Source organism: Triticum urartu, chromosome 4A (assembly GCF_056163025.1).
Source record: "Triticum urartu cultivar PI428250 chromosome 4A, HENAU_Tu73, whole genome shotgun sequence".
NCBI lineage: Eukaryota > Viridiplantae > Streptophyta > Magnoliopsida > Poales > Poaceae > Triticum > Triticum urartu.
In genome coordinates, this window is record NC_141876.1 from 425,664,750 (window position 1) to 425,736,838 (window position 72,089).

The 72,089-nt window shown below is 43.2% G+C and overlaps 1 long non-coding RNA gene across 2 annotated transcripts; it reads right to left on the reverse strand.

Annotated features, from left to right (window-relative positions):
- Nucleotides 1-27,842: 27,842 nt before the first annotated feature.
- On the reverse strand, nt 27,843-43,241 carry LOC147976046 (uncharacterized). Of its 2 annotated transcripts, XR_015601296.1 has the most exons (6): nt 42,943-43,241; nt 41,445-42,857; nt 39,491-40,179; nt 33,673-39,391; nt 29,807-32,408; nt 27,843-28,210 (listed from the first exon to the last, which is right to left on the reverse strand). It is a non-coding gene; the product is annotated as an uncharacterized LOC147976046 (long non-coding RNA). The 2 variants fall into 2 exon arrangements; XR_015601295.1 differs by lacking the exon at nt 39,491-40,179.
- Nucleotides 43,242-72,089: the final 28,848 nt, after the last annotated feature.

Sequence of the window (72,089 nt, forward strand, 5' to 3'; positions counted from 1 at the left end):
CCGTTCACCACCCCAAGCGCATGAGAGCCACGTGGCAGGCGTGCAGGACCGAGGCGACGGGTGAGGCGACCTCTCCCCACCCCGTGATCGTGGGGAGTGGACGCCTTGAAGACCACGCCTCGGCTCCGTTCAGTAAATGGGCCGCGCCTCCATGCCTCCCTCCGTTTATGGGGAAGGCGCAAACCGCCCCCTTTACTACGACGTGACGCATGCATGCAGAGCTCAGCCCCACGCATGCCGCCCACATCACACATGCCTCCCCATGCCGCGCCACGCGTGGGAAGCATGGGAAGCGCAACGCGCGAAGAGCCTTACCGCGGTAAAAACCGCCCTGCCTGCCCGCGCACCGTTTTTAGGCCTAGCCCAACGACGTGATTGCGCTTACGTGTGGCCCAGGCCCGGAGGCTCCTGTCGGTGTACGAAAGGAGGGGTACGCTTTTTGTACCCCTATAACTGTGCACGGGGAGTCTGAGCCACGGGCACCACCACACTGAGCAAGGCAAGGGAGGTGAGCCAAGGTAAGGCCGAAGCTCAGGAGAAGCAGAACGACGCCAAGACCAAGACCACAAAGAGCAAAGGGGACGAAACGGACCCCCCCGGCAAGATCCTTGCCAGGAGGCGGTTTTAGCAAACCCGGCAAGACCCTTGCCATGGCAGCTCGCCCCACACCTACGGAGTGAGTCACCCTTGAGTCCACTGCCCCCATGGGGCAAGGATTTGGGAGACATCCCCGTGGTGGCATGCAGATTTTTGTGAAGACATTCAAGATAAGATACACCCTTCAGAAGATGATGATCCTTGGCGGGATCCCAGCCAAGGAGGACCACAAGGCCCCCGGCAAGAGCCTTGCCAGGGATGACAGCAGGCGCCACGGCAAGACCCTTGCCGGGGCCCCGGCAGGCCCTTGCCAAGAACACCCGTAGGGCCACCATCAGGCCCACGCTAGTCAAACCTCCACCGCCGTTCGCATGCAGCTGCCGACCCAACCAACTGGGCAGGCACCTGCGTGGCGGCATGCAGATCTTCGTGGAGACCCACCACTGCGCCACCTCAGCTGCCTACCTGCCTACATGGCACCGCGGGCGCCGCTGGCCAGGGCGCGTGTCGACGCGAGAGGGAGCGGCGATGGACGAGACAGGGCTCTCCCCCGTCCCCGATAAAGCAAGGACACCTGGGCAAGACGCATTAAATGCGCCTTGTCATGTAATGCGAGGGATAACCTTACATCACTGTTCCCTTTCCACCTCCTGTGTGCCACTGTGGCAACCCCTTTCCTATAAAAGGAGGCCCGAGGTGATCAGGAGGAGGATTCGGCTTTCTAGAGCTCCTCACGCCCCATAGCTAGCTCAAGAACACAGATATACAATCCACCAAAGCAGGAGTAGGGTTTTACGCATCCCCGCGGCCCGAACCTGGATAAACGAACCGTGTGCTATCTGTTTGATCCACTCTTCTCACGTCCCCGCGCCCCGCAACCGTAGTAGGGATTCTTGTGATCCCATAGGTGTCGTTCCCACCGACACATCTAAACCCATCAGATGCCTCCGAGACGTGACACCGGTTTTGTTTTCCCACCGGAGCTCACCCGGTTGATCCAGCAGCAGAATGCCTTGATGCAATTGCTAGTTCAGAACCAGGGCAACAACAACAACAACCCACCGCCAGTAGACAACCTAGCCCGTTTTCTAAAGTTACAGCTGCCAGTATTTTCCAGTAGCACCGAGCCTATAGTTGCTGATGATTGGCTACGCCGAATGGGAAGGGAGTTGAACACCGCAGGTTGCACAGATGCTGAGAAGGTGCGCTTTGCCGCACATCAATTGGATGGACCAGCAGCCTCATGGTGGGAGAATTACACAGCCACTTTTCCGATAGCAAATGTCACTTGGGACCAGTTTCAGCAAGCTTTCCGCACAGCCCATGTCTCCACTAGAGCTATGCAGATGAAGAAGCTGGAGTTTCGCAACCTATGCCAGGGGAACCGTATTGTGGCTCAGTACGTGGATGAGTTTAGCAAGTTATCGCGCTATGCCCTTGATGATGTGGCCACAGATGCCGCGAAGCAGGAGAAGTTTATGGAAGGGCTGAATGATGAGATGAGCATGCAGTTGATGGTAGCAACCTTCAACAACTACTAGGAGTTGGTAGATAAGGCTCTTATGATTGAAGGGAAACAACAGCAGATTGAGAGCCGCAAGAGAAAGTATGGACAAGGGAAGTATAACTCAGGAGCTCAGCAGAAGCCTCGCCTAACCCCGAACTCGGGAGGACTTGTTCATAACCATGGAGGTCACAACCACACTGTAGGAGGATCACATAACCACAGTGGTGCTAAGAATGGGAACGGAACTAACAACAATCAGAACCGCTCCAACCCATCCACTCCCGCCAAAAGAGACTTAAGTCAGGTTACCTGTTTTAAGTGCGGGAAGACAGGGCACTATGCCAATGATTGCCCCGAAGGAAGGAATGGGAATGGAAATGGAAGCACTGGGAAGAAGCCAAATCCATTCAACAAAGGACAAGTGAACCACGTTAACGTGGAGGAGGTTGAAGAGCAGCCGGACGCGGTAATAGGTAAGTTTTTGGTTAAGTCATTTACCGCTCTTGTTCTTTTTGATACTGGTGCATTGCATTCATACATATCAAGGGGTTTCGTGGATCAGTTTAAACTACCCACCCAAACCCTGAGGACCCCTCTTTTAGTGAGTTCACCCAGAGCAGAATATATGGCTAGCCGATGGTGTGACCATATACCCTTAACCATTGGCACACATGTGTTTCCGTCCGACCTAATTATCTTGGAGTCGCAAGGATTGGATGTGATATTGGGCATGGACTGGATGTCAAAGTATGGAGGAAGGATTGACTGTGCGAGTAAGTCGATTTATCTCACCACCCCGGAGGGAAAAAGGATTAAGTATGTGTCTAGGCATGTGCCAAAAAGGAGCCAAGTGAATGCCCTTACGGGAGTTGTTCAGGAGGAAGTGCCGGTAGTAAAGGATTACCCGGATGTTTTCCCAGAGGAGTTACCAGGCATGCCACCGGACAGAGATATTGAGTTTTCTGATAGAGCTGTACCAGGGACAGGACCAATATCCAAGAGACCCTATCGGATGCCCGCAAATGATCTGGAAGAAATTAAGAAACAGATCAAGGAGTTATTGGAGAAAGGGTACATCCGAAGAAGTTTGTCACCTTGGGGAGCCCCAGTACTTTTGGTTGAGAAGAAAGATAAATCCCTAAGGATGGTTGTTGATTATCGAGCCTTGAATGAAGTGACGATAAAGAACAAGTACCCACTGCCGATGATCAATGATCTGTTTGATCAGTTGCAAGGAGCTAAAGTGTTCTCAAAGATCGATTTACGATCAGGGTATCATCAGTTGAAGATACGAGAGAAGGACATACCAAAGACGGCGTTCACAACGCGATATGGATTATACGAGTACACGGTCATGTCGTTTGGACTGACTAACACCCCTGCCTATTTCATGAGCATGATGAACAAGGTGTTCATGGAGTATTTGGAAAAGTTTGTTGTGTTGTTTATTGATGATATCATGGTATACTCGAAGAACGAGGAGGAGCACAAAGAGCATTTGCGTTTAGTTCTCGAGAAGCTCAAGGAACACCAGTTGTATGCTAATTTTAGCAAATGCGAGTTTTGGCTGAAGGAAGTCGGATTCCTTGGACATGTTATATCGGGAGAAGGTATAGCAGTAGACCCTAGCAAAATTCAGTCAGCCACTGAATGGTTGGCACCCACTTCAGTTAGCGAGATCCGCAGTTTTCTTGGACTCGCGGGATACTAACGGAGATTCATTGAGAATTTTTCCAAGATTGCAAAACCAACGACTGAACTGTTGAAGAAGGATACCAAGTTTAAATGGACAGAAGAATGTGAAGCCAGTTTCCAGGAGTTGAAGAAACGTTTGACTACGGCCCCAGTGCTAGGACTTGGATCTGTGCTTATGCAGGATGGAAGAGTTGTTTCGTATGCCTCACGACAACTAAAACCTCATGAGTTGAATTATGCTACACATGATTTGGAGCTAGCAGCCGTAGTGCATGCGTTGAAGACTTGGAGACATTACCTTATTGGAAACCGTTGTGATGTGTACACGGATCACAAGAGTTTGAAGTACATCTTCACCCAGAAGGAGCTGAACCTTAGGCAGAGGAGATGGTTGGAGCTTATAAAGGATTATGACATGAAGCTACACTATCATCCCGGAAAGGCCAATGTCGTAGCAGACACAATGAGTCGGAAGAGTTATGCTAATATCCTTGAAAGTAAAGGACTGCCGAAGGAATTAGCAGAGGACATCATGGAACTTCGATTGGAGATTGTTCCTAGAGGATTTATTGCAACAATGGAGGTCCAGTCGACATTGCTGGACAAAATTCGGGAAGCTCAGAAGGATGACAAAGAGATTGCCGAGATAAAGGAGAAGATGGGCAAGGGAAAGGCCAAAGGTTTTCGTGAAGACGAGCACGTGTAACATCCCAAATTTCCAATTTGGAATGTTATACATTAGATCATCTATGCATATCATATTTTATTTTGCATTTTGGTTGATCCTAGAAATTCTACGCAACTCAAGGACCCACGGAGAGAGTTGGGGATTTCGTTATTTTCATATTTGAGTTTTCTCAAATTTTGAGAATAGGATCATTTGATTTTATTTATTTTATCATCAATTATTTCTACTACAAAAGTATGAGAGAGAGAATAAAATGACTTTCCTAAAATAAAGAAATATTGAGGATTTAATAATAAAATCAAATAAGATTTTATTTCAGAGTTTTTCGGTGTTTTATTTGAATTTAGGAAAAATGTGCGTTTTTTCAAAATTGTATTTATGTCCCAAATAAATGTTCACATTGTGCAGCTTGATTTTAGAAGCCCGTGAAAATTTATTTCGGAATTTTTGGAGTCCGTTTAGTATTTCTTTTTATTTTTCTTCCGAGCAAAATTATTTAAAAAATGCGCACCGACCTACGGGCCGTGTCCGACCTGGACACCGGCCCAGGCAGGCTTTATAAGCTGGGGAGAGGCCCAGCCCTAGCCCCAGCAAACCCTAGCCGCCCCGTGCCCCACGCGCCGCCGCCGCCGCCGGATTCCACCGCCCGAGGTTCGCCGCGCCTCAACTTCCGTGCCATCGTTTTTTTTTAAAAAATAGATCGGTTTTCGTCGGTTTTTTTAGATTCGTTTTTTAAATAGATCGGTTTTTCCGGTTTATTTAAATAGTGATCGTTCATCCGATCACTCATTCTAACGAACGTTCATCGTTTTTCTTTTTCTCGGATTAAATCCGCGATTTTTCTGATCGCGATTCCTGATCCGATTTTCGTTTTAGTATAACTTTTCGCTCGTTTATCGGAATCAGGCAATTCAAGCGCCTAGAGTTTCGTCTCGAAACCCTCTATCCGTTTAACCAACTTAAACAAGATTTTTCTACTGTAAAATATTCCCTAGATCCAGATTACTAGAACGAAGTTGTTTTCTTTCGCCGTTTGACTTTCGTTGCTTCGTTCAATTTGATTCTTTTTTCCAACCCGAGTTCTTAAGTTGAACCTTCTGGTTAGATCTCTTATTTGAGTTTTACCTGTGCATTAGATGAGTACTTATTGTATGCTTGTTTGTTTGTCTGCGATAGAATACCCGGAGTGCGCCGCTTGTTACTTCGACTCTCTAGGTTTCCCGGATCATCAGCAAGGCGAGTAACACTTTGATCATACCTTTTCTACTACCCAGTTTTATTGCATTAGATCAATCCTCACACATTGCATGATTAGGATCTAATTAAATTGTGGGATGGGAAGTAGTTGAGGTAGTACCTATTACCTGTTTATTATCAAACCTTTGGGAGTTACTTCTACGTTTGCTTATTATGCCATGCTATGCTAGTAGACGTGGATTGGGTGAGTGATATCCATGACAGATGTGAGTTTGTTAATTAATGGTTTATCTAAGGTGGCAACTTAAACACACATCTGGGTGGATTGAGGCACCTGGGTATTCCAGGACTTGCCTGTTTTCTTTTGGACCGCCACCCAGGCTCAAAGGGATCATGAGACTATTCATACTAGAAACTTCCGTGTGCAGCCACAAGCTATTATGGGCTCTATCATAGTTGACTAAGTCATGTGAACTCTTACAGTGGTAGACTAGCAGATGTAGGGGATGTAGGTGGTACGGTCTACCCGATCGTAAGGTGCTAGCGCTTCTGAAAGACTATGTCTCGGTCATCCGTCTTCTCAAACACCATGTAGTGCGAGAAACCAAATGGAGGCGATCGAGTCTTGTGGGGAAAAGTGCGCAAACCTCTGCAGAGTGTAATAAACTAATCATGGTTAGCCGTGTCCCCGGTTATGGACATCTTGAGTATCTAGTACTTGGATTATCATGTGAATCTCAACATGTTACTCTAAATTAATTTTGTTGGGTTATGTTTAATGATGATGCTTAATTGGGATTGAGAATGATGTCAACCATTCTCAATGTTTAACAACTACCATGATAGCTAAATAAATTTATTCCTTTGAAGTAGGGAAAAATTGGCTTTACGCAAAACTGTAACCATAGAGCTTTCCACCAGCCAAATATGCATATAGTATAGCTGTTTCATTCCATTACTCTCTATGTGTTACCTTGCCAGCATATTCCATGTGCTGACCCGTTTTCGGGCTGCAACGTTAATGTTGCAGACTTTTCAGACGACGGTTAAGGAGTTTTAGGTCGTGGTTCTATACTCAGTGATGCCGTTGGAGTTGATTGACTCACTTATCTTCCAAGCCTTCCGCTGTTATCGTTATTAGATGGCCTTAAGCCATATTTATTGTAATAAGTTCTCTATGGAGACACTCGATGTAATAAGTGTGTGATTGCTACTCTGCTATAAATCCTCCGAGTACTGTGTGGTGTCAGCATTACTGATCCAGGGATGACACCAGAGCACAGAGATCAAACTGTTTGAGGTCTGGTCGCTATAGCACGATACCCTATGGTTTGGGGACCGAGTTTATGTGCCCAATAACCAGGAGATCAGGAAGTTAATACTACAAGAGGCCCATGACTCACCATACTCGATACACCCCGGAAACACCAAGATGTACTTGGATTTGAAGGAACGTTTCTGGTGGACTGGTATGAAGAATGATATTGCCGAGTATGTAGCGGTATGTGATGTATGTCAGAGAGTTAAGGCAGAACATCAGAAGCCAACAGGACTGTTATAACCTATGCCAATACCCGAATGGAAGTGGGATAAACTTGGCATGGACTTTATCGCCGGATTACCCAGGACTAAAGCAGGATATGATTCCATATGGGTAGTAGTTGATCGTTTGACTAAAGTAGCCCACTTCATCCCCGTGAAAACCACCTATACAAGTGCAAAGTTGGCTAAGATTTATATGTCCAGGATCGTATGTTTGCATGGAGTTCCGAGGACCATCGTATCAGATCGAGGAACACAGTTTACTTCAAAGTTTTGGCATCAGTTACACCAGACTTTGGGAACGAGATTGGAGTTCAGTACAGCGTTTCACCCGCAGACGGATGGACAGACTGAGAGAGTCAATCAAATTTTAGAGGACATGTTGAGAGCCTGTGCGCTAGATTATGGATCTAGTTGGGATGACAATTTGCCGTATGCAGAGTTCTCATACAACAATAGCTACCAAGCCAGTTTGAAGATGACGCCGTTTGAAGCCCTGTATGGACGCAGGTGCAGAACACCATTGATGTGGGATGAGGTAGGAGACCGACAGTTGTTTGGACCAGACTTGATTAAAGAATCTGAGGAAAAGGTAAAATTGATTCGAGACCGGCTGAAGATTGCTCAATCCAGGCAGAAGAGTTATGCAGACTCAAAACGCAAGGAGGTAACCTACGAAATTGGAGATAGAGCATATCTGCGAGTATCGCCCTTGCGAGGAGTGAAACGTTTTGGAGTTAAAGGAAAGTTAGCCCCGAGATTTGTAGGACCGTATCGCATTTTGGAACGGATGGGAGAAGTTTCCTACAAGTTGGAGTTACCTGTGGGATTGTCAGGAGTCCACGATGTGTTCCATGTTTCACAGCTGAAGAAGTGTCATGCTGAGATGGCTGATATACCATTAAGAGATACGGTACCCGTGGAGGCGATTCAGTTGGACAGTGATTTGACTTACGAGGAGAAGCCAGTTAAGATTCTTGAGTTTGCCAGCAGAGTCACCCGCAGTAAGGTTATCAAGTTCTGCAAAGTTCAGTGGAGCCACCATACCGAGGATGAAGCCACCTGGGAATGAGAGGATGATCTCCGCAAGGACCACCCATACCTATTTTCTAGCCAACCCGAATCTCGAGGGCGAGATTCATCTTAAGGGGGGTAGGTTCGTAACATCCCAAATTTTCAATTTGGAATGTTATACATAGATCATCCATGCATATCATGATTTATTGCATTTCCGTTCCGCAATCCTCGAAATCCTAAGCAACTCAAGGACCCACGGAGAGAGTTGGGGATTTTCCGGTTTTCATATTTGACTTTTATCAAATAATGAAACGAGGATTTTGATTTTAATAAATTTTTTCTCTCCGCTCGATTTCTTTTTAGAAACCCTAGATCCCTTTTTTGGATTCACCGGTTTTTTTCTCGATTCTTCTAGTTAGCGGACGTTCGTCCGAACGTTCGTTTTAACGAATGGTTCCTCGCCCGTTAGATACAGCTAACGAACGCTTGTTCGTTAGTCCGTTCGTCAGTTTTCTTTTATTAGATTTATTCCGCGATTTTCTGATCGCGATTTCTGATCCGATCTTAGTTTCTGTTTATCTTTTCGCTCGTTTATCGGAATCAGGCGATTCAAGCGCCTGGAGTTTTGTCTCGAAACCCTCTTTCCGTTTAACCAACTCAAACAAGTTTTTGTTATTGTAAAATTTGACCTAGTTTCAGATTAGTAAATGAAGCTTCTTTCTTTCGCCGTTCGAGTTTCGTTGCTCCGCTTGATTTGATTCTTTTTGCGTACCGGAGTTCTTAAGTTGAACTTCTGGTCAAACCCTCTTATTTGAGTTTTGCTTGTGCACCGTTGCTTGTTACTTATGTATGTTATTGTTTGCTTGCGATAGAATTCCCGGAGAGCGAAGCGTGTTACTACAAGTCCCTAGGATTCGCGGATCGTCAGCAAGGCAAGTAACACTTTGATCATATCCCATTATTACCCAGTTTTTATGCATTAGTTCCAATCCTCAAACATTGCATGATTAGGATATCATTAACTTGTGGGTTGGGAAGTAGTTGCTGAGGTAGAACCTATTACCCTGTTATATTCAAACCCTTGGGAGTTACTTCTACGTATTGCTTACATTGCTATGCTATGCTCGTAGACGTGGTTTGGGTTTGAGTGAAATTCATGATAGCTGTGAGATTGTTAATTAATGGTTCAACTTAAGGTGGCAACTTAATCAAACAACTGGGTGGATTGAGGCACCTAGGGAACCCAATGTTGTCTGTACTTTTTTAGGAAATCCCGGGGTATCCGTGTGATCTTCCTATGGACCGCCACCCAGGCTCAAAGGGAACTGAGATGATTCATGCTAGAAACTTCTGTGTGCAGCCACAAGCTATTATGGGCTCTAGCATAGTTGAGTAAGTCACGTGAAGCTCTTGAAGTGGTAGATCAGCAGGTAGTGGGTTTTGTAGGTTTGGTATGGTCTACCCGGAGTAGAGAGTTAACGTTTCTGAAAGACTGTGTCTCGGTCATCCGTTTCTCAAACACCCTGTAGTGCGAGAAATCCAACGGAGGCGATCGAGTCTTGTGGGGAAAAGTGCACAAACCTCTGCAGAGTGCACAATCTAATCATGGTTAGCCGTGTCCCCGGTTATGGACAATTCTTGAGTATCTAGTACTTGGGTTATCACATGTATCTCACCATGTTTAATTAATATTGTTGGGTTGTTAATCACTTTAATTGGGATTGAGTTGGGCGTACCTTCTCAATGATGTTTCAATCACCATGATAGTTAAATAAAAATCTATTCCTTTGTTGTAGGGAAAAATTGGCTTTTCGCAAAAACTATAACCATGGAGCTTTCCACCAGCCATATATGCATGTAGTGATAGCATTATTCTGTTTCTGCTCTACTGTGTTACCTTGCCAGCATATTCCATGTGCTAACCCGTTTTCGGGCTGCAACGTATTATGTTGCAGACTTTTCAAATGAGGAGTAAGGTTCGTTAGGTCGTTGCCATGCAGCTCAGCTATGCCGTTGGAGTTGATGGACTCACCTTATCTTCCAAGCCTTCCGCTGTTATCGCATTAGATGGCCTTAAGCCATATTATTGTAATAAGTTCTCTTTGGAGACTTTTCGATGTAATAAGTGTGTGATTGCTTCTCTATTATAAATCCTCGAGTACTGTGCGTGTCAGCATTACCGATCCAGGGATGACACTGAAGCACAGAGACTTGACCATCTGAGGTCGGGTCGCTACAGTTTCCTAGCAACAAAGTCTCTCTTATCATAACATTTATTCTTTGATTGTGGGTTATCAAGATCAACAACAGGTTCAATTTCTATATCATTATCATTGCTAGGTTGAGCATCAACATGAACATTATCATTAACATTATCACTAGTTTCCGGTTCATTACCAGATTGTGTTTCAGCATCAGAATTAGAAATATCATTTGGATTCTCAGGTGTTTCAGTAATGGGTTCACTAGAAGCATGCAAAGTCCTATCATTTTTCTTTTTCTTCCTTTTAGAAGGACTAGGTGCATCTATATTATTTCTCTAAGAATCTTGCTCAATTCTCTTAGGGTGGCCTTCAGGATACAAAGGTTCCTGAGTCATTTTACCAGTTCTAGTAGCCACTCTAACAACATTATCATTATTCTTACTATTCAATTCATTGAGAAAATCATTTTGAGCTTTAAGTACTTGTTCTACTTGAGTGGTAACCATAGAAGCATGCTTACTAATAAGTTTAAGTTCACCTTTGACATTAGCCATATAATCACCCAAGTGTTCAAGCATATCAACACTGCGTTTTAATTATCTACCAAAATAAGCATTGAAGTCTTCTTGCTTAACCATAAATTTATCAAACTCATCTAAGCATGGGTTAGCAAACTTAGTTAATGGGATTTCAACTTTATCATATCTATAGAGAGAAGTTACCTTTACTACCTGTGTCGGGTTATCAAGACCATGTGTTTCTTCAATAGGAGATGGATTAAAATTATGCATTTCTTCGACAGGCGGTAAATTAAGACCATGTATTTCTTCAATAGGAGGTAAATTCTTAACATCTTCTTCTTTAATACCCTTTTCTTTCATAGATTTCTTTGCCTCTTGCATATCTTCAGGACTGAGAAATATAACACCTCTCTTCTTCGGAGTTGGTTTAGGAATAGGCTCAGGAGCTAGCTCAGGAAGTGTCCAATTATTTTCATTAGTCAACATATTATTCAATACAATTTCAGCTTCTTCCGGTGTTCTTTCCCTGAAAACAGAACCAGCACAACTATCTAGGTACTAGAAGCATCGGTTAGTCCATTATAAAAGATATCAAGTATTTCATTTTTCTTAAGAGGATGATCAGGCAAAGCATTAAGTAATTGGAGAAGCCTCCCCCAAGCTTGTGGGAGACTCTCTTCTTCAAGTTGCACAAAATTATATATATCCCTTAAAGCAACTTGTTTCTTATGAGCAGGGAAATATTTAGCAGAGAAGTAATAAATCATATCCTGGGGACTACGCACACAACCAGGATCAAGAGAATTAAACCATATCTTAGCATCACCCTTTAATGAGAACGGAAATATTTTAAGGATATAAGAGTAGCGAGTTCTCTCATCTTTAGTGAACAAGGTGGCTATATCATTTAATTTAGTAAGATGTGCCACAACAGTTTCAGATTCATAGCCATGAAAAGGATCAGATTCAACCAAAGTGATTATATCAGGATCAACAGAGAATTCATAATCCTTATCAGTAACACAGATAGGTGAAGTAGCAAAAGCAGGGTCAGGTTTCATTCTAGCATTAAGGGATTGCTGCTTCCATTTAGCTAATAACCTCTTTAGATCATATCTATCATTGCAAGCTAAAATAGCTCTAGCAGATTCTTCATCCAGAACATAACCCTCAGGAACAACAGGCAATTCATATTTATTAGGGGGAGAGTCTTCATCATCACTTTCGTCAATATTACCAGTTTCAATAATTTCATTCTCTCTAACCCTAGCAAGTTGTTCATCAAGAAATTCACCAAGTGTCATAGTAGTATCAAGCGTAGAAGTAGTTTCATCATAAGTATCATGCATAGCAGAAGTGGCATCATCAATAACATGCGACATATCAGAATGAATAGCAGAAGCAGGTTTAGGTGTCGCAAGCTTACTCAAAACAGAAGGTGAATCAAGTGCAGAGCTAGATGGCAGTTCCTTACCTCCCCTCGTAGTTGAGGGATAAATCTTGGTTTTTGGATCTCTTAAGTTCTTCATAATGATAAGCAGATATAAATCCCAAGTGACTCAAAGAATAGAGCTATTCTCCCCGGCAACGGCGCCAGAAAATAGTCTTGATAACCCGCAAGTATAGGGGATCACAGCGGTTTTTGAGGGTAGAGTATTCAACCCAAATTTATTGATTTGACACAAGGGGAGCCAAAGAATATTCTCAAGTATTAGCAGCTGAGTTGTCAATTCAACCACACCTGGAAACTTAATATCTGCAGCAAAGTATTTAGTAGCAAAGTAATATGATAGTGGTGGTAATGGTAGCAAAAGGTAATGATAACAAAAGTAATGTTTTTGGTGTTTTGTAGTGATTGTAACAATAGCAACAGAAAAGTAAATAAGCGAAGAACAATATATGGAAAGCTCATAGGCAATGGATCGGTGATAGAGAATTATGCCGGATGCGGTTCATCATGTAACAGTCATAACCTAGGGTGACACAGAACTAGCTCCAATTCATCAATGTAATGTAGGCATGTATTCCGAATATAGTCATACGTGTTTATGGGAAAGAACTTGCATGACATCTTTTGTCCTACCCTCCCGTGGTAGCGGGCTCCTAGTGGAAACTAAGGGATATTAAGGCCTCCTTTTAATAGAGTACCGGACCAAAGCATTAACACATAGTGAATAGATGAACTCCTCAAACTACGGTCATCACCGGGAGTGGTCCCGATTATTGTCACTTCGGGGTTGCCGGATCATAACACATAGTACGTGACTATAGACTTGCAAGATAGGATCAAGAACTCTCATATATTGATGAAAACATAATAGGTTCAGATCTGAAATCATGACACTCGGGCCCTAGTGACAAGCATTAAGCATAGCAAAGTCATAGCAACATCAATCTCAGAACATAGTGGATACTAGGGATCAAACTCTAACAAAACTAACTCGATTACATGATAAATCTCATCCAACCCATCGCCGTCCAGCAAGCCTACGATGGAATTACTCACGCACGGAGGTGAGCATCATGAAATTGGTGATGGAGGAAGGTTGATGATGATGATGGTGGCGATGGATTCCCCTCTCCGGAGCCCCGAACGGACTCCAGATCAGCCCTCCCGAGAGGTTTTAGGGCTTGGCGGCGGCTCCGTATCGTAAAACGCGATGAATCCTTCTCCTCTATTTTTTTTCTCTCCGAAAGCAAATATATAGAGTTGGAGTTGAGGTCGAAGGAGCTCCAGGGGGCCCACAAGGTAGGGGGCGCGCCCAGGGGGCAGGCGTGCCCCCACCCTCGTGGCTAGGGTGTGGGCCCCAGGTCTTCATCTTTTGCAAGGACTTTTTATTATTTCCAAAAAGACTTTCCGTGAAGTTTCAGGTCATTCAGAGAACTTTTGTTTCTGCACATAAATAACACCATGGCAATTCTGCTGAAAACAGCGTCAGTCCGGGTTAGTTCCATTCAAATCATGCAAGTTAGAGTCCAAAAGAAGGGCAAAAGTGTTTGGAAAAGTAGATACGACGGAGACGTATCAATCCTCACATGAAAGACAAGAATTGAAGCACAAAGAGAGCATCATAATAAATGTGACAAATACATTTAAGTCTAACTCTCTTCCTAGGCATTTTATAAGCAAACAAATTGTCAAGACATGAAATATCTAGCATATGTAAGCAAGAAGAAAGAAACAATAACAATCTCAACATGAAGAGAGGTAATTTAGTAACATGAAGATTTCTACAACCATATTTTACTCTCTCATAATAATTACATGTAGGATCATAATCAAATTCAGCAATATAGCTATCATATAAAAATTTCTCTCCATGATCCACATGCATAAAAGTTTTACAATCTTCCAAGGTAGTGGGGTTAACATTAACTAAAGTCACGACCTCTCCAAACCCACTTTTATCAAAAAATTCGTTAGATTGAACACTATCCAAATATGTAGTATTCTTTTTACCTAAAGTTGACACTCTTCCAAACCCACTTTAAATATTGTTGCAAACATTATTATCAATAGCATATTCATCATGAGGCTTAAATAGATTTCCAAGATCATAAGAAGCATTATCACCCCAATCATGATCATTGCAATAAGTAGTGGACATAACAAAATTATCATCCTCAAGCTTGTGGCTTTGCATATTATTATCACAATTTACATTAATATAATTTATAGTAACATCATTGCAATCATGCTTTTCACTGAAGGAGCTATCATGAATCACTTTATAAATTTCTTCTTCTAACACTTCATCACAATTTCCAGATTCATGATTTTCAAGAAAAACTTCATAGAGATAATCAAGTGCACTCAACTCACTAGCAATTGGCTCAACATAATTAGATGTTTTGAAAAGATTAGCAAGTGTATGAGGATCCATATGTCTTTAATTTTCCTAGTTATTTTTCTAGTTCTTTGTGTGTTGACATGAAGGCAAAAAGCAAGCAAGCGAGCAAACAAACAAATAAAAAGGCAAACAAAAAATATTTTTGTGTTTTTGTAAAATGTTTTAGAAATGGGGGAAATGAAAATGAGAGGCAAATGGGAAATAATGTAAATGCAAGTAGATGAAATTTTATGCATAGGTTCTTGATACATGTTGATGGTGTCTCCCCAGCAACAACGCCAGAAATTATTCCTGCTACTTGTGAGCTGCGTTGGGATTTCACCGAAGAGGAGGAGATGTTGCAGTACAGTAGAGATAAATATTTCCCTCAGTTAAGAACCAAGGTTATCAATCTAGTAGGAGAACCATGCAACACCTCGTTAGCAGCACATGCACACAAAATAACAAATCCCCGCACCCAACGCGAACAAGGGGTTGTCAATCCCTCAGCCGTTACTTGCAAGATTAAATTGTGTAGTGATTGATAGATAGATAGAACAAAAATACAAAATAAAATAAATAAAGTAGAATTGCAGCAAGTTATTTTTAGGATTTTAATATATGATAAAAGTAGACCCATGGGCCATAGTTTTCACTAAAGGCTTCTCTCTTGAAAATAGCATACGGTGGGTAAACAAATTACTGTTGGGCAATTGATAGAAAAGCAAATAAGCATGAGGATATCCAAGGCAAGGATCATGTATATAGGCATCACATCCGAGACAAGTAGACCAAAACAATTCTGCATCTACTACTATTACTCCACACATCGACCGCTATCCAGCATGCATCTAGAGTATTAAGTTCATAAAGAACGGAGTAACGCCTCAAGCAAGATGACATGATGTAGACAAAAGTAAATGCACGCATGAATAAACCCCATCTTTGTATCCTCGGTGGCAATGATACAACTACTTGTCATGTCCCTTTCTGTCACTGGGATTGAGCACCGCAAGATCGAACCCATCACAAAGCACTTCTCCCATTGCAAGAAAAATCAATCTAGTTGGCCAAACCAAATCAATATACCATAGAGAAATACAAAGCTATAATAATCATGCATAAAAGAGTTCAGAGAAAAATCAAATAATATTCATGGATAATCTGATCATAAACTCTCAATTCATCGGATCCCAACAAACACACCATAAAAAGTGATTACATCGAATAGAACTCCAAGAACATTGAGGAGAACATTTTATTGAAGATCAAAGAGAGAGATAGAGAGAGAGGGAGAGAGAGATCTAGCTACTAACTATGGACCTCTAGGTCTGTGGTAAACTACTCACACATCATCGAAAGGGTTGCTCGCAACTTGCTTGGAAGGAGACTTGGGTTGAGTTGGAGGAACACTTGACAAAGCAGCCGTTGCCTTAGAAGTGTGATAGCGCTTTGATCCTCCAGGACGCCCGAGGTTGATACGACAGACGGGGGGCTCCGAAGTGCCATCACCAGCATCCATGGAAAGAGGAAGGGGTGGGGATCGATTCCACCTGTTGGAAATGCGAAGGAAGACCCGGAGAAGGCGGCCCGGCGGTGGCCTCTTGCGGCGAGTTCGTTGCTGGAGAGACGAACGGACGAGCGGAAGAAAAAGAATGGGTATGGGGGAGTAAAACTCCCCATGCCCGATTCATAACCCCAGCCCCGTCCCGTAGTGGTAGTACCGCTCGGACGGGCGGTAGTACCGCTTGCTACTCAGTGATAGTACCGCCCTTCAACAGCGGTAGTGCCGCCCAACGACAACTTCGACGAGACAAAAATAAAACTGAAGGCTTAGAAAAGGGAAAAACATATCGACGAACCAAGGGAGTAACTCCAAGGGCAAAAGACAGCCAAAAGCAAGAGATGCACCCTTGGAGAGACTAGAAACAAAGCATAATGGAAACAAAAACCAACCTGACTAGAGGAAAAAGGAAAGCAAAACACCTCTCAAGGAGAGGGCGGTGGCCGAGGCCACCTATGTTTGAGTAAATTGGTATGGCACCGCAAAGATTTTAACCTTGGGCTCATGACCAAAACTCATATTTGCAGCACAAATACCATAAAAATGGCTAATGTGAAAGACGTGATTGATTTATGCATAATGGGAGGAAGAGTTCATTGAGAGAACAACACTCCTCCTATGTCCATGCCTACATCTAGAACAAGATATGATGATGAGTGTGGCTGGGTGTGCCTAGATTCAAGCCACATTGCTCAAATCAATGATATTTAGCTCATGCCTTCAGTCACGAAATCTTGCTTCATCTAGAGGCTTGGAGAAAATATCCGCTATTTTCTCTTGTGTGTTGATGTAGATGATATCAATATCTCCCCGCTTGATGTGATCCTGAATAAAATGATGATGAATCTCAATATGCTTCGTCTTGCTATGTTGCACCGAATTGAGAGAAATCTTGATAGCACTTTCATTGTCACATAGAAGAGGCACTTTGTCACATGTGACACCGCAATCCTTTAAATTTTGCCTCATCCATAGCAATTATGCACAACAACTTGCAGCGGCTACATACTCGGCCTCGGTGGACGAGAGAGATATACAATTTTGCTTCTTCGAAGACCAACTCACCAAAGAGCGACCAAGGAATTAGCACCCTCCGGAAGTTGACTTCCTCTCCACACAATCTCCCACCCAATCCGAGTCCGAGTAACCCATGAGATCGAAGCTTGCTCCTTTGGGGCACTATAAGCCAAAGTTTGGGGTATGTGCCAAATATCGAAAGATTCGCTTGACCGCCACATAGTGGCTTTCCTTAGGTGCGGCTTGAAACCATGCACAAATTCCCACACTCAACATGATATCCGGTCTAGATGGACAAAGGTAAAGCAAGGATCCAATTATGGAACGATATACCTTTTAATCCGCCACTTTACCATTGGGATCACTGTCAAGCTTGCATTCAGTGGGCATTACAAACTTGACCGGCTTGACATCATCTAGCTTGAATCTCTTGAGCATGTATTGGGTATACTTGGCTTGGTTGATGAATGTTCCTTCTCTTCTTTACTTGACTTCGAACCCAAGAAAGAACTTCAACTCTCCCATCATAGACATCTCAAACTTCTCGGTCATTAGCGCGACAAACTCATCATTGAAAGATTTGTTAGGAGAACCAAAAATAATATCATCAACATATAGTTGGCATATGAACAAATCCCCTTTGACCCTCTTAGTAAAAAGAGTGGGATCGATTTTCCCAAATTCAAACCCACGATCTTGCAACAACTCGGTAAGGTGCTCATACCACGCACGTGGGGCTTGCTTAAGGCCATAGAGCACCTTTTTGAGTTTGACATACATGAGTGGGGAGCTTGGGATCCTTGAATCCCAGAGGTTCTTTGACATACACCAACTCATTCAAAGGACCATTAAGAAATGCACTTTTCACATCTATTTGTTGCGATTTAAAGTCATGATGAGAGGCATATGCAAGCAACATGCGAATAGATTCAAGATGAGCAACAGGGGCAAAGGTTTCACCGTAGCCGATACCCTCGACTTGGGAGTAGCCTTGTGCCACCAATCTCGCCTTGTTTCCAACTACCACACTATTTGCATCTTGCTTGTTCTTGAAGATCCATTTGGTCCCAATGACATTATGTTCCTCCGTTGGCCTTGGCACTAATTCCCAAACTTGATTGTGCTCGATGTTGTTGAGTTCATCGTGCATAGCTTCAAGCCAATCCTCATCATCGAGCGTCTCATGTACCCTTTGGGGTTCAACACACGAAAAAATGTGTGATTCTCATAAAAGTTTGACAATTGTTTATGAGTAGTTACCCCTTTTCTCAAGCTTCCAAGCACATTCTCCATGACATGTTGTTGAAGCTCGAGCTTGGAAGCCGCCTTAGCGGCACAACGCTCCAAAAGTTCCTCAATGGGAATTTGAGCATCATCTTGCACATCTTGAGCACCGTCTTGAGTTAGCTCTTGATCTTTAGCACCATCTTGAGTTTGTTCTTGATCTTGAGCTTGCTCTTGATCTTGATCTTGGTCTTGATCTTGAGAGAGATTAGAGGCATGAACTTGATCTTGGGCATCATTTGGTGCATCACATATTCACGGGGTTGATCTTGCCCTTGATCTTGCTCATTGGGTTGAGGGCCTTCACTTTGTTCTTCGGAAGCGTGTGGGTCTAGTGTAGGTGATGTCTCCACTTGAGTAGAGCATTGTCCTTCTTATTCAGCCACAAGGGGTTCCTCAATGGGGAGTATTTGACCAATCCCCATTCTCCTTATGGCTTTGGGGAGGAATTTAATCACCTACATCACAAAGACCTCTTTGCTCCACTTGGGAGCCGTTATTTTCATCCAACTCCACGTTACATGTCTCCTCAATGAGTCTGGTGGACTTGTTGAGGACACGGTAAGCAAGAGAGTTTGTAGCATAACCAACAAATATGCCCTCTTGAGATCTAGGTTCGAATTTAGACAAACGAGCACCTTTCTTGAGAATGAAACACTTACAACCAAACACCCAGAAGTACTTGAGGATGGGCTTGTTGCCGGTAAGTATCTCATATGGAGTCTTGTTCAAGCCTTTGCGGAGGTAGAGCCTATTGGATGCATGACATGCGGTGTTGATGTCTTCGGCCCAAAAGTTGTACGGAGATCTGAATTACGCCATCATGGTCCTTGCCGCGTCCATCAACGTCTGCTTCTTCCTCCCCGCCACATCATTTTGTTGAGGGGTATAGGGTGCGGCATACCGGTGCTTGATCCCCTCGTCACTAAGAAACTCATTCAAGGTGTAGTTCTTGAACTCGGTGCCGTTGTCACTTCTAATCATCAAGATCTTTGCTTCATGTTGACGTTGAGCTTCCTTTGCAAAGTTGATGACGGTTTGTTGAGTCTCACTCTTCCTCTTGAAGAAATATACCCATGTATATCTTGAGTAGTCATACACAATCACCAAACAATACTTTCTTCCACCAAGACTATCAAAGGATGGAGGTCCAAAGAGATCCATGTGAAGGAGCTCCAAGGGCCTCTTCGAGTAGATGATAGTCGAGGATCGGTGAGTCATTTCATGAAGCTTTCCTTCGATACAAGCACTACAAGCACGGTCTTTGGCAAAACTCACATTTGTTAGTCCACGGACGTGGTCCCTGATGATCTCCAAGTGTAGGGAATCATCGTAGCAATTCCCAATGGTGGAAGTGATAAGTATGGAGTGTCGAACCCACAAGGAGCTAAAGGTAAGATCAATATTCTCTCAAGCCCTATCTGCCACTGATACGACTCTACGTACACCGAACGTTTGCTTCCAACTAGAAACGAGAAATAAAACTACGTTGTGGGTATGAAGAGGATAACTTTGCATGGTATCAGAGAGCTAAAATATCAAAGTAGGTGCTATTATCATAAAGTTAGAATATATTACTAAATATTATAAATAGCGAGTGCGGAACAATGATGGATCGGTGTGCGGAATTGTCCTAGGCAATTATTAACAAGACCAATAGTCGTCATTGCAATTTCATATGAGGGAGAGGCATAAGCTAACATACTTTCTCTTCTTGGATCATATGCACTTATGATGGAACTCTAGCAAGCATCCGCAACTACTAAAGATTATTAAGGTAAAACCCAACCATAACATTAAAGCATCAGGTCACCTTTATCCCATACGCAACAATCCCCTTACTCGGGTTTATGCTTCTGTCACTCAAGCAACCCACTATAAGCGAATCATGAACGTATTGCAACACCCTACAGCGGGAATCCCTCACGCTTGCGCGACACGGAGGGCATAATAGGATAGCACCAAAATAAAACATACAACTCATACCAATCTAGATCATCAATCAACCCAAGACAAAGGATATCTACTCAAAACATCATAGGATGGCAACACATCATTGGATCATAATATGTGGCATGAAGCACCATGTTCAAGTAGGGATTACAGTGGGGTGCGGGAGAGTGGACTGCTTAAAAGAGATGAGGACGGCGATGATGATGGTGATGTTGATGAAGACGATCACCGCGGCGATGATTCCCCTCCCGATGGCACTCCTGCGCCACCGAGAGTGAGGAGGAGAGGTTCTCCCCCTTGTGCTTCCTTCTCCATGGCCTCCCCCTAGATGGGGAGAGGTTCTCCCTCTAGTCCTTGGCCTTCATGACGATGATGGGCCCTCCAGGATCCTCCTCCATGCCATCCGGTGATGATGGCCCCCTCCGGCAGGGTGCTAGAGAAGGCCTAGATTGATTTCTCGTAGCTACATAGGCTTGCGGCGGCGGAACTTCCGATCTAGGTTAATTTCTGGAGGTTTGGGTATTTCTAGGAGAGGTTGGCATCGAGAACAAGCCAGGGGGCCCCACGGGAAGTCCACGAGGCATAGGGGCGCGCCCCCACCCTTGTGGGGCCCATGGGACTCCCCCCCGGTAGATTTTTGTTCCAGTATTTTTTTATATTTTCCAGAAAAAGTCTCCGTTGATTTTTTTTGCATCCCGAGAATTTTTATTTCTTCACAAAAACAACACCATGGTAGTTCTCCTGAAAACAGCGTCAGTCCGGGTTAGTTCTAAACAAATCATACCAAAATCATATAAAACTACTGCAAACATGGCATGAATACTTCATAAATTATAGATACGTTGGAGACGTATCAGTCCCCTTTGAGGAGACTTTGCAAAGATCTCATATTGACATGGGCTAGTCGGCTATGCCAAAGCCAGCCCACATCAACTTTAGCCATTAGGCAAGTCGCGGTCTTAGTGGGTCGCTCCGAAAAGTTTACCACATAGAGACCGTTCTCGACATGCCCAACAAAGGCTACTTTAAGAGTCTTTCTCCACAAAAGGGCCACGGTATCAAGATCAAAGAATGTTGCAAAGCCCATAAGTGCAAGTTGACAAATGGAAAGTAAAGTGTATGCAATGGACTCAACAAGCATGACCTTCTCAATAGATAAATCTTGAGAGATGAACACCTTGCCAAGTCCCAATACCTTAGAAGTTGAGGCATCACCAAATTGGACATGAGTGGGCATAGATGGAATTGGATGCACATCCAACACCAGGTCCTTGCTCCCGGTCATATGATTTGTTGCTCCACTATCGAGCAACCATGACACCCCACTGGAAGCAAACTCCTACAAGATATCAATGATTGGATTTAGGTACCCATTTTTGAATGGGTCCTTTGATGTTAGCAACAAGGGTTTTAGGAACCAAAATAGACCGTTCAATGTACTCATAAGAAGAACCAACAAATTTTTCATAAACATGCCCATCACTAGCATGGCACAAAACATAAGAGGGGTTAAAGTCGCTGGCTTTGTTGCTCGGGGCGCATTTGCCCCTCTTGGCATTACCACCCACTTCATTGGTCTTCCTCTTCTCATGAGCACCCTCACTCGCCTTGACAAAGGTGTCCATGAGCGGGAGAGGTTGCTTGGTCTTGTTTTTCTTCTTCTTCTTCTTTGACTTGGGTACAAACCCAAGTCCTTCCTTTTCGACAACTTCCTTTTGTTTGCTCAAAAGGTCATTGAGGTTCTTCTCGCCTTGTATGCAAGTCACAAGGCCCTTCTCAAGTTGCTGTTTCAACTTAGCATTTTCCTCCACAAGATGCACATGCTCGCAACAAGGGTTAGTAGCATGGGCATTATCAATTAGAACGGAAGGAGGGCAAGCATAAATCGCCTTGGGTTAGTTTCACTTGGAGTTGATCATGAGACTCTTTAAGAGAAGCATGAGCACCCTTCAAGACCTTGTGGGCCTTGTCAAGTGTATCAAATTCTTCCTTGAGTCTATCATGGCCAACCCCAAGTGCAACTTTCTCGGATTTAAGTACATGAGTAAGAACAATAGCATGATCAAGATCTTTTTGTAATTTAGCATGATCAACATTGTGTGACTCCTCAAGAGTAAAACGAAGATCTCACTCTTCCTCTAGAGTAATGGAAAGATCCACAATCTCATCGGCATAGTCACGACTATGCCCCTCCAACTTGGAGATAGTATCCTCAAGCGAATCAAAGATATCATTGGCCTCACCAAGTTGTTCCAAGAGAGCAACAAAGTGCTTCTTGGACTCACCTTGAGTTTGCTCACAAACTTAGTGAACTCATTCTCATCAACTTTCTCCACCTCACTATCATCCACACAATCTAACAATGAAGGATTAGTAATGATGGTGGTTTTGATGTTAGGAGTTACCTTGTTGATACCTTTGGCCATGAGACACTTGGAAATGGTGTTTTTGTTGGGGCGCCAAAGAGAGACACCATGGAGGGAGAAGATGTAGCAATGGCAATGGTTGTCGTTGCCATTCCTTATCCACTTGCATATTCCTCATCATCATCGGAGGGGTACTCTTCATGTGCCACCAAACCCTTTGGAGGAGCTTTCTTGGTGAAGTTGTTCTTGCTAGGGAAAGACTTTGCTTTGTCTTTGCGAATGAGTTTGTCACCATTGCCTTCCTTTTCTCGTAAGGGCAATCCACCACAAAGTGACTCACATTGCCACAATTGTAGCAACTTCTTACTCGTTGCTTGTTCTTTGACCCACTTGAGTTGTTCTTGGTGAAGTTGGGCCTTGAGTTCCTCTTGTTGCTCCAAAATTACCTTGATGCAAGAGCCATGTGCTCATGGTAAGCATATTTGGTGTCCTCGTAGCCACACTCCTCTTCTTCCTCTTCTTCTTCCAGAATGGCCTTGGCCTTCAAGGCATTGGTGGGAGTGCTTTTCTTTGACCGGACACGAGCAATTGCATTGTCGGCGGTCCTGTTCATGATGTTCATGGCAATAAACTCATCCAACACTTCACTTGAGGTTAAGGTGTGAAAATCCGGCCTTTGACGAATCACGGAAGACATGTCCTTGTTGAATGTCATGATGGCCTTGAGGAAATTGCGCTTGATCCAAGTGTCATCCGTGTCCTTGCTTCCATGGTCTTGGAGAGCAACCGCAAGAGTTGTCACCCTCCGGTAGAGATCACACGGATCCTCATCTTCAAGCATCACAAATTCATCGGCCTCATCAAGGATAACTTCAAATTTAGACCGTTGGATGCTTGAACTTCCCTTGTACATAGAAACAATGTGCTCCCAAAAATCCTTTACACGAGTGAAAGGTCGTAAGTGCAGATCTTCAGGAGGGACCGCATCTCGAAGGATGAACAAAGCGGAGTGATTGTATTGATTGTCCACTTCTTCTCTTAGGTGAAGTTGTTTGGATCATGCGGGTAGAAGCCTTGCTCAATGATTCTCCAAGGGTTAGTTGAGCAATGATTCAAATGATACTTAATGAGAAAGACCCAATTAGCAAAATCACCCTTAACAAGCTTGGGAGGAGGACCATAATTATTAATGCGAGGTGTGGGGACCGGCCCTCCAAAGACCAGGGGAGGGGGAACTGAGGCAAAGGTTCCCGTCCCATTCTTGTCATGAGGGGAAGGAACATGAGTACCTTTAGCCGCTTCCTTGGCGGAATTGGCCTCCAACTCCGATGTCATGGTATTAACCACAAGCAAGGGATCATGAGTGGATTTCATCCCCTCAAGTAATTGTTTAAGCATGGACTTGACTTCGGTCGTCATAGACGTCTTAAGTGAAGCCATAGCTCCATTTAAGTTGTCTCGAGTGATCGAAGTCAACTCCACGGCCTCGGGCACTTCCTCTCGGTGTAAACCATACTCTTTGGGTGGTGAAACCATTAATAAAGAGACGAGACTCTGATACCAATTGAAAGGATCGCCTATATGATGCAAACAATAGCAACAAGAAGTGCAAGTAAAGGATACAACACAACAATAGCTTGCACAAAGTAAAGGGAAGAGATAACCACAAGTGGAGCCGGTGGAGACAAGGATGTGTTATGAAGTTCCTTCCCTTTGGGATAAGTACGTCTCCGTTGGAGCGGTGTGGAGGCACAATGCTCCCCAAGAAGCCACTAGGGCCACCGTATTCTCCTCATGCCCTCACACAATGCGAGATGTCGTGATTCCACTAGTGATGCCCTTGAAGGCGGTGACCTAACCTTTACAAACAAGGTTGGGGCTATCTCCACAACTTGATTGGAGGCTCCCAACGATACCACGGAGCTTCACCACAATGGAATGTGGCTCCGAGGTGACCTCAACCGTCTAGGGTGCTCAAACACCCAAGAGTAACAAGATCCGTAAGGGATTAGTGGGGGGAATCAAATTTCTCTTGGTGGAAGTGTAGATCCGGGCCTTCTCAACCAATCCCTAGAAAATAAACAAGTTTGATTGGCTAGGTAGAGAGATCGCGCGAAAATGTGCTTTGGAGAAACAATGGAGCTTGGGGAAAATAGGTAGGTCTTCTTGGATAAGAAGACCTCCTTATATAGTGGGGAATCAAATCCAATTGTTATCCCACAACTCAGCCCGCAGAGAGCAGTACTACCGCTCATGGGAGAGGTACTACCGCTCGAGGTAGCGGTATTGCCGCTTGGCCCAGCGGTAGTACCGCTGGGGCTGCGCACAGAGAGTAGAGAAAAGGGGCAGGAGAGAGATAGCCCCCGAGCGGCGCTAGTAGCGGTGGTAGGGTGGTACTACCGCTTATAAGCGGTACTACCACGCCTACTGCCGCTCCTACTACTGCCCAACCTGACACGAGAAGCGACGGTCTCGAATCGAGGCGGTACTAGCGCGGCACCGGAGCGGTACCACTGCCTGGAGCCCTGAGCGGTACTACCGCTCTTGCAAAGCGCTACTATCGCCTGTGGCTCTAGGCAGTACTGTCGCTCGTCTCCATGGTACTACCGCTGGACCCTTATGAAACCCACTTTGAGGACAACGAAGGATGCTCCAAGGGTGCGGGAAAGATTTGGGGGGTGCAAATGGTATTTGTACATGTTGATTCCACCCTAACCTTTTCAATACGGACCCCCTCTTAATAGCACGGTGTCTCCTACGACTCAAGTCCACCAAAACCAAAACGAAAGAGACTACATCGTCTTCACCTTGAGCTCCAATGGGAAAGAATCATCTCGTGCCAATGAATGAATATCTAAAATGCTCAATGCACATGATTAGTCCGCAAATGCATTGTCATCAATCACCAAAACCACTTGGATAAAGACATGCCCTAACACAGATGATGTAGAGCACCTACGGCCATCCCCATGGACCTACCTACGCCTCACCAAGTGCCAAGCGGATCGATGACTCGAGCACATGCAAGAGCTCTCGAGACCGGGGTGAAATCTCTCCTTAGTGATACTCCGTATGACCCGTGTGAGACATGGCTACTGATGCGGCTTGAACTACGTCAGTATTTCCCCAAAGAGGAAGCGATGATGTAGCACAGCTACAGTAGGTACTTCCTTCGGTGATGAAACCAAGGTTATCGAACCAGTACGAGAACCACGCAACACCACGTAAACAACTCATGTACACAAAGAAGAAATAATTCCAACCCGACGTAAGAGAGGGGTTGTCAATCACTCACGGGTAAAAAGATAGATAAAATTGTAGTAGCTTGGATAAATAGATCTCGCGGGAATGCGAGATAAAATAAATAGTAATAAATTGCAGCAAGGTATTTTTGTATTTTTGGATTAATAGATCTAAAAATAAAAGGAAATAAAAATAGATTGTGAAGGCAAATATAATAAAGAAGAGACCCGGGGGCCGTAGATTTCACTAGTGGCTTCTCTCGAGAAAAATAACATACGATGGGTAAACGAATTACTATTGGGCAATTGATAGAACTTCAAATAATCATGATGGTATCCAGGCAATGATCATTATATAGGCATCACGTCCAAGAATAGTAGACCGACTCCTGCCTGCATCTACTACTATTACTACACACATCGACCGCTATCCAGCAAGCATCTAGTGTATTAAGTTCATGGAGAAACGGAGTAATGCAATAAGAATGAAGACATGATGTACACAAGATCTATTTATGTAGAAATAGACCCCATCTTATTATCCTTAATAGAAACGATACATACGTGTCGGTTCCCTTTCTGTCACTGGGATCAAGCACCGTAAGATTGAGCCCATCACAGAGCAACTCTTCCCATGGCAAGAAAAATCAATCTAGTCGGCCTAACTAAACCAAAGATTCGACGAAGAAATACGAGGCTATAAGTAATAATGCATATAAGAGATCAAAAGACTCAAATAACTTTCATGGATAAAAACATAGATCTGATCATAAACTCAAAGTTCATCGGATCCCAACAAACACACCGCATTAAGAGTTACATCAAATAGATCTCCAAGAGACCATTATATTGAGAATCGAGAGAGAGAGAGAGAGAGAGAGAGAGAGAGGAAGCCATCTAGATACTAACTACGGACCCGTAGGTATACAATGAACTACTCACGCATCATCGGAGAGGCCCCAATGAGGACGATGAACCCCTCCGTGATGGTGTCTAGATTGGATCTATGGTTTCTGGAACATGCGGCGGCTGGAATTGATTTTCGTCGACTCCCCTAGTGTTTCTGGAATATTGGGGTATTTATAGAGCAAAGAGGCAGTGCGGGAGGCCACCGAGGTGGGCACAACCCACCTGGGTGCGCCTAGGCCCCCCAGGCGCGCCCTGGTGGGTTGTGCTCCACTCGGAGCCCCCCTATGGTACTTCTTTGGCCCAACAGGTGTCTTATGGTCCAGAAAAAATATCCAAAAAGTTTCACTGCGTTTGGACTTCTGCACCACAAGTAGGATGTAATTTCATAGCATAACTATTGACTTTCGTGCTTGCATAGGGAACCACAAACCTTAACACCAATATTCTTACTAAAGCATCATTACTCATCAACTAGACTCACATATGATATCAACATATCACAAAACTATTACAAGGAATCAAGTTTATTTTGTCCAATGATCTTCATGAATGTTTTTATTATATCCCTCTTGAATATCTATCATTTTGGGACTAATTTCATATGTTGCTTTGATAGATCAAACAAATATAGGTGAAGCATGAGAGCATTTCTTCAAAAATACTAAAGCACACCGTGCTCCAAAAGATATAAGTGAAGCACTAGAGCAATTCCATAGCTCATAAAGATTTAAGTGAAGCATAGAGAGCAATTCTAACAAGTCATAGCATAATTTTGGCTCTCTCAAATAGGTGTGTCCAACAAGGATTCATGACTAAAAATAAAAAGAAAAACAATCAAACACTCAAATTATACAAGACGCTCCAAGCAAAACTCATCATATGTGACGAAAATAATATAGCTCCAAGTGAAATACCGATGGTCGTTAGAAGAAACAGGGGATGCCACCCGGGCATCCCCAAGCTTAGTTGCTTGCTTATATTTAGATAATAGCTTTGGATGCCATGGTCATCCCCAAGCTTAGGCTCTTCTTACTCCTTATTCCTTCATCCATCGTAATATCACCCAAAACTTGAAAACTTCAATCACACGAAAATCAACAAAACCTTCATGAGATTCGTTAGTATAAGAAAGCAAATCACTACTATAAGTACTATAGAAAACCCATTCATATTTTATTTTTGCATTATATCTACTATATTCCAACTCTTCTATGGCTCAAACCCCTCAAAAGAGTCCATAGATCAATCAAAATAAGCACACAGTGCAAAGAAAACAGAATCTGACAAAAATAGAACCATCCGTAGCAATCTGAATATTTCAAATACTTTTGTAACTTAAAAAATTCTGAAAAATTAGGACATTGTGGGAAATTTGTATATTAATCTTCTGTAAAAATTCAGGATTTTATCGCGCTTCTGTAAATGTAAACAATTCTGCGACTGGGCGCAAAAGTTTCTGTTTTTCAGCAAGATCGAATCAACTATCACCCAACATGATCCCAAAGGCTTTGCTTGGCACAAACACTAACTAAAACACAAAAAACACAATCATAATAGTAGCTAATTGTGCAAACACTCAAGAATAGAAAGAAAAAGACAAAAATAAATAAATTTTATTCATTGGGTTGCCTCGCAACAAGCGCTATCGTTTTACGACCTTAGCTAGGCATAACGCAAAGATTCAAGTATTGTCATGTTTATTTCCAACTCTTCAATCAAACACTTAGAATTCTTTAAGGATTTAGCATACAAATTTTCAATGACAATACTCCTAGGAATGAGATTGAAATGTTCATTCTTGCAAGTAGGTTCTCTTATCACTTCAATAAAATTGGGATGGATACTAATCATCTTAAGATCTTCTTTATTGTTATTACTAGAAGTTGCACCCTTGTTCTTAGTAACTGGAGTAATCTTGCTAATTTTTATGGGAGTTCTCTCAATAGTTTTAGCGGAAGCAAAAGCCGTGCTTAGATTACTAAAGATCTCTCCCAATTTATCGATCCGAGAAGGGCTTTCTTTAATTCTTTCATGAATTACGATTCCCTTTTCTTTCAACAACTTAAAAACCTCTCACGGTTTTGATCCAATTTTAGTAGAAAAATTATGCATCTTTTTATCCAAGTTTTCAATATGTTCTTCAGTGAGCATTTTCTTTTCAATAGCATCTAGCCTTTCCATAACATGCTCGAGAGTTAAATTTATTTCATTCACCATAAGAGGTGGTGAACCTACTAAATTTCCCATAGCATTAAAAGCATCAATAGAGGGACACATCAAGAAATTCCCACCGGTAATCGTATCAAGGACGAATCTATACCAAGTGGTGATGCCCACATAAAAACAACGAAGAAGAACAACAGTAGATTGCTTACGGATAGATATGTTATCAGCATTGCAAATTCTATACCAAGCATCCTTTAAATTTTCTCCTCCCCTTTGTTTAAAGTTAAGAACCTCGTTCTCGGGGGTGCACGCAATAGAGGAAGAACTATCCATAATGACAAAAAATGGTCAACAAGCTTGCACAAAAAAACATATCTAACGAGAAAAATGACGGACGAAAAAGAGGGCGGATAAAATGGCAACTTCTTGTGAAGTGGGGGAGATGAAAACGAGAGGGAAATGGCAAATAATGTAAATTGCAAGGAGATGAGATTTGTGATTAGGAACCTGGAAGATGTTGAAGATGTCTCCCTGGCAACGGCGCCAGAAATTCCGTTTGATGCAGTTTGAACTACGTCGGTATTTCCCCAAAGAGGAAGGGATGATGTAGCACAACTATGATAGGTATTTCCCTCGGTGATGTGACCAAGGTTATTGAACTAGTAGGATAACCACGCAACACCACCTAAACAGCTCCTGCACACAAAGAACAAATACTTGCAACCCGACGTAAGAGAGGGGTTGTCAATCACTCATGGGCAAAAAGATAGATAAAATTGTAGTAGATTGGATAAATAGATCTCGCGTGAATGTGAGATAAAATAAATAATAATAAATTGCAGCAAGGTATTTTTGTATTTTTGGATTAATAGATCTAAAAATAGAAGGAAATAAAAATAGATCGCGAAGGCAAATATAATAAAGAAGAGACCCGGGGGCCGTAGATTTCACTTGTGGCTTCTCTCGAGAAAAATAGCATACAGTTGGTAAACGAATTACTGTTGGGCAATTGATAGAAGTTCAAATAATCATGACGATATCCAGGCAGTGATCATTATATAGGCATCACGTCCAAGATTAGCAGACTGACTCCTGCCTGCATCTACTACTATTACTCCACACATTGACCGCTATGCAGCATGCATCTAGTGTATTAAATTCATGGAGAAACGGAGTAATGCAATAAGAACGATGACCTGATGTAGATAAGATCTATTTATGTAGAAATAGACCCCATCTAGTTATCCTTAATAGCAACGATACATGTGTGTCGGTTCCCCTTCTATCACTGGGATCAAGCGCCGTAAGATCAAACCCATCACAAAGCACCTCTTACCATGGCAATAAAAATCGATCTAGTCGGCCTAACTACACCAAAGATTTGAAGAAGAAATATGAGGCTATAAGTAATCATGCATATAAGAGATCAAAATACTCAAATAACTTTCATGGATAAAAACATAGATCTGATCATAAACTCAAAGTTCATCGGATCGCAACAAACACACCGCAAAAAGAGTTACATCAAATAGATCTCCAAGAGACCATTGTATTGAGAATCAAAAGAGAGAGAGAGAGAGAGAGAGGAAGCCATTTAGCTACTAACTACGGACCCATAGGTCTACAATGAACTACTCACGCATCATCGGAGAGGCACTAATGAGGATGATGAACCCCTCCATGATGGTGTCTTGATTGGATATATGGTTTCTGGAACTTGCGGCGGTTGGAATTGATTTTTGTCAACTCCCCTAGTGTTTCTGGAATATTGGGGTATTTATAGAGCAAAGAGGTGGTGCGGGAGGCCACTGAGGTGGGCACAACCCACCTGGGCGCTTGGGCCCCCAGGCGCACCCTGGTGGGTTGTGCTCCCCTTCGAGCCTCCTTCTAGTACTTCTTTGTCCAACAGGTGTCTTCTGGTCCAGAAAAAATCTCCAAAAAGTTTCACTGTGTTTCGACTCTGTTTTCTATTGATTTTCTCCAAAGTAAAAAAACAAGCAAAAAATAGCAATTGGCATTGGGCACTATGTCAATAGGTTAGTCCCAAAAAATGATATAAAGTTGCTATTAAATGATTGTAAAACATCCAAGAATGATAATATAACAACATGAAACAATCAAAAACTATAGATACGTTGGAGACGTATCAGCTACTACCTAAAGCCGGAATGCTATGTGTGATTAGGTATGAAGAACACCCCCTCGGAGATGCTCGTGAAGATGGACAAGCCCCCAAGTACATGGATGAAGAGGACCAATGAAAGGAACAGGAGGAAGTTCCCAGGACCCGGACATCCGGCTCCTGGCCCAGACATCTAGCCCCTGAAGCCAGCGGCCACAACAGCAACCCAGCCGAGGAGCACCTATGGGCACCGGACATCCGTCCCAATCTTGGACGTCCGGCCCGAGCCGCCCGGACATCCAGCCGAGCCCTGGAAATCCGGCCACTTCTTCACAGAACGCACCCGAAGTCTGACCACTCCAACCCAGACATCCGACCCCCCTCGAAGGTCCGGACACCCAGCCCGACGCCCGGACATCCGCCCCCCTACCTGCGTGCAGTGCATCTAGGCCGAAGCCCATGTACCCCTTCGCCCCTAGACTATATATACTCCTCCTCTACCTACGTTTTAGGGTTAGTATTGTGATAGCTCATTTTGGAGATAGAGCTTTGCTCATCCACTTGTACCCTTACTCCATTGGACACCAAGGCCTCCTAGGAGAAGATTGTAACGCCCTCGATGCGGCTATATCTCCCACGTGTCGAAGCACGACTTAGAGGCATAGCCGCATTGAAAGCAATGTCGCAAGTGAGGTAATCTTCACACAACCCATGTAATACATAAAGGAAAGAGATACATAGTTGGCTTACAATCGCCACTTCACACAATACATAAATAAAGCATTACATCATCCAGATACAATCAAGGTCTGACTATGGAACCAAAATAAAAGAAGACTACCCCAAATGCTACACAGATCCCTGATCGTCCCGACTGGGCTCCACTACTGATCAACTAGAACGAAACAATACAAAGGACAAGATCTTCATCGAGCTCCTCCTTGAGCTTGGTTGTGTCACCTGCTCGGGAACATCGGCACCTGCAAACTGGTTTTGGAAGTATCTGTGAGTCACGGGGACTCAGCAATCTCACACCCTCGCGATCAAGACTATTTAAGCTTATAGGTAAGGTAATGGTATGAGGTGGAGCTGCAGCAAGCGACTAGCATATATGGTGGCTAACATACGCAAAAGAGAGCGAGAAGAGAAGGCAAAGCACAATCGAACAACTATGATCAAGAAGTGATCCTAGAACAACCTACGTCAAGTATAACTCCAACACCGTGTTCACTTCCCGGACCCCGCCGAGAAGAGACCATCACGGTTACACACGCGGTTGATGTATTTTAATTAAGGTCAACTTCAGGTTTTCTACAACCGAACGTTAACAAATTCCCATCTTCCCATAACCGCGGGCACGGCTTTCGAAAGTTCAAATCCCTGCAGGGGTGTCCCAACTTAGCCCATCACAAGCTCTCACGGTCAACGAAGGATATTCCTTCTAGCAGGAAGACCCGATCAGACTCGGAATCCCGGTTACAAGACATTTCGACAATGGTAAAACAAGACCAGCAAAGCCACCCAGATGTGCCGACAAATCCCGATAGGAGCTGCACATATCTCATTCTCAGGGCACACCGGATGAGCCAGACGTCGGGTGGGCCAGCCCAGAGATGCCCTTGGTAGCTCCGGACATCGCTCAGTTTGGACCAACACACAGAGGAGCACTGGCCCGGGGGTTTAAAATAAAGATGACCCTTGAGTCTGCAGAACCCAAGGGAAAGAAAAGGCTAGGTGGCAAATGGTAAAACCAATGTTGGGCCATGCTGGAGGAGTTTTATTCAAGGCGAACTGTCAAGGGGTTCCCATTATTACCCAACCGCGTAAGGAACGCAAAAATCCGGGAACATAACACCGATATGACGGAAACTAGGGCGGCAAGAGTGGAACAAAACACTAGACGAAAAGGCCGAGCCTTCCACCCTTTACCAAGTATATAGATGCATTAATTAAATAAGCGATATTGTGATATCCCAACAAGTAAACCTGTTCCAACAAGGAACAATATCTCCATGTTCCAACAAGGAACAAACTTCAATCTTCACCTGCAACTAACAACGCTATAAGAGGGGATGAGCAAAGCGGTAACATAGCCAAACAAGGGTTGCTAGAACAAGGTGGGTTAGAGGCTTGGTTCGACAATATGGGAGGCATGATAAGCAAGTGGTAGGTATCGTAGCATAGGCATAGCAAAAGAGCGAGCATCTGGCAAGCAAAGATAGAAGTGATTTCGAGGGTATGATCATCTTGCCTGAAATCCCGCAAGGAAGAAGAACGAGTCCATGAAGAAGACAGACGAACGTAGAAGGACGGATCCTCACAAACTCAACGTTATCGGAACCAACCCGAAGAAGCAACACCGGAAAGAAGCAAACAATCATAGTAAAACAACCACCACATAAACATGGCATGATGCACAACCGAATATGATGCATGTCCGGTTTAAAGATACATGGCATGGCAAAGTGCACAAGAAATCCTACAAATTAAGTGGAGCTCAATATGCAACTCCGTTGCATATTGACGAAACACCACATTCGAGTTACTTAGTTCGATCTCGTTTATGTACCCAACAAGATTAAATGTTATTAGCATGGCAAGAGGGTGAAGCAAAGTAAAACTACCTATCTAGTCAAGTTTAAATGAGGCCGGAAGCAACCAACAACAATTCCGGTAAATCCCCATATGCATAAATTAGGTTTGGTACTGTTCTTCCCTAAACACAATTTTAGGGTTGATAAACATGCAAAGTAAAGTCACCATGATAAACTAGGCATTTTTCCACCCCATTTGCATATAAAGTTTGTTAAGTTTGGAGCTACGGTTAATTTGTTATGAATTAAATCATTTTAGCAAGTTATTTAAGCAAATTTAAACAAACAACATCTTAAACATTTTAAACATAGAAGAAAGTTGCATATTATTAACCTAGGTGAAATTCTAAGAAAGTTTCATATTTGGATGTTTTACATATGATGCATAGATCATGAGTTATAATATGCATGAAGACTAGGGACTAAACTGTAAACTGGCAGTTTTCTGGATAAATAGGAAAATCGCTGATAGAAAAAAAAAGACAAGGGCCGAAACTGTTAGCCCATCAGAAGGAAAAAAACACTGGGTGGCCTCACCATGGGCTTTGGCCCAGTCAGAGGAGGCGGCTGGCAGGCTGGATCGAACGAGGTGGAGGGCCGGCCTCGCTGCGTGCCTGGCGCGTAGCGCTTGAGCGGGGCGCGGTCAACGCTCGAGCAGAGCCGGCGTCCTCTTGCTCGACAAGAAGCAGAGCCGCCGCGGCGCGTCCTTGGCGCAGTGGATCCAGCGCAGAGACGGCCCAGGCGGTCAATGAAGGAGCACGGGATCGAGGGGATCGCAGTGGACTTGACGCTAGGGGTCGTGCTTGCTCGATCGACGGGAAACAGCGGCAGCAGCGGATCTGGCGGCGGCTGGAGGGACTCCGGTGAGGAGGGCGGCGACCTGGAGACCGATGACGCCGCAGACTTGGCGCTCGCTGGAGGTCAACGAAGGCTCGGCGCGTTCTGGTGGCTTCTGTGCTCGAAGCAGGAGAGGTGGCGTGCGGGATGAGCGAGCTCCTGCTCGATGAAGAAGGAAGCAGAGGCCGGCAGACGCTCGGGACTACTGCTGCTTCGGTGGTCATGGCGTGGGCGGAGCTCCTTCACGTTCCTGGTACAGAGACAGAGAGAGAGTTGAGAGAGAGGAGGGGAAAGGAACGGGAAGGAGGATGCAGGAGCGGAGGGGCCTCGGTTACTTCTTCTGCTCGCGTGCTCCGGCGCAGGCGGAGCCATCAGCGAGGAGAAGGGAGGTGAGGTGGCGGTGACCTTGCAGGTTTGGATCGATGGGAGGAGCTGGTGGTTGGCTGTATCGGCTGCTGGATCAGGATCGAATGGATTCCGGTGGGGATTGGTCGGCGATGGATCCAAGGAGAGACCAAGTGGCGACGGGATGGATCCCGAGAGAGAGGAAAAGGCAGGTAGGTGGCGGCGGAGGGACAAGGCTCCTAGATTTTAGGGTTAGGTTGATTTGGTAGGTGGTGGTCTATAAATATAAGGAAAAGGGGGAGTTTGGATCGTCTGATCAAAATCGGACGGTTCAGAAAGAATAGGCTAGGGAGTCCAAATAATAAAACGGTGATATTTTGTAGACGTTAGGGGATGATCCGGACACAACGGTAGCGACAGCCCGGGTCGGGTCCGGGACAACTTTCGGATGCGCGCGCGAGGAGGGCCGCGGGCATAACCGAGAGAGGGGTAGGCATGGGCTTAGGAGGACTGTGGAGAGCGGTTTGTACTGAGAGAAGAGGGGAGAGAGAGACCCGGCGACTCTTTCCAGAGATTGAAAACGTCTGACGATAGACCGGCTATACTGCCGCTAAAGTTTAACGTTGGGACGTCAAACGGACTCCGAATGCGATGAAACTTGACAGGCGGTCTACTGACAATAAAACAACACCGCACGTCAACTTTCATCCCATTACGAGAACATTTCCGGGCCACTTATAAAATAATATTTCGGACATGTCGCGGGCGCTTGCAAGGGTGTCTGGACTCAGAACGAACAACGGAAGGAACGAGGAGACCGGGACGGATGCAAGTTTTGAAAACATGATGATGCTATGCACATGATGACATGATGAAATGCAACACGCAAGCAAATGACATGGCAACAACAACGAATAACTGGACGACACCTGGCACATCGGTCTCGGGGCGTCACAACACTCCACAACTACAAGAGGATCTCGTCCCGAGATCTAGAATGGCACCGAGGGAAAAACAGAAGAGAAAATAGAAGAGGTAAAACTAAGTTGCTTCTTTGACCAATGAGTGAAACCAAACAACCTTGAGAGGTTAAACCATTTGAGAAACAATATAACGGAGATGATCGACATAGAAAACACTCTGCTAGAAAGAGTAACAAGGAACATTACGAGAACCTTGTAGGTCGAATGACATAAAAAAAGGTTGCAATGGACAAGAAGTACATACAAGCACTCCGGTTGAAACGAGATGTACAAAGAACGATAAGGATCAATTATGACAACACTCCAGTTGGAAATGGAAGGCATAGAATCTGAACTTGACAAAACAAGATATGGGTCGAAGAGAGCAACATCACAATGCCTCCGGAGCAAATGTAGGAATGGAATCAAAAGAATGGAGGAGAAAACAACATCTTCTACCTCAAATGAGCTTGAAAAAGCCTCTTTAGGAGAAGGGTCGAACGGGGTTGTTGGAAACCAACAACGAAAAGAGTAAGCTTGTAGTGGTCTTATGAAGAACATCTCAAAACTACGAGGTGAAATTCTGCCACTGACGGAAACGATAAATTGGATTGATATCAACAAGGAGACGAGAACTTATTTCACCGGGAGGATAGATGAAGAACTTGGATCATATATTATCACCATTAATAGCAACAATACTTAGGGAAAGCTTTAGGGGAAATATAACCCAAGATAATTCCAACTAAGAGGTTGATGGATTTAAAATACCCCATTTTTAACAACCTGTGAATCATGAAACATGAACTCAAATTATCAAGAATGACATAATACCACCTCCAATGATACAGTAGAAAGGATTGAACTTTGAAAAGCAAGATGAAGAGTGCTTGAACTCCTCAAAACAAAACATGTGTCGAGCACCATGTTTATTTTAGAGTATATCTTGGCGGAACTTAGCTACGAGAGAAATCTTGAAGAACAATTGAAGAATGAAAAGAATCCTTGATGAACCATCATGTTGAGCCTTCGTGAAGAACTCCGGTAATAAAAGAATGATTAAACGAAAAGGAAAAAGAAGTTGAAAACACAAGGTGAAGCCTTGCGATGATTTAGATGGAGCTTCGCGATGATATAATGCAGAAAAAACTTGGAACTCCGGAAAAGAAAAGATGAAACAACTGAAATCAAGAATTTTGATGAACCTCCGGAATAAGGAATTAAATCACTTGGATGAAACAAGAATAAGAATTATGTTATGCGTATCCTTCACCAATTAAATTGATGACCCACATTGGATTTGGCATGCTACTTATTCTCGTAGAAAGGATTAAGATAGATATAGTGTCAAACTTAAGATGGTCTTCAACGATCCACCGGTAGGACTGAAAACAACGAATACATTGATATGATAAATGAAGGAAGAAGAATCTTGAACAAACCACCGTAAGAATTGAAAAAGAACGAATAAAAGATAACGAATCACCGGGAAGAATTATAAAAAACACGAAGATACTCGAGAGGATTTAGATCCATGAGAACGAAGAGATCACGAGCTGATAAGAGAATACTTGAATGATGCACCGGTGAGATTTGGGGAACGAGAGCTGAAAGCTGAGAATGAACAAGTCTTCTGAAATGATGGGCTCCAGGTAACAAACTGAGAACGCTCTTGAATTGCTCCGGAAGGATGAAAAGAATTCTCACAACCAAAAATAATTATGAGAGAATGGCATAAAGCTAGCACCGTGAATCTTGGAGAGAATGGAGCAAGATATGGAGGAAAATTCTTCTTCGGTCTTCAAATGTAGAGAATGACGACGAGGAACAACACCAAGAATTATTTAGACACTCCGGAAGAATCAAAACGAAGAGGTTGAGCCAACGATGAAAAGATTTTTACAGATCTTGGAGAAAACATTTGACTGATGACAATTCATTCTTACGTTAAACTTTGAAAGAATTTGAGGATAGCTCCGGGAAAATAAGAAGAGTCAGGTAAGATCCTGGGAACAGACCTGTGGGTTAGGGCCCACTCAAAAGAAACACCGTAGAACGATTTAAAAGAGAGAATGCACTGGTAAGATTTAAATGGCTAGAATGAGATAACAACCTCGAAATAGGTTGAACTGATCTTGTAAGACAAGACGAGCCTACTGAGATATCTTCAGCACTCCCGAACAAATGAATAGCGAGAAGTGAATATTACGAGGTGCACCGGTATGAGAAGGTATTTGAAACAAGGAAAAAGGGATATGAGATCAACACTGAAAGCTTGATTTGAAACCACCGGAGATGAAAAGAACGAAGAATGATGAACTTGAAGCTCCGCTAGAATCCTCATGAGAATCACTGGATAAGAACATTAACGAGAAAGGAATGGAGAGGCTTCCCATGAATAAAATGATACTTGAATAAGAAATATGAGTCCTTGAAGAAAAAGGGTGGGTGGGTGGGAAAACAAAGACAACTTGGAGACGGATGAAACAAACACCGTTGAGAAGAACTGATACTTGATCAAGCAGATGTTGAAAACGAACGGATTCACTTGAAGAGAAACACGCCGGTTGAAAAAGGATTGACATGACAATCTCGATTACCAAGAAGGATCGGTATCCACATTGGAGTATGAGAACACCGCTTAGGGAAGGTATGGAATCAACATTTGACTTCGAAGCAACTCGAATACCACAACTCAAAACAAAACAAAGGATTGGCTGCAAAATAAACCGGAACAAACATATGATAGAGATTTCGTCCGAAGTTTTCGTTGTGGGGCCTACACGGGCTCGATCGTACAACACCATCATGTACAAGGCAGTGCACATGACATACGAAGCGTCCCCGAGTCGGCATAGCCAAGGATTCTTTAAGACACAACGAGACCACTGTAAAACCAACCGTGGATAGGCGGACCACTAGACGTCGAACCCCAATTTCATATCATACATCTGTCGGAAAAGATATCCTACGAACTACTTGAATTCCCACTTATAAACTCCCAAAATTTTCCGGTTATGCAATCAGGTGTTGGGGATACAGGGGAAGCATAATATCTCACCCAAAACTAGCAAATCCTACATCCAGCTGTATCCATCCTTCAACACATAACCAAGAAACCTTTGGAAATCATCTACCTCAACCTTCGAAAAGCATCCGTTATACGAGTTATGGCAATACTCCCGAACTCCCGCCCCAGTACTAGGTGGCGTCGAGGTTATCTCACCAACAACTGCATAAAAGAGATTTTCGATGTCAGCGAAACTAAACTCAGGTATTCCAGAACTGCAACGATAAAATTGTGACGACAACACCTCGGAGCTCAACTCACCGGGACACTGCCACAACCCCTAAATGACAGGAGGCACCAAGAACAATGTTCTCGTCACAAATCGATCGGCACGATTCCAAGATACCCGCGTGGTCCTAAATTTTTTTTAGTGAAATTTGAGAAGAGAAGAGTCAAAACTCTACGTCAGGATGCCTCACCAGAGCGATGAAGGGACGAGGAGTAAAAAGAATTCCTAACTCTCTGATATATATAATCCTAAATGACTCAAAACATTTCTAGACTCAATAACGCCAGCGATTCGATCAAGCAGGGGGCTCCTAAGGTCGAGGAAGTCTCTGATACCAACTTGTAACGCCCTCGATGCGGCTATATCTCCCACGTGTCGAAGCACGACTTAGAGGCATAACCGCATTGAAAGCAATGTCGCAAGTGAGGTAATCTTCACACAACCCATGTAATACATAAAGGAAAGAGATACATAGTTGGCTTACAATCGCCACTTCACACAATACATAAATAAAGCATTACATCATCCAGATACAATCAAGGTCTGACTATGGAACCAAAATAAAAGAAGACTACCCCAAATGCTACACAGATCCCCGATCGTCCCGACTGGGCTCCACTACTGATCAACTGGAACGAAACAACACAAAGGACAAGATCTTCATCGAGATCCTCCTTGAGCTTGGTTGCGTCACCTGCTCGGGAACATCGGCACCTGCAAACTGGTTTTGGAAGTATCTGTGAGTCACGGGGACTCAGCAATCTCACACCCTCGCGATCAAGACTATTTAAGCTTATAGGTAAGGTAATGGTATGAGGTGGAGCTGCAGCAAGCGACTAGCATATATGTTGGCTAACATATGCAGAAGAGAGCGAGAAGAGAAGGCAAAGCACGATCGAACAACTATGATCAAGAAGTGATCCTAGAACAACCTACGTCAAGCATAACTCCAACACCGTGTTCACTTCTCGGACCCCGCCGAGAAGAGACCATCACGGTTACACACGCGGTTGATGTATTTTAATTAAGGTCAACTTCAGGTTTTCTACAACCGGACGTTAACAAATTCCCATCTGCCCATAACCGCGGGCACGGCTTTCGAAAGTTCAAATCCCTGCAGGGGTGTCCCAACTTAGCCCATCACAAGCTATCATGGTCAACGAAGGATATTCCTTCTAGCGGGAAGACCCAATCAGACTCGGAATCCCGGTTACAAGACATTTCGACAATGGTAAAACAAGACCAGCAAAGCCACCCAGATGTGCCGAAAAATCCCGATAGGATCTGCACATATCTCGTTCTCAGGGCACACCGGATGAGCCGGACGTCGGGTGGGCCAGCCCAAAGTTGCCCCTGGTAGCTCCGGACATCGCTCAGTTTGGACCAACACTCAGAGGAGCACTGGCCCGGGGGTTTAAAATAAAGATGACCCTTGAGTCTGCAGAACCCAAGGGAAAGAAAAGGCTAGGTGGCAAATGGTAAAACCAATGTTGGGCCATGCTGGAGGAGTTTTATTCAAGGCGAACTGTCAAGGGGTTCCCATTATTACCCAACCGCGTAAGGAATGCAAAAATCCGGGAACATAACACCGATATGACGGAAACTAGGGCGGCAAGAGTGGAACAAAACACTAGGCAAAAAGCCCGAGCCTTCCACCCTTTACCAAGTATATAGATGCATTAATTAAATAAGCGATATTGTGATATCCCAACAAGTAAACCTGTTCCAACAAGGAACAATATCTCCATGTTCCAACAAGGAACAAACTTCAATCTTCATCTGCAACTAACAACGCTATAAGAGGGGCTGAGCAAAGCGGTAACATAGCCAAACAACGGTTTGCTAGAACAAGGTGGGTTAGAGGCTTGGTTCAACAATATGGGAGGCATGATAAGCAAGTGGTAGGTATCGCAGCATAGGCATAGCAAAAGAGCGAGCATCTAGCAAGCAAAGATAGAAGTGATTTCGAGGGTATGATCATCTTGCCTGAAATCCCGCAAGGAAGAAGAACGAGTCCATGAAGAAGACAGACAGACGTAGAAGGACGGATCCTCACAAACGCAACGTTATCGGAACCAACCCGAAGAAGCAACACCGGAAAGAAGCAAACAATCATAGTAAAACAACCACCACATAAACATGGCATGATGCACAACCAAATATGATGCATGTGCGGTTTAAAGATACATGGCATGGCAAAGTGCACAAGCAATCCTACAAATTAAGTGGAGCTCAACATGGCGAAACACCACATTCGAGTTACTTAGTTTGATCTCGTTTATGTACCCAACAAGATTAAATGTTGTTAGCATGGAAAGACGGTGAAGCAAAGTAAAACTACCTATCTAGTCAAGTTTAAATGAGGCCGGAAGCAACCAACAACAATTCCGGTAAATCCCCATATAAATAAATTAGGTTTGGTATTGTTCTGCCCTAAACATAGTTTTAGGGTTGATAAACATGCAAAGTAAAGTCACCATCATAAACTCGGCATTTTTCCACCCCATTTGCATATAAAGTTTGTTAAGTTTGGAGCTATGGTTAATTTGTTATGAATTAAATCATTTTAGCAAGTTATTTAAGCAAATTTAAACAAACAACATCTTAAACATTTTAAACATAGAAGAAAGTTGCATATTATTAAACTAGATGAAATTCTAAGCAAGTTTCATATTTGGATGTTTTACATATGATGCATAGATCATGAGTTATAATATGCATGAAGACTAGGGACTAAACTGTAAACTGGCAGTTTTCTGGATAAATAGGAAAATCGCTGATAGAAAAAAAACAGACGTGGGCTGAAACTGTTAGCCCATCAGAAGGAAAAAAACACTGGGTGGCCTCACCATGGGCTTCGGCCCAGTCAGAGGAGGCGGCTGGCAGGCTGGATCGAACGAGGTGGAGGGCCGGCCTCGCTGCGTGCCTGGCGCGTAGCGCTTGAGCGGGGCGCGGTCAACGCTCGAGCAGAGCCGGCGTCCTCTTGCTCGACAAGAAGCAGAGCCGCCGCGGCGCGTCCTTAGCGCAGTGGATCCAGCGCAGAGACGGCCCAGGCGGTCAACGAAGGAGCACGGGATCGAGGGGATCGCAGTGGACTTGACGCTAGGGGTCGTGCTTGCTCGATCGACGGGAAACAGCGGCAGCAGCGGATCTGGCGGCGGCTGGAGGGACTCCAGTGAGGAGGGCGGCGACCTGGAGAACGATGACGCCGCAGACTTGGCGCTCGCTGGAGGTCAACGAAGGCTCGGCGCGTTCTGGTGGCTTCTGTGCTCGAAGCAGGAGAGGTGGCGTGCGGGATGAGCGAGCTCCTGCTCGATGAAGAAGGAAGCAGAGGCCGGCAGACGCTCGGGACTACTGCTGCTTCGGTGGTCATGGCGTGGGCGGAGCTCCTTCGCGTTCCTGGTACAGAGACAGAGAGAGAGTTGAGAGAGAGGAGGGGAAAGGAACGGGAAGGAGGATGCAGGAGCGGAGGGGCCTCGGTTACTTCTGCTGCTCGCGTGCTCCGGCGCGGGCGGAGCCATCAGCGAGGAGAAGGGAGGTGAGGTGGCGGTGACCTTGCAGGTTTGGATCGATGGGAGGAGCTGGTGGTTGGCTGTATCGGCTGCTGGATCAGGATCGAATGGATTCCGGTGGGGATTGGTCGGCGATGGATCCAAGGAGAGACCAAGTGGCGACGGGATGGATCCCGAGAGAGAGGAAAAGGCAGGTAGGTGGCGGCGGAGGGACAAGGCTCCTAGATTTTAGGGTTAGGTTGATTTGGTAGGTGGTGGTCTATAAATATAAGGAAAAGGGGAGTTTGGATCGTCTGATCAAAATCGGATGGTTCAGAAAGAATAGGCTAGGGAGTCCAAATAATAAAACGGTGATATTTTGTAGACGTTAGGGGATGATCCGGACACAATGGTAGCGACAGCCCGGGTCGGGTCCGGGACAATTTCGGACGCGCGCGCGAGGAGGGCTGCGGGCTTAACCGAGAGAGGGGTAGGCATGGGCCTAGGAGGACTGTGGAGAGCGGTTTGGACTGAGAGAAGAGGGGAGAGAGAGACCCGACGACAGTTTCCGGAGATCGAAAACGTCTGACGATAGACCGGCTATACTGCCGCTAAAGTTTAACGTTGGGACGTCAAACGGGCTCCGAATGCGATGAAACTTGACAGGCGGTCTACTGACAATAAAACAACACCGCACGTCAACTTTCATCCCATTACGAGAACATTTCCCGGCCACTTATAAAATAATATTTCGGACATGCCGCGAGCGCGTGCAAGGGTGTCTGGACTCAGAACGGACAACGGAAGGAACGAGGAGACCGGGACGGATGCAAGTTTTGAAAACATGATGATGCTATGCACATGATGACATGATGAAATGAAACACGCAAGCAAATGACATGGCAACGACAATGAATAACTAGACGACACCTGGCACATCGGTCTCGGGGCGTCACAAAGATCCCCCAAGTGGATTCAAGAACCCCTTGTGGGAAGATCCCCTAGTGGATTCAAGACTTCTTTCCTCATAGGATTGGGATGAACTAGTTACCTTTGTATCATCCTTTGTTTTCCTTGGATCTTTGTTACCTTTTTGTGTATGTGGATCTAGAGCATGTGTGATTGGATCAAGTCAATTTGAGTGTTTCCTCTCGTTTCCCCTCTTGTGTTATTCGTGTTCTTCACGGGATCCGCTCCAATCGTGAAAGATCGGCCCCACTCCACATCATTTTGGCTGTGCTGGCCAATCGCCTATGCAGGGTTTCAAGTTGAGGTGCCTCTAGGGGCTCCTCGAAAATGTCGTATTCGTCGGTGTGTAGGATCGGAAGTATGGCTAGTGGGGGGTGATTAGACTACTTGACCAAATAAAAACTTATCCTTTTCCCAATTTTAGTTGTAGGCAAGTTTTAACAATTCTACCAAGTCGAGCAACACCCTACACATGCAAGTCTAAGAATGGTGCATCAGTAAGTAAAGACTTTGCATATTAATGTAAAGGAGGGATCGGAGAATTCAAACGCAATGAAGACACCGTGATTTTTTGGTGTGGTTCCGATAGGTGGTGCTATTATATGTCCATGTTGATGGAGACTTCAACCCACGGAGGGTAACAGCTGCACGAGTCCACGAAGGGCTCCACCCATGAAGGGTCCATGAAGAAGCAACCTTGTCTATCCCACCATGGCTTACACGTCCATGAAGTACTAGCCTCACTCGGGGTAAATCTTCATGAAGTAGGCGATCTCCTTTCCCTTACAAACTCCTTGGTTCAACTCCATGTGATCCTGGAGGTCCCAAGTGATACCTAACCAATCTAGGTGACGCCACTCTCCAAAAGGTAATAGATGCTGTGTTGATGATGACTCCCTGCTCTTGTGCTTCAAAAGATAGTCTCCTCAACATTCAATCACTCTCATAGATTTGTCTTGGGTAGGAGAAGGATTGGAGTGGAAAGAAACTTGGGGAGGCTAGAAATCAAGGTTCAAATGGTTGGATTGGAATGCCTTGATCTCAACACATGAGTAGGTAGTTCTCTTTCAGAGAATGAATTGTGGAAGTGTAGCTTTGTTCTGATGGCTCTCTTAGAGAGTGAGTGAGGGTGGAGGGGTATATATAGCCTTCACCGAGAATCCAACCGTTACAACCTTTTGACTCAACTTGGTGACACCAAAACAAAATCTCAGTGAGACCGACCTGTGTAAAAGATTCGAACATTGGGATTTTTGGTGAGACTGAACGGATCAACTCGGAGCGACCGATATGTGATGACCTAAGTGTGACCTCGTTTCTGTAGTTTTGATCAAACAAACTCAGTAATTCTAAAATGGGGCGAAGGGGTTACAGAAACTTGCTCATGGCATTTCCGTGGGACCGGACATCTTCTCAGTAGAACCGAATTCCTAGGGTTTAGCTGTGGCTCTGTCTAAGGTAAACTCGGTGGGTCCGGATGTGGAGGTTTCGGTGGGACCGAGTTTGGCGTAGGGTTTGGATAGATTTAAATGTGGGAAAATGTCTCGTTTTTGAGCAATATCTTCAAGCACTTGTGAAAGTGCAACTATCCCTAGGTGGTTTTGGTAATTCATAACAACATATAGCTCATTGAGCTAATGCTATTCCAAGATGATTATTTCAGGAAAGCTCAATGATTGGCATGGCATGGATATGAAAGTGGAACCCTAAAAATGCTAAGGAAAAAGGATTGGCTCAAGCTCAAAAGCTCAAGACTCTTCATTTTATATTTTAGTGATCCAAGATCACATTGAGTCTTTAGGAAAAGCCAATACTATCAAGGAGGGATGAGGTGTTGCATAATGAGCCTCTAGCTTCATGTGCTTAGTGATATGCTCCAAAAACCCTCAACTACTTTCCCATATCCACATATGACCTAAACCCTAAGCCAAACTCGGTCCTACCGATTCTTCCTATCCGGCGCCACCGAGTTTCACTTGTCATTAGCCACTGCCAAACCCTAGCAATTCGGTTCTACCGATAGGGATCTCGGTCTCACCGAGATGGGATTGCAAACTCTCTGTTTCCCTTTCGTAACTTTTCGGTCTCACCGAAAGAGCGAATCGGTCCCACCGAGATTGCAATGTAAATTTAGTGTTTCCCCTTTGTAACTTTTCGGTCTCACCGAAAGAGCAAATCGGTCCCACCGAGTTTGCCTGACCAACTCTCTGGTTAGCTAATTACCAAATTTGGTCTTACCGAGTTTGTGTAATCGGTCTCACCGAGATTACGTTATGCCCAAACCCTAACCATATCGTTCCTACCGAGTTGCATGTCGGTCCCACCGAAAATCTCTAACGGTCACTAGGTTTACATTTTCGGTCCGACCGAGTTTGTTGATTCGGTCCCACCGAGATTGGAAAACTGTGTAACGGTTGGATTTTGTGTGGAGGCTATATATACCCCTCCACCTCCTCTTCATTCGAAGAGAGAGCCATCAGAACACATACACCATTCCAACTCATATGTTCTGAGAGAGAACCACCTACTCATGTGTTGAGACCAAGATATTCCATTCCTACCATATGAATCTTGATCTCTAGCCTTCCCAAGTTGCTTTCCACTCAAATCTTCTTTCCACCAAATCCAAATCCTATGAGAGAGAGTTGAGTGTTGGGGAGACTATCATTTGAAGCACAAGAGCAAGGAGTTCATTACCTACACACCATTTGTTACTTCTTGGAGAGTGGTGTCTCCTAGATTGGCTAGGTGTCACTTGGGAGCCTCCGACAAGATTGTGGAGTTGAACCAAGAAGTTTGTAAGGGCAAGGAGATCGCCTACTTCGTGAAGATCTACCGCTAGTGAGGCAAGTCCTGTGTGGGCGATGGCCATGGTGGGATAGACAAGGTTGCTTCTTCGTGGACCCTTTGTGGGTGGTTGCTTCTTCGTGGACCCTTCGTGGGTGGAGCCCTGTGTGGACTCTCGCAACCATTACCCTTTGTGGGTGGAGCCCTGTGTGGACTCGCGCAACCGTTACCCTTTGTGGGTTGAAGTCTCCATCAACGTGGATGTAGGATAGCACCACCTATCCGAACCACGGGAAAAACAACCGTGTCTCCAATTGCGTTTGAATTCTCCAAACCCTTCCCTTTACATTCTTGCAAGTTGCATGCTTTACTTTCCGCTGCCAATATACTCTTTGCATGCTTGCTTGAACTGTGTGATGATTGCTTGACTTGTCCTAAAATAGCTAAAATCTGCCAAGAACTAAAATTGGGAAAAGGTTAAGTTTTTATTTGGCCAAGTAGTCTAATCACCCCCCTCTAGACATACTTTCGATCCTACAAGTGGTATCAGAGCTTTGGTCTCCATTTTCTTTGATCTCCATAGCTTTGGTGGTCATAGCCTTGGTTTCACAACCTAGGAGAGTATGGCGTCTAGCGAGGGAAATTACCACCGTAGAGGTCCCTACTTTGATGGTACTAATTTGCTAGTTGGAAGCATAAAATGAAAAGGCATATTCTTGGACATAACCCCGCCATTTGGGCTATTGTGTGTGTTGGTTTGCAAGGTGACTTCTTTGATGGGGGATAACCAAACCATGAAGCTACCGCTGATGAGTTGAAGATGTTGCAATACAATGCTCAAGCTTGTGATATTCTCTTCAACGGATTGTGCCCCGAAGAATTCAACAAAATCAGCCGTCTTGAGAATGCGAAGGAAATTTGGGACACTTTGATTGATATGCACGAAGGTACCGACTCCGTCAAGGAATCCAAGTTGGATGTGCTTCAAAGCCAACTTGACAGGTTCAAGATGAAGGATGGTGAAGGTGTCGCTAAAATGTACTCTAGGCTTGCTCTCATCACAAATGAGATTGCCGGCTTAGGAAGTGAAGAGATGACCGACAGATTCATCAGTGGTACTTGGCGTTTCTGAGTTCTTCGGAGGTCGTCATCGAACTTGGTAAAAAACCCGGCGTCGGTAGTCGTTCACTCGATGGCCTTTGACAACGGTAGGCGTACACGTTCCGTAGACGTTCGAGTCACCAGTAAAGGAACTTGGCGGTCCATAGAGGGTACTTGACAAAGATGAAACGGAACGCTACGGCGGTCATGCGCAAAGAGGCCCGGTCTCGCAAGACTTGGCACGAACTCAAAAGAAGTGGCACAAAGGCCTCGGTTCGAAGGTGGGTGTCCGAGCATGGGGAGGCTGGACGCCGGCAGTGAGGAAGGACGGCGCGGCGCAGGGTCGCAAGGAACGCAGGGGCCGCGGGGAGGCACGAGGCCGGAGGAGAGCGAGGTTGGGGCGGCCGGCGTGGACGCGGGGTCAGGATGGCGGGGGCAGGCCGTCCTGGTGCTGCGGGGTTGTCGGCCAGGGGAGCTTGAGGCGCCGGAGGAAGGAGGAGGCGCAGGCACGCGGAACACAGAGGTGCTCGCTAGACGAAATTTGCAGGCGGCGAGGATGGAGGCAGCGGCAGCAGGGCGCGGCGGCTGCTCAGATGGAGCCGTGCAGGCGGCGGGTCGGCGTTAACGGCCGCGGGAGGAGGCTGCTGGCGGAGGGGAGAACTTGGGGGCGCCGGCGGCGGCCTCAGGAAGGAGAAGGAGGGACTTGGCGCGGCGGAGGAGGAAGGAGGCAGAGGGGGTCGGGGACGAGGAGCAGCGCTGCTCTCTTCCTGGTGCCTGGTGCGATGCGTGAGGCGGCGGGAGGAGGAAACAAGGGAGAGAAAGGGATCGAGCAGGGAATCGGTAGGGCTAGAGCCGGTGCGGGCTGGCCTTAGAGGGGCAAGGAAACTGGGCCGACCTGGAGGACTACGGGGAGGATGGGAGGCCCAGGTGGCCTGATGGCTGGTTAGGCTCCTATCTCTCTTATTTTCTATAAACAGAAAATAACAAAGAAGAAAAAGAGAAGAAAGGAAGAGTTAGGGATAGGACTTGGACACATGGATAATATTCCGGACTTGCAAAAATACGAGGAATTTGACAAAATGGCCTGACGATTTTTAGAGGAAGTAAAATCCACACGCGTTGGATTTAACTCGGCAAGTTCGAATTTCGAAACCCATTCAAATGAACTCCAAATGGGTTGAAATTATAGGAGGTGACCCTACAAAATATATGTGATTTATGGGCAGATTTGGAACATTTATGGGTAAAGTAAAATTGCCACTCAATTTTACTAAAAGGCCCCAAAGGAAGAAGGGGAAGTTGAGAAGGATAAAAGGAAATTTGAAGAACGATGCATATGTGTTTGTGGGTGATTCCAAGCCAATGGAATGGTTTAATATAGCTCCCTAAAATATTGGGAGGATATGTTATAAAGAGAAGTCACCCTCCCACGATTTAAATGGATCGAAGATCCATGCCATTTAATTTAGTTGAGTTTTTAAAATGGGTTGCATGATGACATGATGCAATGCACATGATGCAAAGATGAAATGCAACGGACCAAACAAAACACACGATGAAACCCGGAAACCCTGGAAGGCATTAGAAGCTCCGGTCTTGGGCGTTACACATTTGCACCTTACGATGGATACACCATACCACCTACTACCCCTACATCTGCTAGTCCACCACTTTAAGAGTTCACACGACTTAATCAACTATGCTAGAGCCCATAATAGCTTGTGGCTGCACACGGATGTTTCTAGTATGAATAATCTCATGATCCCTTTGAGCCTGGGTGGCGGTCCATAAAAAAAACAGGCAATCACTGGAATACCCAGGTGCCTAAATAGGCAATCGCTGGAATACCCAGGTGCCTCATTCCACCCAGATGTGTGTTAAAGTTACCACCATAAGTAAACCATTAATTAACAATCTCACATCTGCCATGAATACTCTCAAACCCAATCCACGTCTACAAGCATAGCATAGCAGTATAAGCATAACGTAATAGTAACTCCCAACGTTTGAATGCAGGGCAATAGGTTCCTACCTCATCAACTACTTCCCAATACCCACATGTTATCAACCCTACTCATGCAATGTTTGAGGTTGAAACTAATGCATAAAAACTGGGTATGAAAGGAATATGATCAAAGTGTGAACTTGCCTGCAATGTTGATGAAGATGATTTGCACTCAAAACTCTTGACAGTTCTACTCGTCACTCTCCGGTCAATGTATCGTACGCAAACAATAGTAACCACACATAAGCAATCACTCAAAAGGTCGGAAAGAACGAAGAAGACAGTTCGGAAAACATCAAAACCAAGCAAATAACTCTTGCAACATAAAACAATTTCTAACAATACCAAAATTATGTGAATTTGGCCTTACCAGAAAGTTTAGGTCAAGAGCTTTAATTTGCAAAAAGAATCAACTAAAACGGAACTACGAAACTCAAGTTACGATCAAACGAAGTTTGAATTAAAATCTAGTCTAATTGAAATTTTAAACTTTCAAAAACATGTTTAAGTTGTTTTACTGGATAGAGGAGATCAAGATGAAGAAGTGGGCGTTGGTTTCATTGAATTTGGATAAACGAGCAAAAAGTTACGGTGTTTTGAAGATCAGGGGCTATTCCGCAAATAATTTATTCCCAAACGGGTCCCTGGCAGAAAATTAAAAAGAAAAAAATCCTATCAAACGGATGTTCGCTACCGAACGCTAACGAATGAAACCGTTCACTTCAGAACCTAACCTAATGAGCATTCGCTAATTATATCTAACTAAAAGAAAACCGGCTTTTTAAAACAAAACCTAAGAAAACCAAATGACTAAACCAGATCGGAGCGGTTTTATTACCGGTTCGGTGCGGTCCTTTGTCGAAAACAGGCGGTGGATCTCCGGTGGCTTCCCGCGGCGGCGGGCGGCGGTGAGGAGCAGGGCGACGGCTGCGGGCGACGGCGGCGACAGGCGAAGACGGCATGGGGCGGCGCGGCAAACGGCGGAGCCGACAAGGTGGACTACGGCGGCGCGGCAAGCGGCGGTTGCGGCGGGGTGCAATGGCGAGATGCGGTGGCGGCGCGGTTGTGCGGGCGGCGGCGAGAAGAGGAGGAGCGGGGCGGCGGCGGCCTATTTATGGGAGGCGGGGCGGAGCGCCTTGGGCAAGGGGGCAGAGGTGCCCTACCTCGGCACGGACGCCGAGGTCGGTGGAGGCAGTCGTGGCGGCGGCGGTCTCCCGCTCGGGTGGAGGGAGGCGGTGCGGCTGGGCTGGGCCGTGGCCTGGCCGGTTGGCGGGGCCGGCCCAGTTCGGCGGAAAGGTTTTTTATATATATAAAACATTTTCTTAGACAAAAACAAATAAAACAAAAAAATAAAAAAATATTACATAGGCATATAATATATCAAAATTTTCAGAAAAAGATTTCCTACAACATGAACATTTTTCTAGAGTCAAATAAAATCCACACAATTTCAAATAATTCAAAGAGTGCTACTGCCCTACTAAAGTCCAATAAAAATCATTTTAAAAATATGAAAAATGAATTCAAATTTATTTCTCTCCAATTTTCTGTTGTAGGGAATCATTTACCCTAATTTCCATATATTTTATTTTTGGAGAAAAATAATTTGAATAAAACCCAAATAACTCCAAATTGAAAATAATTTCAAAAGGATTTTAATTTGATCCTTTTAAACTTCCAACTCATATTTCATCTGTTTTGAAGAAGTCATTTTATCTTCTCTCATGAAAATCATTGAGTTGCATGAAGTTTATGAATTGAAATATTTCCAAATGAAATTCAAATATTTTCAAATAACCTTTCATTTAATTAAATGGAAGAAGTCATATCATCTTCGCTCAAGGGTTTTGTATTTGAAAAGAATTTTGAATTCATGGAGATCAAAAAGCAAAGATGAAAGTTTGGGAAAGTCCTTTTATTCCCTCTCATTTAACTTCCAAAAAGTTTCAAATTCACTCACTTTCAGTCAATCAATCACACAACAAACAAGCAAACAATCAAATCTATCTATTTATTATAACATTCCAAAATTTAGGATTTTGGGATGTTACAAACCTACCACCCTTAAAATGAATCTCGTCCTCGAGATTTGCAGAGGCTAGAAAGAAATAGGTTAGGTTTGGGGTCTTCTCAAAATCCATCGATCATCACCGGGGTCTAGGGTGCTACCACCCTTAAAAACATCGTTACGGTCCCATCAATACTCATATACTCCATCCTTATTCTTGACAGGGCCGGTCTTCTCAGATCGTAAGGATAATTCCTTCTCTGGCTCTTTCGGCAGCGGCATAACCTTTTCCTCAATTCTTCTGTTCTTTTATGTTGGTAAGGTTCTACCATGACTGGGTCTTCTTAGCTGACGGGTGTAGCACCAATACTAATCAACTATCGATATCTCATGGTGGTCAACCATTTATGACTTCTTCTGCAGGAAATGGGTCTAAGCTTCATTCTCACCGTATGTCCTACGATTGGCAACAGCTGCCTTGTACAAGGGAAAATACCTATACCATGCTAAGGTTTAAACAAGGTTTAATATCGTCGTCTCTCTACTATAGGCAAGTCACTCAGATTTACCATCCCATATAGCAAGGCGAACAATAAGAGTAAGTCAGTATGGTGATCAATCCATCCCGCACCCAAATCATTACCATGCATACAGTTTAGCGAATCTCGCATACTAACACTCGGTCATCCTCACAAGCATTGCAGAATTTCTCTTGTCGGCGAACTGGGTTTGGAAAAATCCATTGATTCTGCAAGCCAAACAAACATCTATCGTTCCTTCACAACCCTCAGGTTTTGCGTAACTCCTATAAGATCGTCGGTTGATAAAGTCGTAACTCCTTCCAGGGTTTTCCCTTTAGCAAGAGTGTGCTTGCCTCTTGGAAGGTCCTGGGGCCTGTGGGTTATGGCCCATCTCATCACTTGTATTCCTTGAACTTATCTTCGAGCAACTGATCATTACTCCAACTTCCAACTTCCTAGTATTCTTAAATCCATCCAATTGTACTGTCTCTCTTCCTTCTATTGGCACCAAACTAGGACATGATTACTCAGACTCATCATGGAGTTTCCATTGATCCATATTTCTGACATCATACCTCCTTTATATCCAATAGTAATTTATCTCTTCATCCTCGTGGGATATCCCACATACCGAGATAAAAACTTATACTTCTGAAGTCCATATTCCACTTCGTGGAACATCATTATCCTTTGCAGGGTCAAGCGTCCTTACAGGGGAATATTGGCCATCTCTGCATGGCACTTCTTCAACTGGGAAACCTGAAACACATCATGAACTCCTGACAGTCCTTCAGGTGACTCCAACTTGTTGGCCACTTCTCCCATACGCTCCAAAACTCGGTATGGTCCTACAAATCTCGGGGCTAACTTTCCCTTAACTCCAAATCGTTTAACTCTTCGCAGAGGGGACACACGAAGACATGCTCTATCTCCAATCTCATAGACTACCTCCTTGCATTTTTGAGTCTGCATAACTCTTCTTCCTGGACTGAGCTACCTTTAGTCTATCTCGAATCAACTTAACATTCTCTTTTGACTCCTTAATCACATTTGGTCCAAACAACTGACGGTCTCCAACTTCATCTCACCTACTCTTGGGGGTATCACACATATCAAGACAAAACTCGTATTCATTTTGTCCGAAATCCACTCAGTGGAGTATCCTTATCTTTTCCAGGGGTCAACAGTTCTTACAGGGTACTACCACCCTTAAAATGCACAAATCTTCCATAGACCATATTTCTCATATCCTCAAAATGGCCAAAATTCTTCTTCATAGAGTAACAACTCATAAAAATCATATCAGTACCAACATGCTAACTTTATTCATTCTCAAATGATTACAATCTCTCGCTTTTCCATTACATGTCTCAACTCAACACCTCTATATAAAGAAAATGTTCTCACTACTACTACTATACTTTTCACAGACACAACTAATTATCACAAGTCTCCTTCTCCTTGGGACAATCCCTGGCAAAATGCCCTGCTTCATTAAAATGAAAACATATTACTTCTGACAACTCCCGAGGTTTCCTTGTGATTAGATAGCCTCCTTGGGTCCTTGACTTCCTTTTTGGCCAATTGTTGAGGTAGTGCCCTGACTCCTCGCACCTATAACATGTGATATGACTCAGATCCTTCCTGGAATCCAATCTACTTCTCTTTCTGGGATTTTCTGTTCCAATCAGGGCTTCTATTTCCTGTGGGTCATATTCTACTTCCTCTGTCGGGAATTCTACTAGATCCCCATTCAGACAATTTTGGGAGATGTGTCCTTCTTCTCCACATGAATAGCAAGACATAGTGCAGGGTTTACTCGGGTCTTCTTTAGGTGTGTCCTCCGCCTCTTCCTTCATCACGGGTTCTTCTAAAATTCCCATAAGGGCTCCTTTCTTTACTTCTTTCTTCTGCCGCATGGTTCTTCATACCATGGGGTAAATGTGACATTGTGCAGGGTAATGGGTAGTCCCTTCACATAAGAAACAAGTAATCTGCCTAGTTGGGCATTCTTCATCTGGGTGACTTTCTTCACAATTAGGGCATTCATCCTTGTGTTCCTTATGGTTGTGTCCTATTTCTCCACAAAGCTTGCATGCACAAGGTTTCTTCATATACTTTCCAGAAGGCTCCAATTTCTGGGACATGAACCGAGGCTTTGGCAAAGTCAACTTAAATTCTTTCCAAATGGTTACTCGCCATCCATTGATGGTTTGGTACATCCTCCACCAAGTAGTAGCACTTTTTTCAAAGCCTGAAGAGCATGCGGGGTCATATCATTTTTAACTATAGGGTCATTCTTCATGTGATTCTCCATGTTCTGAATCCATCAGTCCGTCTCAAGTTGACTCATCGGTCTAGAAAATACAAGCTCATCTTCATTCATCCTCTATTGGGTCCATGGGTTTGGGGTAAGAGAGAGATAGAAAAGGGATACACACAATACTACCAACAGTTTTAAAAAGATAGATTTTATTGTGGTTGTCAGAAAATGTCAAACAAATGACAGCTCACAATCGTCGCATCTAATGTAGGTATATAACAGGGTTTTGGTCCTCTAAAGGTCAATAAATCTTCAAAGTCTCCAAACTCTTCAAGCCTTGTTAATTGTCTCCGATGGCTTCTCCCGATCGTGTTTGTCCTTCTCAAGTTCTTTTGCCAGATCATCTCTGTTGACGTGAAATCTCTCATGACATCCTTTAATATTTTCGAGCTCCGTTCCAAACTGGGTTTCATCAACCTCGACATGGACCATGATCCTACTGTCCTTTAGTTCATATCGAATCTCTGGTATCTCGAGGTTTTGCTCCTCCAGCTTGGCTACTTTCAGCTTCTGGGTCCTGAGTTCTTCACGAAATGCCTCCTTGTCAAATATGACTTCCTACAGGCCCATCTTAAACTTCTTGATGTATTACTCCAGATCCTGGTGATACACCGGCCTAGGTTAAAACTTCATCTTTTGTTGATAGGTGCTCCATCAGCCTTCTACCATCCAATCCTTCCGAAGAAATGCATGCTTAGCTCAGCTCGGTGACCATAGTATCAATGGCGATGACATTACGGATAACCGTGTTTCTGCCCTTGTCATTGCCATGAGCTATCTTCCATAGTTGATATCTCCTGCCTTACGGTTTTGTTGACAAAACTTTGAGTTCTCGTGCTCCATGTTCCGGTATTTCTCCGATACACTTTGATCTCGGGTATTGACGGCTTCCATAGTCTGAAAAATTCCAATAGGGTAGCCTTCCTAGGTCATACAAATCTAGAAATTCTACAGGGCCTTCAAATTCTCCTAGTCTTCGGAGTCTTCAACCGTTGCAGTTTCCATTATTATAATGCATGATAAAATCCTCTTCATTCCAAAATGATCTTGTTTGTCTGATATCTTGTACTTCTTGCAGTGGTCTCATCAGTTGAATCTTCGTGTGGTCAAAAAGGGGAAAAGGGTATTTGGTCTCACTAAAAGGGAATATTTGAATAAGCTCAGAAGAGAAGAGAGGTTAACGATCTTTTGAAAAAAATGAAGTTGTAGAGAAAATCTTTCCTATGGGCTTGCCAATTTCTAGGGTCACGTCCTACAGTCAACATGTGCTCTGATACCATCTTGTAGCGACCCGACCTCAGACGGTCAAGTCTTTGTGCTTAAGTGTCATCCCTGGATCGGTATGCTGACACACACAGCACTCGAGGATTTATAACAGAGGTAAATCACATGTAAAAGTAACGTAAATACTATTACCTCAATCCAAAATAGCGGAAGTAACAAGGTTGTGGATTCCCATCAACACCAACGACAAAGTTGAGTGTAGAAATCTTAACCCTAACGTATCACTTACTCGTTGTAAGAAATCCTGCAACATGAGATGTTGCAGCCACAAAGGGTCAGTACATTCAATGTACTGGCAAATTCACACTGTAGAGCAATGATGAATAATGGCTATCACTACATGCATATATGACTGGTGGAAAATCTCTATGGTTATATGGTTTTTGCGAAAAGCCAATTTTTCCCTACTACAAAGGAATAAATTTTTATTTAACTAACATGGTGGTTGTTAAACATTGAGAGTGTAGACACCCTCTCAATCCCAATTAACTATCATCATTAAAACCCAACAAAACTAATTAAAGTCACATGATGAGACTCACATGATAATCCAAGTACTAGATACTCAAGACGTCCATAACCAGGGACACGGCTAATCATGATTAGTTTATACACTGTGCAGAGGTTTGCGCACTTTTCCCCACAAGACTCGATCTCCTCCGTTGGATTTCTCGCACTACATGGTGTTTGAGAAACGGATGACCGAGACATAGTCTTTCAGAAGCGTTTGCACCTTACGATGGGTACACCGTACCACCTACTACCCCTACATCTACTAGTCTACCACTGTGAGAGTTCACACGACTTAATCAACTATGCTAGAGCCCATAATAGCTTGTGGCTGCACACAGAAGTTTCTAGTATGAATAATCTCATGATCCCTTTGAGCCTGGGTGGCGGTCCATAAAAAAACAGGCAATCGCTGGAATACCCAGGTGCCTAAACAGGCAATCGCTGGAATACCCAGGTGCCTCAATCCACCCAGATGTGTGTTAAAGTTGCCACCTTAAGTAAACCATTAATTAACAATCTCACATCTGTCATGAATACTCTCAAACCCAATCCACGTCTACGAGCATAGCATAGCAGTATAAGCATAACGTAATAGTAACTCCCAAGGTTTGAATGCAGGGCAATAGGTTCCTACCTCATCAACTACTTCCCAATACCCACATGTTATCAATCCTACTCATACAATGTTTGACGTTGAAACTAATGCATAAAAACTAGGTATGAAAGGAATATGATCAAAGTGTGAACTTGCCTGCAATGTTTATGAAGATGATTCGCACTCAAAACTCTTGATAGTTCTACTCGTCACACTCCAGTCAATCTATCGTATGCAAACAATAGTAACCACACATAAGCAATCACTGAAAAGGTCGGAAAGAACGAAGAAGACAGTTCGGAAAACATCAAAATCAAGCAAATAACTCTTGCAACATAAAACAATTTCTAATAGTACCAAAATTATGTGAATTTGGCCTTATCAGAAAGTTTAGGTCAAGAGCTTTAATTTGCAAAAAGAATCAACTAAAACGGAACTACGAAACTCAAGTTACGATCAAACGAAGTTTGAATTCAAATCTAGTCTAATTCAAATTTTAAACTTTCAAAAACATGTTTAAGTTGTTTTACTGGATAGAGGATATCAAGATGAAGAAGTGGGTGTTGGTTTCGTTGAATTTGGATAAACGAGCAAAAAGTTACGGTGTTTTGAAGATCAGGGGCTATTCTGCAAATAATTTATTCCCAAACGGGTCCCTGGCAGAAAATTAAAAAGAAAAAAAAATCCTATCGAACGGACGTTCGCTATTGAACGCTAACGAATGAAACCGTTCACTGCAGAACCTAACCTAATGAACATTCGCTAATTAGATCTAACTAAAAGAAAACCGGTTTTTTTAAAACAAAACCTAAGAAAACCAAACGACTAAACCAGATCGGAGCGGTTTTATTACCGGTTCGGTGCGGTCCTTCGTCGAAAACCGACGGTGGATCTCCGGCGGCTTCCCGCGACGGCGGGCGGCGGTGAGGAGCGGGACGACGGCTGCGGGCGTCGGCGGCGACAGGCGAAGACAGCGTGGGGCGGGGCGGCAAACGGCGGAGCCGACGAGGTGGACTACGGTGGCGCGGCAAGCGGCGGTTGCGGCGGGGTGCAATGGCGAGATGCGGCGGCGGCGCGGTTGTGCGGGCGGCGGCGAGAAGAGGAGGAGCGGGGCGGCGGCGGTGGCCTATTTATGGGAGGCGGGGCGAAGCGCCTTGGGCAAGGGGGCAAAGGTGCCCTGCCTCGGCACGGACGCCGAGGTCGGTGGCGGCAGTCATGGCAGCGGCGGTCTCCCACTCGGGTGGAGGGAGGCGGTGTGGCTGGGCTGGGCCGTGGCCTGGTCGGTTGGCTGGGTCAGTTCGGCGGAAAGGTTTTTTTATATAAAACATTTTCTCAGACAAAAACAAATAAAACAAAAATATAAAAATATTACATAGGCATATAATATATCAAAATTTTCAGAAAAAGATTTCCTACAACATGAACATTTTTCTAGAGTCAAATAAAATGCACACAATTTCAAATAATTCAAAGAGTGCTACTGCCCTACTAAAATCCAATAAAAATCATTTTAAAAATACCAAAAATGAATTCAAATTTATTTCTCTCCAATTTTCTGTTGTAGGGAATCATTTACCCTAATTTCCATATATTTTATTTTTGGAAAAAAATAATTTGAATAAAACCCAAGTAACTTCAAATTGAGAATAATTTCAAAAGGGTTTTAATTTGATCCTTTTAAACTTCCAACTCATATTTCATCTGTTTTGAAGAAGTCATTTTATCTTCTCTCATGAAAATCATTGAGTTGCATGAAGTTTATGAATTGAAATATTTCCAAATGAAATTCAAATATTTTCAAATACCCTTTCATTTAATTAAATGGAAGAAGTCATATCATCTTCGCTCAAGGGTTTTGTATTTGAAAAGAATTTGGAATTCATGGAGATCAGAAAGCAAAGATGAAAGTTTGGGAAAGTCCTTTTATTCCCTCTCATTTAACTTTCAAAAAGTTTCGAATTCACTCACTTTCAGTCAATCAATCACACAACAAACAAGCAAACAATCAAATCTATCTATTTATTATAACATTCCAAAATTTAGGATTTTGGGATGTTACAACATCATACTAAATTAAATGATATAGCCACCTTGTTCACTAAAGATGAGAGAACTCGCTACTTTTATGTCCTTAAAATATTTCCGTTCTCATTAAAGGGTGATGCTAAGATATGGTTTAATTCTCTTGATCCTGGTTGTGTGCGTAGTCCCCAGGATATGATTTATTACTTCTCTGCTAAATATTTCCCTGCTCATAAGAAACAAGTTGCTTTAAGGGATATATATAATTTTGTGCAAATTGAAGAAGAGAGTCTCCCACAAGCTTGGGGGAGGCTTCTCCAATTACTTAATGCTTTGCCTGATCATCCTCTTAAGAAAAATGAAATACTTGATATCTTTTATAATGGACTAACCAATGCCTCCAGAGATTACCTGGATAGTTGTGCTGGTTCTGTTTTCAGGGAAAGAACACCGGATGAAGCTGACATTCTATTGAATAATATGTTGACAAACGAAAATAATTGGACACCTCTGGAGCCAATTCATGAGCCTATTCCCAAACCAACTCCGAAGAAGAGGGTAGTCTATTTCTCGGTCCTGAAGATATGCAAGAGGCAAAGAAATCCATGAAAGAAAAAGGTATTAAAGCTGAAGATGTTAAGAATTTACCTCCTATTGAAGAAAAACATGGTCTTAATCTACCGCCCGTTGAAGAAACATATGATCTTAATCCTTTACCTATTGAAGAAACTCATGGTCTTGATAACCCGACACAGGTAGTAAAGGTAAATTCTCTCTATAGATATGATAAAGCTGAAATCCCATTTACTAAGTTTGCTAGCCCATGCTTAGATGACTTTGATAAATTTATGGCTAAGCAAGAAGATTTTAATGCCTATTTTGGTAGACAATTGAAATACAATTCAAATATGCTTGAACACTTGGGTGATTATATGGCTAATGTCAAAGGTGAACTTAAACTTATTAGTAAACATGCTTCTATGGTTACCACTCAAGTAGAACAATACTTAAAGCTCAAAATGATTTTCTCAATGAATTGAATAGTAAGGATAATGATAATGTTGTTAGAGTTATGACTAGAGGTGGTAAAATGACTCAGGAACCTTTGTATCCTGAAGGCCATCCTAAGAGAATTGAGCAAGCTTCTTAGAGAAATAATATAGATGCACCTAGTCCTTCTAAAAGGAAGAAAAAGAAAAATGATAGGACTTTGCATGCTTCTAGTGATCCTATTGTTGAAACACCTGAGAATCCAAATGATATTTCTATTTCTGATGCTGAAACACAATCTGGTAATGAACCTGAAACTAGTGATAACGTTAATGATAATGTTCATGATGATGCTCAACCTAGTAATGATAATGATATAGAAATTGAACCTGATGTTGATCTTGACAACCCACAATCAAAGAATCAACGTTATGATAAGAAAGACTTTGTTGCTAGGAAACACGGTAAAGAAAGAGAACCATGGGTTCAGAAACCCATGCCTTTTCCTCCCAAACCATCCAATAAAAAGGATGATTAGGATTTTGAGCGCTTTGCTGAAATGATTAGACCTATCTTTTTGCGTATGCGATTAACTGATATGCTCAAAATGAATCCTTATGCTAAGTATATGAAAGAAATTGTTACTAATAAAATAAAGATACTAGAAGCTGAAATTTCCACCATGCTTGCTAATTATACTTTTAAGGGTGGAATACCAAAGAAACTTGGAGATCCAGGAGTACCCACTATACCATGCTCCATTAAAAGAAACTATGTTAAAACTGCTTTATGTGATCTTGGAGCCGGTGTTAGTGTTATGCCTCTCTCTTTATATCGTAGACTTGATTTGAATAAGTTGACACCTACTAAAATATCTTTGCAAATTTCTGATAAATCAACTGCTATATGTGTCGGTATTTGTGAGGATGTGCCTGTTGTAGTTGCAAACATTAGTATTTTAACGGACTTTGTTATTCTTGATATTCCCGAGGATGATAGTATGTCTATTATTCTTGGAAGACCCTTTTTGAATACTGCAGGGGCTGTTGTTGATTGCACTAAAGGCAATGTCACTTTTCATGTTAATGGTAATGAGCACACAGTACACTTTCTGAGGAAACAACCTCAAGTTCATTGTATCAACTCTATTGGAAAAATCCCATCGATTATATTTGGAGGTTTTGAATTTCCTCTTCCTACTGTCAAGAAGAAATATGATATTCTTATTATTGGGGACGTGCATATCCCCGTTGAGGTAACATAGTGTTATTCGAAATTTCTCCGGTTCCATGTTATTCGGACTGAGTTCATTAACAAGACTTGATCAACCTTGTTAGTGGATTCCTTTTGATGATCATGAGATGGATGAAACTAGAAGGCACAACCTTCTGTACCCTCCTTTTACTTTCTGTTATTTATATTAAATAAAATAAAAATAGTATTTTTCTATTTGTTATCTGATTATCCGTGCAATATAAAATACCCCGAAAATATAAGTTCTCCAAATGCCCTGAAATTTAAACATGATTTTTTCTAGAATATTTGGCACTGAGAACACAGTAGGGGGGTCACCCACCTGCCCACGAGGGTGGAGGGCGCACCCTACCCCCCTGGGCGCGCCCCCTGCCTCGTGGGCCCATGGTGGCCCTCCTCCACTTATTCCTGCACCCACACACTCCTTCTTCCTCCCCCAAACACGAATATCCAGCTCAAGCACGAGTTCTAGCTCATTTTGTTGCCATTTTCGATCTCCTTGCTCAAAGCACCTCTCACAAAACTGCTTGGGGAGATTGTTCCTTGGTATGTGACTCCTCCATTGGTCCAATTAGTTTTTGTTCTAGTGCTTTATTCATTGCAAATTTTTACTGTTTAGGTGACCCTGTTCTTGAGCTTGCATGTCAAATTTATATGGTCAAAAGTAGTTTTGATGCATGATATAGGCCTGATACATCTCCGTCGTATCTATAATTTTTGATTGTTCCATGCCAATATTATTCAACTTTCATATACTTTTGGTAACTTTTTATACTATTTTTGGGACTAACATATTGATCCAATGCCCAGTGCCAGTTCCTGTTTGTTGCATGTTTTTTGTTTCGTAGAATATCCATATCAAACGGAGTCCAAACGGAATAAAAACTGACGGAGATTTTTTTGGAATATATATGATTTTTGGGAAGAAGAATCCACGCGAGACGATGCTCGAGGGGCCCACGAGGTAGAGGGCGCGCCCCTGACCCTCGTGGCCACCCCGTAAGGCGGTTGGTGCCCTTCTTTCGCCGCAAGAAAGCTAATTTCCGGATAGAGATCGTGTTAAAATTTCAGCCCAATCGGAGTTACGGATCTCCGGGAATATAAGAAACGGTGAAAGGGAAGAATCTGAGAACGCAGAAACAGAGAGACACAAAGAGACAGATCCAATCTCGGAGGGGCTCTCGCCCCTCCCATGCCATGGAGGCCATGGACCAGAGGGGAAACCCTTCTCCCATCTAGGGAGAAGGTCAAGGAAGAAGAAGAAGGAGGGGGGCTCTCTCCCCCTCGCTTCTGGTGGCACCGAAGTGCCACCGGGGGCCATCATCATCACCGCGATCTACACCAACACCTCCGCCATCTTCACCAACATCTCCATCACCTACCCCCCTCTATCTACAGCGGTCCACTCTCCCGCAATCCACTGTACCCTCTACTTGAACATGGTCCTTTATGCTTCACATTATTATCGAATGATGTGTTGCCATGCTATGATGTCTGAGTAGATTTTCGTTGTTCTATCGGTGGTTGATGAATTGCTATGATTGATTTAATTTGCTCGTGGTTATGTTTCTGTCCTTTGGTGCCCATCATATGATTGCGTGCGTCGATCACACCCTAGGGTTAGTTGTATGTTGATAGGACTATGTATTGGAGGGCAAGAGTGACAGAAGCTTCAACCTAGCATAGAAATTGATGCATACGGGATTGAAGGGGGACCAATATATCTTAATGCTATGGTTGGGTTTTACCTTAATGAACATTAGTAGTTGCGGATGCTTGCTAATAGTTCCAATCATAAGTGCATAGAATTCCAAGTCAGGGATGACATGCTAGCAGTGGTCTCTCCCACATAATACTTGCTATCGGTCTAGTAAAGTAGTCAATTTCTTAGGGGCAATTTCGCAACTCCTACCACCACTTTTCCACACTCGCTATATTTACTTTATTGTTTCTTAATCTAAACAGCCCCTGCTTTTCATTTACGTAATCTTTATTATCTTGGAAACCTATCCAACAACACCTACAAAGTACTTCTAGCTTCATACTTGTTCTAGGTAAAGCGAACGTCAAGCGTGCGTAGAGTTGTATCGGTGGTCGATAGAACTTGAGGGAATATTTGTTCTACCTTTAGCTCCTCGTTGGGTTCGACACTCTTACTTACTGAAAACTGTTGCGATCCCCTATACTTGTGGGTTATCAAGACCTTTTTCTGGCACCGTTGCCGGGGAGCAATAGCGTGGGGTGACTATTCTCATGTGTGCTTGTTTGCTTTATCACTAAGTAATTTTTATTTGCTGTTCTTAGTTGTTTTCTATCTTTAGTCATGGGTAGGAAACGCAAAATACCAAAAAAATTAGTGGTACCTATTGAACCAATGGTTGAAGAACCACTCAAAATCTATCACACTGCTGAAGCTTATTACTTGGATCATCTTCGATCCCTATGTGCTCGTGCTGAAACCCCAACTAGCTTAGTTGAGGGCAAATCTTTAGATGAGCATGCTTCTTATGTGCGACACCGAATATCTGAAAAAGGGGAAATTTTATGGGGTCAAATTCAACGCTTGCAATGCTATGCTTGGAATTTATGTGAAATATATGATTTTACTTGTTGTTCTGAAAACCCTAAGAAACACCTTCCCTATCAATGTGAGTTTAGTAATAATGGAATCGTATCTTTGTATGCTAAGGGTGTTTATAATTATTATGATGTTCAACAAATTGAAGAATTTGTTGCTTTTAAGGGTGCTTTTTAAATTGCTTCTTTGATTGAAAAGTATGATGCTACTCTTTACAAATCTGAAAAATTTGATATACTTGAATATTGTTATGAGAATTATGCTTATAATACCTATGTTAAACAATATATTGAGGAATACTCCGCTGTCCAAGAAGAGAATAATATTTTGCAGGAGTCTATGGAAGAAGAAATTGATGAAACTGTGAGCTCATTGGATGAAAAAGATGAGGAGGAGAGCGAAGAACAAAAGGAGGAAGAGCGGATTGATCACCCATGCCCACCTTCTACTGAGAGTAACTCTTCAACTCATACATTGTTTAATTCCCCTTCGTTCTTATCGAAGGATGATTGCTATGATGACTGTTATGATCCCATTGATTCTCTTGAAATATCCCTTTTTGATGATGCTTGCTATGCTTGTGGCCAAGATGCCAATATGAATGATGCTTATGGATATGAAATTGCTATAGTTCCTTATGTTAAACATGAAATTGTTGCTATTGCACCCACGCATGATAGTCCTATTATCTTTTTGAATTCTCCCGATTACACTATATCAGAGAAGTTTGCACTTATTAAGGATTACATTGATGGGTTGCCTATTACTGTTACACATGATGATTTTGATGAATATAATATGCATGTGCTTGCTGCTCCTACTTGCAATTATTATGAGAGAGGAACTATATCTCCACCTCTCTATGTTTCCAATACAATAAAATTGCAAGAAACTGTTTATACTATGCATTGGCCTTTACTATGTGTGCATAAATTGTTCTTTTATGACATGCCGATGCATATGAAGAGAGTTAGAATTCGTCATTGCTTGATATATGTTACTTTGTGCTCACTACTAAATTACAAATCATTGCTAATTAAAATTGGCTTTGATATACCTTGGGATCCGGGTGGATCCATTACTTGAGCACTATATGCCTAGCTTAATGGCTTTAAAGAAAGCGTTGCCAGGGAGACAACCCGGAAGTTTTAGAGAGTCATTTATTTCTGTTGAGTTCTTGCATATAGTTTAGAAACAACAAAAATAAAGAGGGGAACCCAAAGCTTTTTCAAAAAGAAAAGTGAAAGTGAGAGAGACGAGCATTGTGAAAGTGGGGGACGTCCTTGAACTTTGTTCATGCCCATGGGAACTTTGTGAATCTTAATTACAGAAACCTTTCAACAAAAATAATTATCCCCTTGTACAATTTCATTGTATTATAAAAATAATGTGCCAAGGTTTGCCTTTAGGATGTTTACATTTGCTTGATGGTTTGTATGGTGTAGGGCAGAAACTTTGGCTGTAGTGTGCGATTTTACGATTTTAGCTGGAACGTCAAATGGTTCTGATTCTTTTTGCACTGTATTCCTATACAAATTTTTTATTTTTCCTAATTTTGGTAGAATTTTCCAAGTATCATAAGTATGGTGAATGTTCAGATTGCTACAGACTGTTCTGTTTTAGACAGATTCTGTTTTTGATGCATAGTTTGCTTGTTTTGATGAACCTATCAATTTATATCAGTGGATTAAGCCATGAAAAAGTTATATTACAGTAGACACAATGCAAAAACAAAATATGAATTGGTTTGCAACAGTACTTAGAGTAGTGATTTGCTTTATTATACTAACGGATCTTACCGAGTTTTCTGTTGAAGTTTTGTGTGGATGAAGTGTTCGATGATTGAGAAGGTTTCGATGTGAGAACAAGGAAGAGAGGCAAGAGCTCAAGCTTGGGGATGCCCGAGGCACCCCAAGTAAATATTCAAGGAGACTCAAGCGTCTAAGCTTGGGGATGCTGGGGAGGCATCCCCTCTTTCTTCAACAAATATCGATATGTTTTCGGATTCGTTTCGTTCATGCGATATGTGCAAGTCTTGGAGCGTCTTTTGCATTTAGGTTTTTATTTTATTTTTTATGCACCATGCTGGTATGAGATAGTCCTTGATTGATTTATAGAATGTTCTTTACACTTCATTTATATCTTTTGAGTATGGCTTTATAGAATGCTTCTTGTGCTTCACTTATATCATTTGAAGTTTGGATTGCCTGTTTCTCTTTACATAGATAACTGCCATTTGTAGAATGCTCTTTTGCTTCACTTATAATTGTTAGAGCGTGGGAATATCTTTTGTAGAAAGAATTAAACTCTCTTGCTTCACTTATATCTATTTAGAGAGATGACAGGAACTGGTCATTCACATGGTTAGTCATAAAATCCTACATAAACTTGTAGATCGCTGAATATGATATGTTTGATTCCTTGCAATAGTTTTGCGATATAAAGGTGGTGATATTAGAGTCATGCTAGTCGAGTAATTGTGAAATTGAGAAATACTTGTGTTGAGGTTTGCAAGTCCCGTAGCATGCACGTATGGTGAACCGTTATGTAACGAAGTCGGAGCATGAGGTGTTTATTGATTGTCTTCCTTATGAGTGACGGTCGGGGACGAGCGATGGTCTTTTCCTACCAATCTATCCCCCTAGGAGCATGCGCGTAATACTTTTTTCGATGACTAATAGATTTTTGCAATAAGTATGTGAGTTCTTTATGACTAATTTTGAGTCCATGGATTATACACACTCTCACCCTTCCACCATTGCTAGCCTCTCTAGTACTGTGCAACTTTCGCCGGTACCATAAACCCACCATATACCTTCCTCAAAGCAGCCACCATACCTACCTATCATGGCATTTCCATAGCCATTCCGAGATATATTGCCATGCAACTTTCATCGTCATCATATACATGACTTGAGCATTCATTGTCATATTGCTTTGCATGATCGTAAGATAGCAAGCATGATGTTTTCATGGCTTGTCCATTTTTTGATGTCATTGCTACGCTAGATCATTGCACATCCCAGTACACCGCCGGAGGCATTCATATAGAGTCATATCTTTGTTCTAGTATCGAGTTGTAATATTGAGTTGTAAGTAAATAAAAGTGTGATGATCATCATTATTAGAGCATTGCCCAAAAAAAGAGGCCAAAGAAGCCTAAATAAAAAAAAGGGGGCCAAAGAAGCCCACAAAAAAAGGGGGCAATGTTACTATCCTTTTACCACACTTGTGCTTCAAAGTAGCACCATGTTCTTCATATAGAGAGTCTCTTGAGTTAACACTTTCATATACTAGTGGGAATTTTCATTATAGAACTTGGCTTGTATATTCCAACGATGGGCTTCCTCAAATGCCCTAGGTCTTCATGAGCAAGCAAGTTGGACGCACACCCACTTAGTTTCAGTTTGAGCTTTCATATACTTATAGCTCTAGTGCACCCGTTGCATGGCAATCCCTACTCACTCACACTGATATCTATTAATGGGAATCTTCATAGCCCGTTGATACGCCTAGTTGATGTGAGACTATCTTCTCCTTTTTGTCTCCTCCACCATCATATTCTATTCTACCTATAGTGTTATGTCCATGGCTCACGCTCATGTATTGCATGAAAGTTGAAAAGGTTTGAGAACGTCAAAAGTATGAAACAATTGCTTGGCTTGTCATAGGGGTTGTGCATGATGTGAATGCTTTGTGTGGTGAAGATGGAGCATAGCCAGACTATATGATTTTGTAGGGATGAGCTTTCTTTGGCTATGTTATTTCAATAAGACATAATTGCTTGGTTGGTATGCTTGAAATATTATTGTATTTATGTCAAAGGATATATTATTGCTTTGAATCACTCGTGTCTTAATATTCATGCCATGATTAGACATATGATCAAGATTATGCTAGGTAGCATTCCACATCAAAAATTATCTTTTTTTTCATTTACCTACTCGAGGACGAGCAGGAATTAAGCTTGGGGATGCTGATACGTCTCCGTCGTATCTATAATTTTTGATTGTTCCATGCCAATATTATTCAACTTTCATATACTTTTGGCAACTTTTTATACTATTTTTGGGACTAACATATTGATCCAGTGCCCAGTGCCAGTTCCTGTTTGTTGCATGTTTTTTGTTTCGCAGAATATCCATATCAAACGGAGTCCAAACGGAATAAAAACTGATGGAGATTTTTTTGGAATATATATGATTTTTGGGAAGAAGAATCCACGCGAGACGATGCTCGAGGGGCCCACGAGAAAGGGGGGCGCGCCCCAGGGTGTCAGGCGCGCCCCTGACCCTCGCAGCCACACCGTAAGGCGGTTGGTGCCCTTCTTTCGCCGCAACAAAGCTAATTTCCGGATAGAGATCGTGTCAAAATTTCAGCCAATCGGAGTTACGGATCTCCGGGAATATTAGAAATGGTGAAAGGGAAGAATCTGAGAACGCGGAAACAGAGAGAGACATAGAGACAGGTCCAATCTCGAAGGGGCTCTTGCCCCTCCCATGCCATGGAGGCCATGGACCAGAGGGGAAACCCTTCTCCCATCTAGGTAGAAGGTCAAGGAAGAAGAAGAAGGAGGGGGCTCTCTCCCCCTCGCTTCCGGTGGCACCAGAGTGCCACCGGGGGCCATCATCATCACCGCGATCTACACCAACACCTCCTCCATCTTCACCAACATCTCCATCACCTTCCCCCCTCTATCTACAGCGGTCCACTCTCCCGCAACCCGTTGTACCCTCTACTTGAACATGGTTCTTTATGCTTCGTATTATTATCCAATGATGTGTTGCCATCCTATGATGTCTGAGTAGATTTTCGTTGTCCTATTGGTGGTTGATGAATTGCTATGATTGATTTAATTTGCTTGTGGTTATGTTGCTGTCCTTTGGTGCCCATCATATGATTGCGTGCATGGATCACACCCTAGGGTTAGTTGTATGTTGATAGGACTATGTATTGGAGGGCAAGAGTGACAGAAGCTTCAACCTAGCATAGAAATTGATGCATACGGGATTGAAGGGGGACCAATATATCTTAATGCTATGGTTGGGTTTTACCTTAATGAACATTAGTAGTTGCGGATGCTTGCTGATTGTTCCAATCATAAGTGCATAGAATTCCAAGTCAGGGATGACATGCTAGCAGTGGCCTCGCCTACATAATACTTGCTATCGGTCTAGTAAAGTAGTCAATTGCTTAGGGGCAATTTCGCAACTCCTACCACCACTTTTCCACACTCGCTATATTTACTTTATTGTTTCTTAATCTAAACAGCCCCTTCTTTTCATTTACGTAATCTTTATTATCTTGCAAACCTATCCAACAACACCTACAAAGTACTTCTAGCTTCATACTTGTTCTAGGTAAAGTGAACGTCAAGCCTGCGTAGAGTTGTATCGGTGGTCGATAGAACTTGAGGAAATATTTGTTCTACCTTTAGCTCCTCGTTGGGTTCGACACTCTTAATTATCGAAAATTGTTGCGATCCCCTATACTTGTGGGTTATCAAGGCCCTAGGCACTTGTAGGAGTAGTTGCTATCAATATTATTGAGTTTGGTTTACTTTTATTTTGAAGTTACTAAAAATTTCAGAATTTTTTCAGAAAATGATGAAGAGACTTTTGAGGGGCTCATCGAGCCGAAGCTCGAAGGAAAGGGCACCAAAGCCTAAGTATAATCTGCCTCGCACCGCGGAGGTTCGGGCGTGTGAATGGCCTTCCGATGATTTCTTGAGAGCAGCTGGGATTTATGAAGATTTTTATGAATTGGCTAAGAATGCAGGCCTCACCACTTTCCTCCATGACCAACGCGATCAGTATCTCTTGCTCACAAATATCTTTGTGCAGAACTTTCATTTCCATTCTAGGAGCTCACCACCTATGGTGGAGTTTTATTTATATGATGAGCATAAGGAGATGTCACTTTATGATTTTTGTCAGGTCTGTTTAGTCCCTTTCGTGGGCAAGACAGAGGAACCACATCATGAGGATGTGGATGGGTTTATTGACACTATCACTGTAGGGGAAACAAGGAATGTTTCCGATGCACGAATCACTAGCATACATTTTCCTGTTTTACGCTATTTTGTATTATTTGCTAGTCGTTGTTTAATTGGTTGCGGGAACTGTGGAAACCTTAGTGTCCCTGATATTATTATTTTGCTCCACGGTTTATACGGCGATAACTCTGTTAGTATGGGCGGCATTATTACTAAACAGTTAAGTCTGAACCGTACCAAGGGCCCCATCTTTGGAGGCCTCCATGCTTCACGCCTAGATGCACATTTTAACATACCTATTAGGCATTATGAGAAGGAAGAAAAAGTGTTGCCTCGTGTTTATTTAGATTATAAAAGTATGGTGGCACATGATTTTTTTGTTAAGAATAGGGAAGGAGAGCTTAAATACAAATTGTTCTTTGATAAACATCATCCTGAGACTATTACCCTGCCTGCTCCTTCTTTGTTTGATTTATCTGCAGGCCAGTACCTTGTTCCGTTAAAGGCTATTCAAGCCTACCGGAACCCTTTACCAGCTATGGAGCCAGAGCCGGAACCACAAGTTGATCCTTCACGACAGTCTAATTACCAGTGGGATCCGAAGATGATTGCCAGCCAATGGCAATCGGAATCTTCTTCTTCATCGCAGTACGACCCCAACTACTATTATGGATATCCGCCAGGCCAGCCGTGGCCATAGACCAACTTAGGCCAAAAGCCTAAGCTTGGGGGAGTACGTATTTCCCACCGACATTACATTTATGTTCACACACTCATTGCTAGGTGTCGGTGCTCATACTTTTTCATTGTATCATCCATGCTAGTTTAATTTCCTTTTTATGCTTTCTTCTTGTGTGTTTGATAAACCTTAAGAAAAACCAAAAAAAATTAGGTATAGCTTTTAATTAGTTTACTTTCCATGCCTGTAGTAGTAATTAAAAAAAAGAAAACCCAAAAAGATTTCATGTTCTTCTTTTGCTTGTTGGGAGCTCTCCCGTGTAAATAGTTTTATTTATTTTCTTTGGGGGTCGATAGGAGAAGGCCATAATTAAAGTGTTAAAGTAGCTCTTATATGCATTATTGTTGATCTGACAAAAGAGCCCATATTGCCTTGTCTTCTCATGTTTATTGAATGCTTGCAGATTCCAGCTTAGTCCAATGCACGTGCACTATTATTATTATTCACACTATTCGGTCATGCAAGTGAAAGGGAATTATGACAATATATGATGGACTGACTGAGATGAGAAAAGATGGTATGAACTCGACCTCTCTTGTTTTGTAAATATGATTAGTTCATCGTTCCTGATTCAGCCTATTATGAATAAACATGTTTGCAATGACAACTAGAGATCATAGTTTCTCGTGCCATGCTTGATTAGCTAGGAGCTTATAATGGTTTACCTTGCGTGCCAACATGCTATTAAAATGGTTATGATGTGGTATGATAGGGTGGTATCCTCCTCTGAATGATTTAATTGACTTGACTTGGCGCATGTTCACGCATGTAGTTGAAACAAAATCAACATAGCCTTCACGATATTTATGTTCATGGTGGATTATATCCTACTCATGCTTGCATTCGGTGATGATTAATTTTAATGCATGTTCATGACTGTTGTCGCTCTCTAGATGGTCGCTTTCCAGTCTTTTGCTAGCCTTCACCTGTACTAAGCGGGAATACTACTTGTGCATCCAATCCCTTAAAACCCAAAGTCATTCCACATGAGTCCACCATACCTACGTATATACGGTATCTACCTGCCGTTCCAAGTAAATTTGTATGTGCCAAACTCTAAACCTTCAAATAAATATCCTATTTTGTATGCTCGAATAGCTCATGTATCAACTAGGGTTGTCCGTATGTTCCATGTTAGACGGGTTATTCTCAAGAGGAGTGGACTCCGCTCCTCACTCACGAGCTAAATGGCTGGTCACCAGGATGCCCAGTCCCATGCTTTATGCAAACTAAATCAAAATAATTGCAAACAAAACCCCCCCTAGGACTCTTGTTAGTTGGAGGCACTCGTTGTTTCGAGCAAGCCATGGATTGATGCTTGTTGGTGGAAGGGGGACTATAAACTTTACCATTCTGTTTGGAAACCGCCTATAATGTGTGTAGCATGGAAGATATTGACATCTCTTGGTTGTTATGTTGACAATGAAAGTATACTGCTCAAAATATTATTCATCTC